The sequence below is a fragment of the Medicago truncatula genome, chromosome 2 (genome assembly GCF_003473485.1).
Source record: "Medicago truncatula cultivar Jemalong A17 chromosome 2, MtrunA17r5.0-ANR, whole genome shotgun sequence".
Classification (NCBI taxonomy): Eukaryota; Viridiplantae; Streptophyta; class Magnoliopsida; order Fabales; family Fabaceae; genus Medicago; species Medicago truncatula.
The window spans coordinates 38,629,931-38,702,019 of record NC_053043.1 but is presented as its reverse complement, the minus strand read 5'-3'; the positions used below and the strand labels follow the sequence as shown (position 1 = coordinate 38,702,019).

The window sequence follows — 72,089 nt, the reverse complement described above, 5'->3', positions numbered from 1 at the left end:
TCAAAACAAGGAAAACAACTTAACCTAAACTAGATGTCAAGCGCAAGCCACAAACTAAGCTCCAGAGTTTGGCTATAAGTGATGTGGATCGACAAAGAATGCAAGAACCATTTGAAGTAAATTTCCAGATGGAAAACCATCATAATCATAACGAGCTTATTCAAAATCGCACAATTGAAAAACTTAAAGGTTAAAAGTGCAATTAAGTTAAAACGTAAATTCAAATAATGATTATATACTGATTATTAAATCTAAAACTACTTATGATTAAGATATTCATATTTTAGAAGAAATTAAAATTGACCGGCATATTATTTAGTATTTTTTTGAAAGGAAGATTTGACCGACATGTTTTAAAATTACTTCATGACAATAATATGAGAGAAAGACAGGTGGCAGCTACATAATAATGTATTAAATAGTAAGTTGTAAGCATAATTCTAAAAAAAAAAGTAATTATTTGAAAATAATTAAACTATGCTACCTAGTACATATCCAAAACATTGGTTTGTCCATGTTTTAGATGGAAATGGGTTCTGGCATGATTTTATCCATTAAAAGAATCTAAGTGGTTCAGATATCAAAATCTTATTTTAAACAAGGGGTATTATATTCGCTTCCTTTAGCTCAGATTTGTTTCACCGTTGAAATTAAAACTTTATGATTACAAAGAATCTGATTCGACTTTAGACAAAGCAACACATGTACCTGCAAGGAGTACTTAAATATTAAGCCTCATATGGAAATGACAAAAAAAATTTAAGAGGTTAAAATGAAATATATTACTCAAATTAAAGAGTTCTTCCTATTATAAGATATGTTAGGAAAAGAACAAAGTCACAAACATATGTACAAAGAAAAAGAAAGAGATAAAAAACATTAGCCAATACCCAACATATTGAATGGACTAAGCCACCAAACATGGTAGTTGAAAGAGTGATTTGGAATTTCGCCTTCAACCACACATAAGTAAGAGACTTAATCTTGTCGACAATCTGATATGTTGAACATTCTTTACCGTTAAAAATCATGTTGTTTCTTTCCTTCCAAATTTCTCACACCGTCGCATACCAAATCAACTGCATAATAGACAGTCGCCCCTTAGAACAATTGCCACCAACAAAACTAAACTGGCTGAGATAATCCACTGACACGTTAGGGATGACCGAGCAGACACCCAACCAACGAAGAATAAAGTGTCAGACTTCCTCAAAAATTGACAATGTAAAAATAAATGAGGGGAATTTTTCATTAAACCACACCCACCAACACACCAACCCTCATCGGGACCTATAATTCCTAACGAAGCAAGTTATCCTTAGTTGGCAACTTGTCACGAATCAAATGCCAAATAAAAAGAATGACCTTCAGAGGAATATCCTTGTGTCAAAGATCCTTCGGAGAAACCGTAGTGAACGTATTATGCTAATTAACCATAACTTTATAAGCACTCCGAACAGTGAAATCATTACTGGATTCCAATCTCCAAAGCCACATGTCGTCGTTAACTACCTCAAAAGTCACATTTTGAAGTAATAAACAGAGTTCTCCCACCAGCTCCTCCCACACAAACAGCCCCCGCCTCCACCTCCACGCCTGACCTCCCTGACAGAAAGAACTATTTAGGGCATTAGTTAAAAAGAAGAAAAAATATCTCCGTGAGCTTAACTCAGTTGGTAGGGATATTGCATATTATATGCAAGAGTCGGGGTTCGAACTCCGGACACTCCACTTCTCCACAATTAAATTATGTGATCTCTAACCACTGGACTACTTGACAAAACAAATATTATTGTGTTGAGAAATAGTGATTTTAACTTTTAAAAGGTTTTAAAATTGTTACTTTCAATTTAGATGTATTATTTTTTGTTCTTTAACAAATGTCTTTATTTAATCCATTCCAAAAAAATATATATGTCCTTAAAGCCCTAAATATAAGTATAAATATTAAAATATACATTCATTTCATTTCAAAAAAATGTATTAATATACATTTTAGAGTGTAATCCTCACGTAAACTTTGAGCCTCTCATTTGAAAAATATACCCTACCCTATCCTAAGATCTGTTCCATATAGAGATGTAGTCGTATTCACGTATTTGTCTTACTGTACCTGCACCATCAGTTTCGTTTGGATTTTGAATAATTTGAAAAGCATAATATAAACTCAAAACTTAAAAGAAACGATTGAATTTGAATAACAAAAACATTTTTACGAAAATACATTAATAAATTCCAAAATGATTGGTTTGAGTACCATTGTTATACATTCAGTTTTTATAATTTGAAAATTAATGAAAAGGTCTTTAAAGTTATTAACTAATGCACCGGAGATACAGGTTAACATTTCTCTTAAGGTGATAACTAAGGTACCCATAATGGTGAGTAATTTACCCCAACCAATACACATTAGCCACATAAGCACATTTTTAAGTGGTATACATGAACTATCTTGACACCACCAACAAATTGCTCATTTTCATTGGTTGGTGGATAAATTACCCACCATTCTTCAAAGGTAATCTAGAAAAAACCTTCTCTTAATTAAATGGTGAAAGTATTGACAAAATCATATTTGTTGGGCCAAAGGATCTATTCATGTGTGCATAGTTTTGTCCTCTTCCAATCTACAGTTTAAAGAAGACAAGATCAAAGACAGAGACAGAATTATTTATAAATTATACATGACTCACGTCAAATCTTATAACCCCACTAATTAAAGAGTGAATACCCAAATTTGTCCCTGGATTTACACGAATCGGCCAAAAACGTCCCCCAATTAGTCGAAATGCACGCTTAGTCCCTGAATTTAACAAACGTCAATCAAATTAGTCCTTCCGTCCAAATGCACCGTTAGTGGTGCTGAGTTGTCTTCCTGCATGGCTTGTTGTCTTGTACACGTGTACAAGGACGTATTTGATTGAAACGCACAAAATTTCAATTGTACTTTTGATGCATATCCAAATTATGGTCCTGCACCATCACATCCAACTGCTCCTGACGTTGTTCGAGTGCCATATCCAAATTATGGTTCATCCAGTTCAAGTCAACCTAAGTTCATGGAGTTTATCCCAACCTCCAGCTTTCCAAAGAAGTGAAGCTTGATGCATGCTTAGATTGTGCTTTTTGGAATATTTTGTTTTGTTTACATTGTGCCCTCTAGTTGGGTTCTTTTTGGCTATGTAATATTTAAGAACATACTCTATGACTTATGACTTGTTAATGCCCCAATAGTTGGGTTGCTTTTGCCTATGTAATATTTCAAACTTAAGACATACGACTTATTTAATGATATTTTCAAGGATGAAGTTGTGTGTTTTGTCATTTTTAATTCGTTTGCTGCAAATATATATGCATCAAGGATCAACTTGAAAATATGTTTATATAATTCAAGGACTTATTTGACGTTTTTTTGAAATAATTCAGGGATCAATTTGATAGCAAGTAAAAATTAATAGGGACTGTATTAGAAAATATTTTCTGAAATCAATCAATTTCGTCCTTGAAATTTTTTGTCATTATACATCAATTTAGTCCTTGCTTATGTGGCATCTAACATGGCAACCCATCTGAGATGTTAACAGCCACGTCATCACCGTTAACGCCTCAAATGGACGTAGGGACTAATTTGATTGACGTTTGTTAAATTTAGGGACTAAGCGTGCATTTCGACTAATTGGGAGACGTTTTTGGCCGATTCGTGCAAATCCAGGGACAAATTTGAGTATTCACTCATTAATTAAATTAAAAAACTTAAGTGATACGGAAAAAAAATTTGAAGAATACGGAAAAAAAAATGAAATGACCAAGTTGTTCCAGTGAAGTAACTTAAGACTTCTAAGATAATTTAGCTTATTTTAAAAGAAGTTATCTCATTTCACTTCATTTTATAATATATCTCATTTCATCAAACTTTTGTTTAACAAATTCATAACTCAAATGTTTCTCACGGTAAGTGCTTTTTCGAACAAATTATTGCGACGGAGTTGAGCCTTGTTATAATTATCAAGGTTTCACTAAAGTGGTGTCAAAATTCACAAAAAATAAATAAAAAAATTGAGCAGACAAGTTTTAAATAATCTATGAGACTTAAATCAGTTTATAAACATCTGAAAATGCATAAGAGTATTAAGAATAAATTATAATTGAATAAAAATAAGTGTTGCAATTGTATTAGAAGAAAACTGAAAATATTACATGGTTCAAAGAATGTCATCGACATGACTTAATCAGAAATTGACTACTCATGCTTAGAGCAGTCAAATGAGTTGGTTTGGTCCAGCCTGCCTTGGTCCGGTGGACCAGCACATATAAATGGATTAAAGGGGTCGGCTCACGTTATTCATGGGCTGTCAAAATTGAGCCCAACCCAATTAGTAGTGGACTACGCGGCCCGATGGACCGGCCCAACCCTCATTTCAAAAATTATTATTTCATTTTTTTTAGTGATGCTAAGAACAATAAAACTACATATCACATAATTATTTTTAGAAACATCACAAATTATTATTATTCATCAAATAAATCACATGTATTTATAAACTTAGTAAGTGACATATAAAACATCTATTAAATCAATATCCATAATAGATAGATACCATGAAAACATCTATTAAATCAATATTCATGAAAGATAAATACCATAAAAAACATTCATGTATAAGAAGATAGTATTTATCACAATTCACAAAGTGCAACATTGGAATTGGAAACAACAAAATAATTACCAATCCAACAACTAAAAATAGAAGACAAAATAAATTATAAAGTTAACAACTATTGGAGGTAAGTCTCATGAGCACTTTTTTTTTAAGGAAAGTCTCATGAACACTTGGCACTGCATACAATATTATATCTTATACTTATAGTATATCTCTTACCAAAGTCAACCAAAATTATTTTATAATTTTTTTTACTTTTTTTAATGAACCAGCCCGCAAGCCTGATTGGCTGGCCCGGCCCAGCCCTTGAAAAACTTATGCCCGGTGGGTTGGCCTAAAAAGATAGGATCATTTTTTTCATCCTTTTTTACGGCCCAGCTCGTACTAAAATAATGGGTTGAGGGATAACAGCTCTCATGCTAACTAAACATATAAACAATTGAAAGTGTAAATAAATACATAAATAATCATCACGGTATGATGAATGAATCCTCGCCTCCGGGATGCTTTTGGTCATTGATAACCTTGCCAAATTGCAATTTCGTCTGTTTTTGATCGCCTCAACATGTTATTCCAATGAAGCAGGGCCTCTCTATTTATAGGCCACTATACCCAAAAAAATCACTTGATAATCTTGTAAAAAACATAGCAGAAACACATAGTTGTCTAGTTTTGGTCATTTGACATGGTTCAAGGTCTTGCTGGAATGACTCTAAAATGACTCATAAACACCAATAAAAACAATATATATATGATTGACTTTCGTCAAGTGGTTGTAATGTTGTCTTTATTTGTCGGGACGTGGTTGTTTTTTGGGGTTTTGGTATATTGGCCTCCTTTCTTCAGTGGTGCTTGTGATTTTCACCTTCATATATGAGCATACAAAACTACATAACAATTTTGTTCCTTTTGACACAAGGCGCAAAGGAATTGGTTGAAAAATACACATGGTGATGATGGAACAGTTGAAGTGTTCATCTTCAACCTTCATATTTCAGCAATGGTGTGTGGTTTCCGAAAGACATAGACAATGGTTCGGTAACTAAATTTGGCGATGCTTTTGGTGGCACGTGGATACTCTATTTGTGACCATAATCTCCACGTGATATAAGAGATGATGCAACTTTTTCATACGGTTAAAGATGTAGTTGTAGCTATATCAAAATCTTAGAGAAAGAGGAAGAAGAATATATATCTTAGCCTCCAAAGCAACTTACAAACCAATATGGAACCACATGAAAGCATTTTCGAATCCTATTTATAATTTAGGGATAAAAATAGTTCAAGCCTAATATGAAATTATATATGTTGGAACACTAGAATATACTAGTGCGTGAGTTGAAAAATTCTGGAAATTCCTCATAGAGCTCACACAATATTAATGTTTATAAGGTGGAGGTAGGATCCTTGAGGTGAGACACAAGAGATGTCCATTTTTATGAATGGCATATGACACGATCAACTTGATCAACAGAGACGCGTGCCGTCGTTTAATTTGTCTTGGGAATTTACTTTTTTTGAAATGTTGGTTTCAACCCATGTCAAATCTCGTCGCACATTTTGCTAACATCATTGTGCGTTCGACCTTCCATTTTCTATGGTATGTGCAACCTGAGCCATCTTGTTTTTTACTCTTATTGTTTTCAACACTATGAATAGAAATCTAAGGCTCCATCCCAAATCACATGAAAGCTTCCAAGCTTTCTCTTTTCTCTCTTTTGCTCGTTGCACTTCTGAGCCACTTCTCTCATTTCTTTTTTGTCCCTCGTAATAAGTTGGCCTATTAGGATCTTGTCCCTTTGGGAATTGTCCCTTAGGAAGTTTGAGTGGTCCTAGTTCCCTATTGAAGGAGTGGTTCTAGAATGGAACATAAATTGAAATGGGACTCTGATTCTGTTTGAGATTGGATTAGTTTTATTCTAATGGTTTTGTGGTTGAAAAGTTTGATAATTTGGTTATATAGAATGAGTTTAATGTGAATTAGAGTGGCAAACATCCATGTTGGAATACCTTACTCATATTTGGTTCAAACATCCATGTTGTAAAAATGGTTAAATCATTGTTATGGAATAACTTTGATATGAAAGAACTCAGAAAAACAAGTATAATCTTGGGAAAACATTATCGTACTACATTTATAAGACTCTTTTTTCCACAATCATTTTTTCCACACAGTTCAAATAATGAACTATGTTGCTTTTTTAAGTCTTAATAATGAACTAAGTTGCTTTTTCCCATGTGTGTGTAATCGTAACATGTTTTCCATGTGTGTGTAATCCAAGTATAATATCCACTTCGTTCAGTGATAAAAGAAGCAAAAACCAAGCATCAATAATTTTTATAAAAGGTCATTATCGTACTACATTTATAAGACTCTTTTTAATTATTTTTGCAGAACTACAACTATATGATCAATGACTAACTTTATGCAACATTTTTTAGTGTGTCCTTGTAAGTAAATAACATCAACTATTCAACTGTTCATTTTACTTATATTTTATTTTGGCGGAGGAGGGAGTACTATTTGGATTTCATTGCAAACAAAATCAACCACAAATTACGTTAATAAGATTAGCACAATGTTCAAACTCATGAAGGAGTTCATCCACCTCGTTGTGCTTCATTTCCTCTCATGCTTGTTCTTGTTTTCCCACTTTAGTGCGCTTAAATCAAAACAAAGTCACCACAACTTATGTCCAAAAAACAAAAGTGACTTCCATGGTAAATACGTTCTAGATATTAAGTATTCATTACAAAAGATGGTAATGAAGCCCACAGGTCTCATGCCCAAGTAACAACCTAATTTTGGGTAGATATATTGAATGAATAATTTAGGACATATGTTCTTTTTTTTAACCAATCAAAATGAAATATATTTCTCAAAGCTAAGTGATTCACCCCATATAAGATGTACTAAAAGTGATGAATCACCCAATGTCTGTTACAACACACCGACACCTATCAAAGGTGCAACCACCAGAAAAAAGAAAATGAACAAATACAAATTACATGACACCCATACAAAGGATGGGGTGTCTCCACCAATCATGAAAATCAAAAGCAATAGGAACAATATTCGAAGATAACCATAAAAATGAATCCAGCTTCACCTTTTCAAGTAAGGATCAATTACCGCATTTTTGAAGACACAATTGTTTCTAACCTTCCATATTGCCCATGTAGATGCTAGCCAAATAATCTTAAAGTAAATATGAGAAGATCTTGACATACCTGCCATATGAATAAAATAATTAAAGTGATCTTGTAACGACCCTGAACACACAAAAAAAATGCCAAACCAAAGACAAATGAGGTACGAAACACTTCCAAACAAATTGCAACCATATGTTCTTGGTAATGTTTCACATGGGAAGGTGGATTCCTTTCTCATCATGGGAAGGGTGAATTTGGACCATAGATATATTAATAAACAAATTGAATGGCTAGGATTGATCACCTATAACCCTTTTATAACTTTTTGATTTTCATCCTTTAACAAAAATTTGGACCCCACCTATAGGGAAAATGTTATTTTAATTAGGCAAATTATACGGTACATCCACTATATTTGAGTGTACCGGTACACTCACTCTTTAAATTCATAATTAAATGAGTTGTTTTTTGAAGAATTTTTTTTTTTTTATCATTTATAATTATAATAACTAAATTTTATTCATCAAAAGTGTCAACGAAATAATTTTTTATTTTTTAAAATTTTTATCACTTATAATTGAAAATATTCATTATTTTTTACGATAATATGTAAAAAAAAATTACTATGATTCTTATAAACAATTAAATGATGTTTTTTATTATGAAATATTGTTCTATAAAATATAAATATTGACAAATAGCTATTTACTACATAAAAAATTATCGTTCATTTATAAAATTAAGAAGCAGGAGTACCGGTACACCTCATTTTGTGAGTGTACCGTAGAAGTTCCCTTTTAATTATTGGGCTTTATACACAATTTTAGACATACCTAAAATACCTAAAATACCCTTAATGATAAATTAAAAAAAAAAATCTCATTTCTTTTTCTCTCTTCTTCTCCAGCGTAATCCCCTTCTCTCTTCTTCCTTCTCTTATCTCCCACCTTCTCTGTTTATCTTCTTTCTTTTCTTCTTCCTTCTATTATCTTCATCATTCTCTTCTCTATTCTCTTCTTCCTTCTATTCTTTCCCACTTTCTCTCTTTTTGTTATTGCTTTTCTTCTTCCTTCTCTTCTCTTTTCTCTTCTCTCTATTTCTTTTCTTCCAGATCATACCCTCCACCCCTCCAATCAAGAAACAGCAACCCAACAACAGTCAAGAAATTGAAAGAGAGGATTTTCGAATTTTGAAAGAGAGAATTTTTGAATCTGGGTTTTTGATTCTTCATCCATGGATATCCGAGAATATTCATAGGTATCTAAATATCCTTGGATTACTCGTATGACAGTACCCGCGCGAATATAGGGACAGATACGAATATCATATTTATTCAACGGAACGGAGGCGGATATCATATTATCTGTACCCGTGGATACCTGTGCATTCAGTTGGACTCACCCTCCTCTCTTCTCTATTTGTCAACTAAAACTTTCCTTCTCTTTCCAATATCATCAGGCATCTCAGCTTACACCCCCACTTGATAGCACTCATTTTTTTGGTAGATAAAATAGCAAAGTTATTATCAATGTACACAAATAAAGGGAGATGTCGTGGTTCGAGTCTCGGTCATAACATCTGATCAAACAATTTTGATATTTTTGTCAGTTGAGTTAGGACTAATGAACTTAATGCACTCACTTATTTTTTAGAATGTGTGTTTTAGCAACATTCACCTTAAGGTATACTTAACAACTTTTTTGTTATATCTTTGCTAAAACACACCTTAATAAAAACTAGTGGGTGTATCCTAGCAAACCCATATATATGGATGAGGGGGCGGTAGCCGGGCACCAAAATTTTATTTTTTGCTTATTATATATATACATCTTAAGAGGCAGATTTTTAGCTCTTATATATCAACACTCAAAAGTTATATTGTTTTACAGTGAGTTTATGTGTATCCTTTCTTTTCAATTCTCAATCTTTAATCTCTCCATCCCAATTTTGTTAACACAAGTCATTGACATTGGACAACAGGCAAAAACATACGTGTCAGTGCGCTTTATAGATATAATATAGTCTCTTAAGAGTATGTACCAAACGATTCATTTATCTATTTAATAGTCATAAAATTTCTTTTTATAGATATAATAGTAAAAAATCAAACGATTTCTTGGAGGAGGGGGGTGGGGGGAAGAAGTCTCTTTATAGTGGTTTATGAATATAAACATTGAATTATGATCCATGTGTGTTATTGTGTAAAACATGTTCTCTTTAGTTAATAAATTCTCATATGTCGAGTGTAGATTTTGGAGCATGGATCTTAGTTTAGGAGTCAGTTGGTTCACATTTCAAAGATACATACTTGTTTTTATTTTTGCACAATGTCAAATGATAATGTGTAATAATCTTTTTGGTTCATTTCTTTTATCCTTGTATATTTTTTGTTAAAATTTTTATATGTGCACTATCTCATGATTTGTCCAAGGCATCCAAATTCAAACGACCGGTCCAGTATATATAGACACACATGGTATATTTGTCCCAATGGGTATGTTCAAGAGTGTGTTACCTTAGATTATGTTAAGTATGTAGTTCAAATAATGCACTACTATGTTGCTTTTCGAATAGATATATGAATTGTTGTGAATCTATTAATGTTTGAATCCAATTCCTTAGTGATAAAAGAAGCAAAAACCAAGCTTCAATTATATTATTTTAAGAAAAGGTCATTCTCGTCTCGTACTACATTCATAAGACTTTTTTTAATTATTTTTTTCAAAATTACAACTATATGATCAATAACTAACTTTATGCAAAAAAAATTAGCGTGTCCTTATAAGTAAGTAATTTTGGATAATCTAAAATAATATATAAAGGGTCCTTTTTTTTTATTGCGTTTTTATGTGTATATTTGCTTACTTATACTACAGCTACTCCAATGATTACTAACACTACTCTTTTTTAATTTGTTTTTACTTTTATGAATGACAGTAAAAGGAATTCATCTTGACAATATGTAGGTTAAAATAGAAACAAATTCATTTTGCAATGTCATTCATAATTATCAAGCTTCAATTGTTTGTTTTTTTAATAAGGTTCAATTGTTGCATCGTCAAAAGAAAAAATATGCAAATTTTTTTACTATTCGAACAAAAAATACAATAAAGAACTAACAAAACTTATGCAATAGAAGCCGAAAATGTTGGTTGATATCATCACGGGGACTGTCAAATTCAAGGGTAGACCGCCAACTTTTGTGCACCGCATTCAAGAGCTTTTAAAGTTGAATTGGCAGGTGCATTTCTATCATACATGGCGGGATGAGAATAGAAGTGTCGATTGGCTAGCTAATTTTAGCTTTTCTCTTAATTCGTTTCAAATTCATGTTATGGAGACTCCTCCTAGTAGGATTTCAGGTCTCTCATTTTTATTCCGGAACTTGCATGCTTAGGAATGTTCGTGTAAATTTATAATTCTCTTTCTTTTTAGGCTTCGGCACTCTCTCTACCAAAAAAAAAGCCGAAAAGGATATTACGGTATAAATTAGTCTCCAAATGTTCGAAACTAATTCAATTGCTAAAAAAAATTAATGAAAATGAATCATAAATTTACATTGCAAATTAAAAACAGATGCCAAGTCGTTGCAAATTTATATAAGTTTGTATGTACAAAGAAAAAATGTACTAACGTGGAGACTAATAAGCTAGGAGACATTTTTTAGAGTAGTGATACATAGACCACCTTAGGTGGCATGTACCACTTGTACATCCACACATAATTTTGACAAGTGTCCTTGTGGTCCCTCCACACACAAAAAAACTCACATGTATTGTCTGTCACACACTCTCACATGGAGTGGTACAATGTGTGTATGGAAAAAAGTGTGTACATGAAACATTATCCTAAAGATAATGTGATATCTATGTTACTTGTTATGATTCATATGTAAGTTCCTTTTGTACAATCTCCACGTAGAAATCCAACAACCACCATGCTTAGAATTGTGATGGTACTATTTTAATTTGATCACTTCCAAGTACACAAAATAAATTCCATTTCAAACAAAATCAATGACAGATAACGTTAAAAAGATTAGTACCATGTTCAAACTCTTGAAGGAGCTCCTCCTCTTCGTTGTACTTCATTTTCCATGCTTGTTCTACTTCATTTTGCAGCTGATTTGGTTATGCACAGTTTATGTGCTCTAGATCGAAAGGAATAACAGACTGTTTTCTAATAAATTAAATCCTATTATGCAGCTCATGGAGAAGATCAAAATTACTTTCTTGAATTGGCTTAAAGCAAAAAAAGTTGTTTTTCCTTTTGGTTATCATTTGTGGTGGCAGCAACCCCTTACTTGTTTGGGCATCGGTTGACTGTCTTTTTTGTAAATATTTAGGATACTTGGTGTTTCTTGTTCTAACCTTCTAGGCACATCTTCTGCTAGAAGGTAGAACCTTTTCTTTGTGGTAATACATCTCATTTTTGCTTGTTAAAAAAAATCCAACAACCACCATGCTTAGAATTGTGATGGTACTATTTTAATCTGATCACTACCAAGTACACAAAATAAAATCCATTTCAAACAAAATCAACGACAAATAACGTTAAAAAGATTAGTACAATACGATGTTCAGACTCTTGAAGGAGCTTCTTCTCCTCATTGTACTTCATATTTCATGCTTATTGTTCTGTTTCCTACTTTAATGCACTTAATATCTAGCATGTATTTACCATTTTTTGTGTTGAATACATAATATTTTTTTTAAAAAATAAAACGTGATAGATATTAAGTATTCAACACAAAAGATGGTAATAAAGCCCATTTGATCTCATACCTAAGTAACAACCTAATTTTGGGTGGAGATATTGAATGAATAATTTTGGACATATGTTCTTATCATTAGTATGGTTGCAATTGAACAAAATATACATATAGCTTTAGAATTAAAATATTTATAGATTTGTAAGACAAAAATGATAGATAGATAAAAAAGATGGTAGCGGATGTGGTGGCGGCATAGTACTATCGTCCTTCTAACTATATACTTGAGAATATTGTTAAGATGTACATAATTACATTCAAAAAACATAGCACCAAATATATGTCTTTAGTTTCAATCATTGAACAGAAGTGTGGCCATTCGGCACCAAACCACACGTACATGTTGATACAACAGCTCTTGATCATGTTGAACAGAAGTGTGGGGAACAAAATGTTCCAAACCTAAGTTAAGATCTATATTGTCTTAATTATTAGTGTGGAAAATAACAAGAAATCTCTACGGTTTTCTTTAAATAGTTCCAATTTCATCGGATGTCCCTAATAACATCTCTACGGTTTTATGGCGATAAACAAAGAATTTTGTGAGTTAACTAAGAAGTAAAAAAGGAAATATTTAACTATGAAATTAATAACCATAAGGGGGTGTTTGTTTCAAGGTTAAGAATGACATTTCCGGGAATACATGGCTAGGGAATGATTATACCCATGTTTGTTATGAGGTTGAGAAAAAAATATTCCTGGGTATAAAGGTTCCTGAGAATGGAGTAACTTCCCATAACTTCCATTATTCCCATGAATTTATTCTCATGTAAAGAGATGGGAATGTGCATTCCCATGATATTATGCATAGATTTTAAAATAAAAAAATTGTAACTTCCAATTTTTCCAGGAATGTCAAGTTATTTGCTAAACATTTTTTTTAACAAATACCCAAGAATCAAATTTTCATATTTTCATTCCCGGATATATTATTTCTGAGAATAATTTGTGTTTCCCAAAAACAAACGCCCCCTAATTATTCTGCATTATACTCTATTTTTCAATCCAAATGACACTTATCCAAATCCAATCTGCTGCATATTTTGGGTTTATACATTTGTGTTACTTTTTGCCAACTCTAATTAATTTCAAGAAACCGTTTATGGACTAAATGAGTTGACAATTATATCCTATGTTTTCGAGATGGCATTCTTAGCTCCATTGTTTTACAATTAAACTTGGAAACATAGCGTTTTCCAAACAAAACAAAAAAATGAACTTTTTTTTTACGTTATAAAGAAAAAAAACTTGATAGCAGATGAAATTGTGTAGGAATTTTTTATTAATACTAACGGGTTAATCGTAGGCTAGTTTTATTATTGAGATTAAACAAAGTTTACTTAGAACAAGGGGTGTGGCCTTCGGAATGGGTAAGAGGGACGTACATCAAAATTATGTTTTATATATATATATATATATATATATATATATATATATATATATATATATATATATATATGCATTTTTTAATTAACTTTGATTAATTATACTGTATATGTATTTTTTAAATAACATTTATTATTAATGAATCTTTTACAATAAAAAATACAAAAAGAAAGACATTAAAATAATTAAAAGAACGCGATTTTATTAATTCATTTAAGACAATAAAATCTAAGATCACTTTAGATTAGAACATCTATGCTAATCTTTAGCACTTCAAAATTATTTGGGTTAAAGGTGTTTTACCCCCTCTAATATAGGTCATTTTCGATTTTTCCTCTGTAAATTTTTTTTTTGATTTACCCACTGTAATTTTATTTTTTTTGGAATACCCCCTAATAGGTCATAAAAAACTATTTTTTTCAGAATTTTTTCGTTATTTTATGACCTATTAGGGGGTATTCCAAAAAAATAAAATTTTACAGGGAGGAAAACCGAAAATAACCTATATTACAGGGGATAAAGCACCATTAACCCAAATAATTTTAATCGGATATCATTTGCATGCAATTGCAGAGACTAATCACTCGTGTCAAATAGAATTGTGATGGATGATAAACCTCGATCTTAAAAAATTTAACGTCAGTGTATTTGTAGTGTTGAGTTTGAACCGAGGACATGTCAAGATAATTGCAATTTAGTATGTACTCCTTTAGTCCCTTATTATAAGTTTTTTTAATTAATTTCACATATATTAAGAAAAGTAAGTGTATGTTTGGTTGTGTAATGGAGAGAGTTGATTTTGATATAATTGATTATGTAGAATCGATTTTGGTTAAAAGTGAATTGTGTTTGGATATATTTATGTAAAAGTGAGTTGAATTATGAATTTGTATGTAAAAATCAATTTTAGAATCAAAAGTTACAAATTCTTGAAGTAAAATCAATTTTTAATGCAGAATCAATTTAGCGGACAACAACCAAACATGTCAGAAATGATTTTACACCACCATAATCAATTATGGTCCCTCTAGAATTGAAACCAAATATACACTTAGTAGTGTGGTTAATATGTCTAGTTTATGTATTCAATTTAACTTTTTATATTTTAAGACAAGTCAATAATATTAATTAAAGATATGTTTTAAAAAATAAATAAATGCACATAATAATTTGTATATATTTTTTTAAATTCATAATAATTTGTATATTAACTTATGTTTAAGGAAAACACTTTTTTCAAATTGGCTTATAGTCGAGGACAGAGAGAGTATTTGATTCTTCCATGGCTTTTAATTGAGTATTATTTTTTAAATTAAAACCGATTTTCTCCTAAAAACACTATCCTATGTTTTTCTCCACTAAAAACACTGTATTTTACTACAGGACAAAACAATACCACACATTTTTTGCCCCAAAAAATAAAGATAAAAACGGTAAGTCAAAGTCTTTAGATGAAAATGTGAATTGCATGATAGTCGCAATAGGTAGGTAAACAAAATGCACAACACCAATTTTACAATTAATGCTTTCTTACCACCCACAGTTAAACACTCAACTAAATTCAGTTAATTTAAACATTGAAACTAAACACTTTTTAAACCATAACATTAATTAAATAACATAAAAATATTAATAAATAAATATAAATTTCACTGTAATAAATCTCAGAGCCAAATGAATCGTCACGCTCACACTCAAAAGAGTGAATGAAACCTTAGGGTTCCTCTGTTCTTCTTCTTAACCCAAAATCACAATTTTAGGGTTCATAAAAATTCAACCTTTATCACCATTTTCAAAGCTCAAACCTTAGCATTGCAACAACTCTTTTGCGAAAAAAGTTCTTAGAGAGACTCAAACTCACACATGGCGAAGACAAGACCAGGAAAAAAGGACATGGACTCATACACAATCAGAGGAACAAACAAGGTTGTTAAAGGTAATAAATTTGCAAACCCTTTTGTTTTCTAACCGACCCACTTGAGAAAACATCTTCAAAATCGTTTCTTTTATGGAAAAATGTGTAGAGAAATGGGAAAAACTATGTGGGTTTTGTTTAGATTCAGGAAAGTTTTGGTTTTTAAATTTTTTGTTTTTTGAGGTTTTATGTTTTGTTTATGTTTTGTTGTTGTTGTAGCTGGTGATTGTGTTTTGATGCGTCCTTCTGACACGAGTAAGCCACCCTATGTGGCACGTGTGGAGAAGATCGAGCAAGATAATAGGAACAATGTGAGGGTTCGTGTGAGATGGTATTATAGACCTGAAGAATCTATTGGTGGAAGAAGACAGTTTCATGGAGCTAAGGAACTGTTTTTATCTGACCATTTTGATGTTCAAAGTGCTCACACTATTGAAGGGAAATGCATTGTTCACTCTTTCAAGAACTATACTAAGCTTGAGAATGTAGGTTCTGAGGATTACTATTGTAGGTTTGAGTATAAAGCTGCTACTGGTGCTTTCACTCCTGACCGTGTTGCTGTGTGAGTTTAAGTTTCTGGTTCTTTATTTTCCTAATTGAATTTTGAGTATTTGATTGATGAGGTTTGTTTTTTGAATAATTTGCTGATTTTGTTTTTGTGTTTTGTAGATACTGCAAATGCGAGATGCCTTATAACCCGGATGACCTAATGGTGCAGTGTGAAGGGTGCAAGGATTGGTAAAATCAGTGTATTCGGTGTTTTAGTTTTTGAGTGATTTTTAGTTTTTTCAGATATCTAATTTTAGCATTTGGATGTGTTGATTGTTTTGATGAATGAATATATGTGGATATTCCAGCTCCTAGAAGAACGATAAAGATTGTACTAAGACTTAACCCTAGAGAGATTTTTGATTAAGTTCAATAGCTGTAATACATTCTCTGTTATTGGAACTCTGTCCTGGCCTAGGACAAAGCCTTCTTCTTGTTCAGTTAAAGTAAAAACAATTGAGATAAATGCTGGAAATAGGGAACATGAATGTAAAAAAGATTTTCCGTTAATACAAGAGCTAAAATTATAAATAACAATCAATATCGGATCGTTTTTCATAGGTCATAAATTGAATTATGCAAGGGTTTATTTTTGTCGTGCTTTCATCAACTCTTGCTGAACTTATTTAGCATAATGCTTAAATCATCGCAAAAGATTATTGAATTTTTGGAATATCTGAGAAGTCGTATACTCATATGCTGGGTTTTTAGGCGTATGCATTTCCCTCTATATTTTATGAAAGGTACACACTTCATTTTGTAGGTTTCTTGTAGGTACCATCCGGCTTGTGTGGGCATGACTATTGAAGAAGCAAAGAAATTGGACCATTTTGTTTGTTCTGAATGTTCATCTGACGATGATTTGAAGAAACCACAGGCGGCTTTTCCTGTATCACCAGGATCTGATGGCAAGGTGAGATAAATCAGATAACTACATGCATGTAGTACTAAATATTATGAGGCATTATTTTGCTTTGGCCCTTTGATATGGGCTATCACTGAATGCTGCTTCATGTGTAGAAAATGGAAGTGCGAGTTTTGAACTGATTCATGTATTCTAATTAAAATTCGAGTTTTGAAATGATTCATATATTCTAATTAAAATTTGGTTGAATTGTGTGTTTCTTCACTCTTGTTACCATGGTTAGTGTAATCCGTTTTTTTCTCTCAAAATTCTTTTTCGTTTTTACTGAAAATATGATTAAAAGTGAATTATACATTATATTGCTTACAAACACCCTTATAAATTTTAAATGTGGTTTTGATATCTGTGGTGTTGTTTGTGTTATCTCACATCTCGCAGCTTTGATATACTCTTTTTAAAAAGAAAGTTATACAAATGTATTGACATCAGAAATTATCTAGGCATAAAATATGAAAGGAATTTTTTCGTGTTATCCTTTTTTTTTGGTGTACAAAAAAAAAGATAACATATAAGGGCCCAACCAGGTTCGAACCGGTGACCTCTTGATCTGCAGTCAAATGCTCTACCACTGAGCTATGGACCCTTTTGATTTTTACTCAATCCGTTTTATCTTTTACCTTGGTAATTCTTGTGCTTGATGAAAATATCCTCCTTGTTCAAGTGATATTTCACAAAATGTGTACTTTTTTTTTTTGAGGTAAGATTTAATAAAGCCAGTAGATTTGATTTTATCGTGCCCACTATTGATAACCTGTTTGAGTTGTTTGACATAAGTTGTGACTTGTAGTCAGTAGTTACTATCTAGGGGCCTGTTTGGATTGGCTTATATTTAAGCTTATCTGATGGCATAAGTTTTGGGAGTCTATTTGGGAGAACTTATGAAAATAGCTTACGACAATTTTCATAAGCTTTTCTCAACTTATTTTCATAAGTTCTCCAATATTGCTTATAAAAACAACTTATAGCGTATACAAAACAATTTAACATTATTTTATCTTTTTCTATAAAAATAGTTTATGCAAGCTTATACATAAGCGCTTATAATGATAAGTGTTTGTGCTATAAGCTACAAATAAGTTGTTTATCCGAGAAGACCCTAAATGATCTTTTGGTAGTGGTTTTTCTTTCAAAGTGTTTTTCAAAGCTAATTATGTAATTGAATTCTCTAAACAATTTGAAGCTTTAGTTTGGTGATCTGATAAAATAAGGGACGTCTTTGCATACAACAGATTGTATGTGTTTGTTGAAATTGTTGCCTTTATTTTCTTTGTAAAAGCCATTAAGCAGTGTGTTCATTTTGTATATGTGTTCATTTTGGAGATTTTAGTTATGTTTTTTATTCCTTTTTGGATATAATCTCTTTTAATCAAATGGTATGTTTGAGTGTTCATGTTGCAAACATGTTTTTCATTGATTATGAACAATGCTTGAATTTTGCAGGTGGAGCCGAAGCGGCGAAAGAGAGGACCATGATGCAGAAATGCAACTTTTGGTGGTGACTATGTGGTAGCTATTGTGTGTTGTTGTACAACTTTCACCGGATCGGATGCGATGTTTTTATTCATGTTTATTTTGACAGCAAGTCTCAGGCATATTATGTATGTATTTGTTCTAGATTTATGTTAAACCATTTATGTGTTTCCTTTTTCTGGTCAGAAAAATTAGTCTAAGTATTAATGCCTGAGATAACATCAAAACCTTGAATATTTTAAGTGAAAAATGGTACTAATTGCTATCAGTTTGGTTAATTAAATTTGAAGTGCTTTTTGCTTTGCTCACCATGCTAACTTATTATTTGTATTTTGGTTAGTGAGGTTTCTGATTGGAAATAATTTTGGTGTTTTTATTGTTATTATTTGTATATATATGGTCCACCACAGCACGACCTTTCATATGTTGGAGCTAATTGAACATTTGAAAATTGTGTTGCAATTGCGATTGTGACTCATCAATTTCAATAATTTTAAGTGTGTTTGGATAAATAATTTTTTTTGGTGGTTTGGATAGGTAGTTTAATCAAAGGAAAAAAGATATTTTAAAAATTCCACCAAAAAAAAAGATATTTTTACAAATTTTTTTTTTTTTTTTGAGAGGCTACAAAATTTATTTGTGTAGTTATAAAGATAATTTATAGACATCTCATACAATATTTTTTATAAGTGCATGTGTTCAAAAATAATTTAAATCAAATGCTTATTGAAGTGTTTATCGGACAAATGTTTAGATGTAATTTGTTCTTGTATTTACGAAGAAATCTTTTAAAACGTTTTTGAATAAATTTTACGCTATTCAAGAAATCAACTATTTTACTAGGGTTCATTTATTATGGATCTAATTTAAAAAATTGACTAGAGATGGCACATATTTTTATAAGCTATTAAAAAAAATTAAATAATCTGAAGTTGAATTATAAGATATTTGTATAATTTTTTTCAAAATTTTATACAAGTTCTTATATTATTAGTAAATAAACTTTTGCAAAAGTATTCTAAATAAACAATGTACAAGGTAGGAAATTCAAACAGATTTGTGTATGTTAATTTTTTTGGCAACATGATAAATATGTTTTTTCTTCAAAAAAAAAAAAGAAGATAAATATGTTTTAAATTTAGATGGGTAGATTTTATTTTAAAATTAGTTTTAATATTTCATAATATTTGCTCTAAAAACTTGTTTTGTGTGGCTGGTATCATTAAAATGGTGTGGTACATATATGACTAATACATAGAGAATGTTTATTTATACTACTGATGTATATATAATTATGAGACACTTTTATTAATATTTCAAGTGAGAAATGTTAAGAACTATAAATGGAAAAAGAATTGGTTTGTGACACGTAAAAAGTATAAATAAGTTTGAAGATTGTAATCAGAAATTTGCTTAACAATAAATATGCATATCGACTATTAAAACGTTGTATTTCAGGTACGAGAAAACTAAGGTTAATAATATTATTCATGCACAAACACATGATCAATATTAATCAACGTACGTAGAGGCAAACGGATGTTTGCTTTAACACAAAGCTCATTCATATATGCATAAAGAATAATGCATGAAGCAATATATATAAGCATTCCAACTTGTGTGACAAAAACTAGTGTTGAAACTTGTTTGGTTTAGAATAAGGATGAATTCAATTCAACTAAATTCAATTGTACTTGGTCTTGTTGGAAGAAGTTCGAAATATATATGTGGATACAATTGCTTTAATTCCATGCCATGCCACATATTGCCATGCATAAAAGGTCATCAAGTGATTAAGATTCAATAGTACACTTTCCATAGGTACCACGTGTTACATTACAGATTACTACAATTGAAGAATAAATATCTCAATGCTCCGTACGTTACGTAAGTTATTATTATTTCCATTTGACTTTATTTTCCACTATATAGAGTAGTACTTTTGAACCAATATTTACTACAATTTATTAAGTTTACCATAGAGTCAATGATCCATTATTCATCTTGAAACGAAACTATCATGGAATAAATCACGTGCATTAATATATTCTCAAAGAAATCCATGGACTCATTCTTGATCATAGAATCGATTTTGGAGGGTACGTAAAGCTTAAACAAATAGGTTTTTTTTTTTGAGAGAACTTAAACAAATAGGTTATATATATATATATATATATATATATATATATATATATATATATATATATATATATATTTTGAAAGGAGGTTATATATATTGTTGACTCCATGAAAAAACATTGAAAACACGTTTCCATTGACATAGCTAGCTCCCATGTCTTTTTGTCGGAAAGCCTTTTCCTACTTTGCTCCAAGACTTACGGAATTCAAATGTGAGTAATTTAGGCTCACAATTTAGAAATGAAATATTGGATATGTAATAAAGGTGAAGTGAAAGTCTCTTATGGGTCTGGATGTTCCATCCATTGCCGCTGACATGCGTTGTTCCAGACTACAAATAGTATTAGATCCCTAGTTTAGTTTGATGGGGGAGCACGAGTGAGATTTTAGTGTTGAATTAAAGTTAGTGATATGGATGACTCACAATTGAGGAAGAGATTGTTAGAGTTCAAGTGTGAGTGACTAGTCTCACATCGACTAGAATATAACCTTAAGATTTTTGGGTAAAGAACTAAAGATGTGACGTCAAAATCTGTTGTAGTTCAAGACGCTTACCCTATTGCAGCTCCTTGCGCTCCCCGCGGACTCCTCAACAACTCATGTGACATGCAAAACTTAAGTCATTCTTAGGCTACAAGATTGAGAGATATGGGCCAACCTCAGTTGAAAAAACACGCAATTACACATATTAGTCGATATCGCCCATTGATTTGCGACCTACCGGCTCACATTACTACACCTTCACAAAATAATCACTAAACCATTTTTACTATCAACTTCAGATCAGACACTCGAAACGAGTTATAATGTTTAATCCAAATTATGACAACCTTACTCCTACGAGTCAAACAAAGGAAGAAAATCAAATCGGTAGCCAATGAGAGTTTGATAAACATGGCTATATGTATGGTATGAAGGAATATTATATGTATATATTTAACAAAATAGTCCCAAGGCAAGTTTTTATTTCTGAAGAAAAAGGCGCGGATAAAGGCTCTAGACCAAGTACAAGTCTTGCCAAAACCTTACGGAGCACAAAAATCATATATATAATCAATGCAGCAATAACAAGAGATAAATTAACAGAACCAAAGCATCGCTAACAAACATCGACATAACACCAAAAAGCATCAATATAGCAATAAATATGTGATCACACTAACTATATAAATCGTCATAATATATAGTTCTTGTAATTTCCTCCTGGTAAATGTGATGTCATTGCTTTTCATTGTGAATAATTTTATGAGTAGTGAGAAGTTTCCTCTTAAACATGAATTTCCAAGTTTTTATAGGACATTTTGCAATTTGTACAATAAAGTACAACATTTTCATTACAAGAAATACTTGAAATTACATGTTTTCTATTGGTTCTCATTCTTTTTTTATATTTCAGATCCCCAATGATCCAATAGTTTCTGATAGATCAAAGGTTGAAACAACTAAGTTAAAGCATAAGAATTCGGTTAAAGTGTAAGAATTAGTTTATGAACCATAACCTAGTTTAAAAAAGATTTAAACGGTGAAACATATATAAAACAAATATAACTCAAATCATAATGAATAAAGAGATTAATTTAATCCAACAAATAAATAGAGGTTCATCTTATAACTCTAATCTCGTAACTAAACCTCGTCGAGTGTGCACATGCATGTTTCCTCTTACCCATCCATACACCATAACATCTACTGACTTAAGTTTCAATCTTCCCTCTTGTGGATCGTTCAAGAAGTTTACATACGCATCTTTCTTCATAGATACTCATGTTCGCCTAAATATATCACAAAGAACACTCATAACTAAGCAATGAATGTATTTCATGCCTGGAAACTCCCTACATTGAACCATGTTTCCCTAAAGGTATCAAAACATGTCTTACGGCAAAGAGGGTAATCCTTATCAATAGAAAATAATGGAATCATGAGGTGATACCCAAGGATAATATTGTACTTTGATGGTAATTCTTGTGCTTGATGAAAATATCCTCCTTGTTCAAGTGATATTTCACAAAATGTGTACTTTTTTTTTTTGAGGTAAGATTTAATAAAGCCAGTAGATTTGATTTTATCGTGCCCACTATTGATAACCTGTTTGAGTTGTTTGACATAAGTTGTGACTTGTAGTCAGTAGTTACTATCTAGGGGCCTGTTTGGATTGGCTTATATTTAAGCTTATCTGATGGCATAAGTTTTGGGAGTCTATTTGGGAGAACTTATGAAAATAGCTTACGACAATTTTCATAAGCTTTTCTCAACTTATTTTCATAAGTTCTCCAATATTGCTTATAAAAACAACTTATAGCGTATACAAAACAATTTAACATTATTTTATCTTTTTCTATAAAAATAGTTTATGCAAGCTTATACATAAGCGCTTATAATGATAAGTGTTTGTGCTATAAGCTACAAATAAGTTGTTTATCCGAGAAGACCCTAAATGATCTTTTGGTAGTGGTTTTTCTTTCAAAGTGTTTTTCAAAGCTAATTATGTAATTGAATTCTCTAAACAATTTGAAGCTTTAGTTTGGTGATCTGATAAAATAAGGGACGTCTTTGCATACAACAGATTGTATGTGTTTGTTGAAATTGTTGCCTTTATTTTCTTTGTAAAAGCCATTAAGCAGTGTGTTCATTTTGTATATGTGTTCATTTTGGAGATTTTAGTTATGTTTTTTATTCCTTTTTGGATATAATCTCTTTTAATCAAATGGTATGTTTGAGTGTTCATGTTGCAAACATGTTTTTCATTGATTATGAACAATGCTTGAATTTTGCAGGTGGAGCCGAAGCGGCGAAAGAGAGGACCATGATGCAGAAATGCAACTTTTGGTGGTGACTATGTGGTAGCTATTGTGTGTTGTTGTACAACTTTCACCGGATCGGATGCGATGTTTTTATTCATGTTTATTTTGACAGCAAGTCTCAGGCATATTATGTATGTATTTGTTCTAGATTTATGTTAAACCATTTATGTGTTTCCTTTTTCTGGTCAGAAAAATTAGTCTAAGTATTAATGCCTGAGATAACATCAAAACCTTGAATATTTTAAGTGAAAAATGGTACTAATTGCTATCAGTTTGGTTAATTAAATTTGAAGTGCTTTTTGCTTTGCTCACCATGCTAACTTATTATTTGTATTTTGGTTAGTGAGGTTTCTGATTGGAAATAATTTTGGTGTTTTTATTGTTATTATTTGTATATATATGGTCCACCACAGCACGACCTTTCATATGTTGGAGCTAATTGAACATTTGAAAATTGTGTTGCAATTGCGACTCATCAATTTCAATAATTTTAAGTGTGTTTGGATAAATAATTTTTTTTGGTGGTTTGGATAGGTAGTTTAATCAAAGGAAAAAAGATATTTTAAAAATTCCACCAAAAAAAAAGATATTTTTACAAATTTTTTTTTTTTTTTTTGAGAGGCTACAAAATTTATTTGTGTAGTTATAAAGATAATTTATAGACATCTCATACAATATTTTTTATAAGTGCATGTGTTCAAAAATAATTTAAATCAAATGCTTATTGAAGTGTTTATCGGACAAATGTTTAGATGTAATTTGTTCTTGTATTTACGAAGAAATCTTTTAAAACGTTTTTGAATAAATTTTACGCTATTCAAGAAATCAACTATTTTACTAGGGTTCATTTATTATGGATCTAATTTAAAAAATTGACTAGAGATGGCACATATTTTTATAAGCTATTAAAAAAAATTAAATAATCTGAAGTTGAATTATAAGATATTTGTATAATTTTTTTCAAAATTTTATACAAGTTCTTATATTATTAGTAAATAAACTTTTGCAAAAGTATTCTAAATAAACAATGTACAAGGTAGGAAATTCAAACAGATTTGTGTATGTTAATTTTTTTGGCAACATGATAAATATGTTTTTTCTTCAAAAAAAAAAAAAGAAGATAAATATGTTTTAAATTTAGATGGGTAGATTTTATTTTAAAATTAGTTTTAATATTTCATAATATTTGCTCTAAAAACTTGTTTTGTGTGGCTGGTATCATTAAAATGGTGTGGTACATATATGACTAATACATAGAGAATGTTTATTTATACTACTGATGTATATATAATTATGAGACACTTTTATTAATATTTCAAGTGAGAAATGTTAAGAACTATAAATGGAAAAAGAATTGGTTTGTGACACGTAAAAAGTATAAATAAGTTTGAAGATTGTAATCAGAAATTTGCTTAACAATAAATATGCATATCGACTATTAAAACGTTGTATTTCAGGTACGAGAAAACTAAGGTTAATAATATTATTCATGCACAAACACATGATCAATATTAATCAACGTACGTAGAGGCAAACGGATGTTTGCTTTAACACAAAGCTCATTCATATATGCATAAAGAATAATGCATGAAGCAATATATATAAGCATTCCAACTTGTGTGACAAAAACTAGTGTTGAAACTTGTTTGGTTTAGAATAAGGATGAATTCAATTCAACTAAATTCAATTGTACTTGGTCTTGTTGGAAGAAGTTCGAAATATATATGTGGATACAATTGCTTTAATTCCATGCCATGCCACATATTGCCATGCATAAAAGGTCATCAAGTGATTAAGATTCAATAGTACACTTTCCATAGGTACCACGTGTTACATTACAGATTACTACAATTGAAGAATAAATATCTCAATGCTCCGTACGTTACGTAAGTTATTATTATTTCCATTTGACTTTATTTTCCACTATATAGAGTAGTACTTTTGAACCAATATTTACTACAATTTATTAAGTTTACCATAGAGTCAATGATCCATTATTCATCTTGAAACGAAACTATCATGGAATAAATCACGTGCATTAATATATTCTCAAAGAAATCCATGGACTCATTCTTGATCATAGAATCGATTTTGGAGGGTACGTAAAGCTTAAACAAATAGGTTTTTTTTTTGAGAGAACTTAAACAAATAGGTTATATATATATATATATATATATATATATATATATATATATATATATATATATATATATATATATATTTTGAAAGGAGGTTATATATATTGTTGACTCCATGAAAAAACATTGAAAACACGTTTCCATTGACATAGCTAGCTCCCATGTCTTTTTGTCGGAAAGCCTTTTCCTACTTTGCTCCAAGACTTACGGAATTCAAATGTGAGTAATTTAGGCTCACAATTTAGAAATGAAATATTGGATATGTAATAAAGGTGAAGTGAAAGTCTCTTATGGGTCTGGATGTTCCATCCATTGCCGCTGACATGCGTTGTTCCAGACTACAAATAGTATTAGATCCCTAGTTTAGTTTGATGGGGGAGCACGAGTGAGATTTTAGTGTTGAATTAAAGTTAGTGATATGGATGACTCACAATTGAGGAAGAGATTGTTAGAGTTCAAGTGTGAGTGACTAGTCTCACATCGACTAGAATATAACCTTAAGATTTTTGGGTAAAGAACTAAAGATGTGACGTCAAAATCTGTTGTAGTTCAAGACGCTTACCCTATTGCAGCTCCTTGCGCTCCCCGCGGACTCCTCAACAACTCATGTGACATGCAAAACTTAAGTCATTCTTAGGCTACAAGATTGAGAGATATGGGCCAACCTCAGTTGAAAAAACACGCAATTACACATATTAGTCGATATCGCCCATTGATTTGCGACCTACCGGCTCACATTACTACACCTTCACAAAATAATCACTAAACCATTTTTACTATCAACTTCAGATCAGACACTCGAAACGAGTTATAATGTTTAATCCAAATTATGACAACCTTACTCCTACGAGTCAAACAAAGGAAGAAAATCAAATCGGTAGCCAATGAGAGTTTGATAAACATGGCTATATGTATGGTATGAAGGAATATTATATGTATATATTTAACAAAATAGTCCCAAGGCAAGTTTTTATTTCTGAAGAAAAAGGCGCGGATAAAGGCTCTAGACCAAGTACAAGTCTTGCCAAAACCTTACGGAGCACAAAAATCATATATATAATCAATGCAGCAATAACAAGAGATAAATTAACAGAACCAAAGCATCGCTAACAAACATCGACATAACACCAAAAAGCATCAATATAGCAATAAATATGTGATCACACTAACTATATAAATCGTCATAATATATAGTTCTTGTAATTTCCTCCTGGTAAATGTGATGTCATTGCTTTTCATTGTGAATAATTTTATGAGTAGTGAGAAGTTTCCTCTTAAACATGAATTTCCAAGTTTTTATAGGACATTTTGCAATTTGTACAATAAAGTACAACATTTTCATTACAAGAAATACTTGAAATTACATGTTTTCTATTGGTTCTCATTCTTTTTTTATATTTCAGATCCCCAATGATCCAATAGTTTCTGATAGATCAAAGGTTGAAACAACTAAGTTAAAGCATAAGAATTCGGTTAAAGTGTAAGAATTAGTTTATGAACCATAACCTAGTTTAAAAAAGATTTAAACGGTGAAACATATATAAAACAAATATAACTCAAATCATAATGAATAAAGAGATTAATTTAATCCAACAAATAAATAGAGGTTCATCTTATAACTCTAATCTCGTAACTAAACCTCGTCGAGTGTGCACATGCATGTTTCCTCTTACCCATCCATACACCATAACATCTACTGACTTAAGTTTCAATCTTCCCTCTTGTGGATCGTTCAAGAAGTTTACATACGCATCTTTCTTCATAGATACTCATGTTCGCCTAAATATATCACAAAGAACACTCATAACTAAGCAATGAATGTATTTCATGCCTGGAAACTCCCTACATTGAACCATGTTTCCCTAAAGGTATCAAAACATGTCTTACGGCAAAGAGGGTAATCCTTATCAATAGAAAATAATGGAATCATGAGGTGATACCCAAGGATAATATTGTACTTTGATGGTGACATATGCTAGCCTAACACGTCAATAGGAATAACTAAAAGAAAATACTAAGTATTTGTCGCTTGAAAACACCTCAAAATTGTTTTCTGTCCTTTAGTTATGTCAAACTTTACTTCCATGTTCTGAACACTTTTACTAAAAAACTATACTCACCAAAACATGTTGGGCTTTAGAGGAGACGATTTCCTTACTAGTAAAACTTACAAAATCAAAAGTGTTTCGCATAAAAGATTTTAGAAACAATTTTAAAAGTGTTTAACTTTTTTACAAAGGTTTTTGAAGCTAAAAATCAGATAAGAAGAATTCGAAAGAGAGAAGCAAAATGATTGCAAATGTATTTGCGGTGTGGTTACTACAACCCGAAAACAATCAATTTATAAGCAAACATTTAGATAAAATGAATAAAAAAAATGACATTGAACAATTCGAAAATAAAATGTGGAGCTTACCTTTACCAAATTTCAAGAGTTTTCCCCCTAAATCTTCTCTCAATTGCAAATTTTTAGCCTCAGTCAAAGAAAACAAAAATTTGGAGAGGTGAAAATGTTGAAGTTTCATGATTTGAGGTTTTGATTCATAAAGTGAATGGGTTAATCCATGTTTTGTGTTGTGGTAAGCGAAATATTTGTTGGGTGGCATTAATGTTGGAAAATTGATTCCAAAAAACTTGTACTAGATGGGATGAAGAATTTTTGTTGTTCCAAAGTCTTTGAAACTTATGTCGAAAGAGGAAATGTTACTTTGCCGTACATGATGTTGAATTGTGTATTGGACCTTAGAGTGCGTGAATTTATTTATATTGAGATGCCTTTTATTTTTTAATGTTGCTTACAAGTTGCCGCCTGAAATTTTAAATGGAGGATTCTCGTTGGTTTTTTATAAATACTATTTTAGAAGAAAAAAAATTGTTTAGTAATTCATTATTGATGAGCTTGGTTGATTAAAAATTTGACATGTGTTTCTTAAAAAATAAATAAAAATGAGTTGATAATAATATAAAGATAAAGGGTGTGTTTGATCTCCTTATATTGGTTAACAATGATAACATTTCCGTAGGTTTGTTCCCTAAAATCTATTTTAGAAGAGTTTGATGAATATTGGGAGATTTTCGTATCATGCAAGTAAATCCTTGAAGATAGCGTGTCTTCACACACCTCAAATTTTAAATGGTTGTGTTCAAGCATGATCGTGATCGCTGGTTTGTGATGATCGTGACTATTCGTTATACATGATCATGTATCTATCTGCAGGTGATGAACATAGGGTGTATAAATTGTATAGGTGGGAGCCACTTATAAGTGGCTATGAAACTTTTAAAAAATAAAACTTCTATTCTAAACCTACCACTGTAATCACTACTTCACGATTTTAGAGAGAAAGGGCGTATTTTGGAGTGGAGGCTTTGCAGATCTAGTGGGAGACCATCAAAACTCACAGTCAGTCATCCAATACTTGTATGAATCCTTGTTTTTATGTTAGTTATCTTCTACTTTAGCTATCAATAACTAATCTCTTTGTGGTTGAGACTTAGATGAATATGATGTAATCCTATAGGAACCCTAATTTGTTGAACTCCTTTGAATTTCAATGAAAGTTTAGTCTTTATCCATATTACTTTTTGTTAATGCTTTTTGCATGTTTATCATTGACTACTGATCCTAACTTTATGAATATGCAAATTGATCGTATAGATTGAATGATCACTGACCCTGTCTTTTGACTATGAACTAGGTAATATGTTTAACCTAAATAATCAAGCTAAAGATAGATCTTTATTAGGTTACGACATAGGGATTAACGTTCTTTTAATACCTCCAACAATTTCGAATTCAGTCAAGAGATTAAGGGGTTGTCACTTGTGGGGAGAATTCTAGGTCAAGGGATTTGGTAGAGTTACTAAGTTAATCTGTCGTGAAACTAAATAATCATTTTTTGAACTAGGAGTGCAAATTATCATAGGAGAGCTTCGGAGGATTCGAAGGTCTTAACCATACTTCTTTCTCTAATATTCTTAAAACCAACTTTTATTGTTTTATTTACGTTTACTTTATAAAAACAATCCAACTGCCTAGGGTAACAATTGAATTTAATACATCATTTATTATAACGAAATCGTTGAGTAGAAGTTAACAACGGTCCTCGTGGATACGAATTTATTTATTACTTCAATAGTGTTGGTTCACTTGCCAAATATCTATCAACCCCATCACTTTGAATCACTTTAAATAATATATCCTTGATCATTATTTTGAATCACTTTATATACTATCACTTTAATATACTACCTGTTGATAAGATACGAGAGTATTGATTACAATAGAACATTCAAACCTGCACTAAGAAATAGCGATCTTGACATTTCAACGTCTTTCCAAGCTAAAAATGCCTTCCGGTTGTTTACATGCTTCATTCACAACACACTATTCTTTTTAAGCTAGTTTTGGATCCAAATTTAATATCCTTTTTACGACCTGATTTGTGTTTTTTTTTTTTTTTTTTTACCCTAATAACCTTTCTCACCCTTCTGGACTTAACCACTATTTCTTTTTGGCCCAACTCCACAACATGCTCCCATGCTTATGGAACCCGATCCACTTCATGGTTTAATTTTTTATGTGGAAAAGACTTAGTTTCTGGTTGAGGTCTTCTCTTGACCCGCGCCATCATGAACATTGATAATTTCATTATTTCCTTCCTTTTTTTCTCACAACTACCCCCACATGATTAAGAATTGATTGTACTCCAATAGCCTCCTTCCCACGATTAGTCCTTGTTTCGCGCCCATAATCTCATTTAGTCCTTTTTTCGCGCCCATAAACTCATTTGACAGTTATCCAAGGACCAAGGCTAGTACGATCGTCGATTGAATGTTAGCTCTTGGCATCTTTAGTCTGACTTCACATTTCCATCACCCTAATTCCAACATGCTTGTTGTCCTAATTCATCGACTTGATTGTTAACTTCCTAACTGTAACTATAGCAATAAAAATATATTTTTGGTCTAAAAGACCTACTGACATCGTCGATAATTTTAGAATGAACATCTTCATTTATGTTCAAATTCGAAATTGTTTTAGTGAGTTTTACGTCGCATTTATCATTTCGATATATAATATAGAGAGAAAGGGTAAAATTAAGAAATCTAAAACCCTACCCACGCCCTCCATTTGTGTAAAGACAGCAGCAACAATCTTCTCTTTCTATATAAACCGCTAACCCTAATTTCTTACACCTTCACACAGCTGCTTAGCCACTCTCAACTTTCGTCTCAACCCTTTCCTTCTTCCGCCGATTATTTCACTGATTCTTCGACAATCAATCAAAACCCTACAAGGTGAGTAGCACTGCTATCACATGCAGCTCAACAAAGCTTAATCTATTTCTGTTCAGTTTTTTATGCTATATTCCGTGACCCATTTTGATGAATTTTTGATGCTATATTCCGTGACCCATTTGGACAAATTTTTTGTTTTTGATTCTATATTCCGTTACCCATTTGAATTAAGTTTTGATTTTTAATAACTATGTTCCATGACCCATTTGGATTAAGTTTTGATTTTTGATGCTATATTCCGTGGCCAATTTGAACGATTTTTGTTTTTTGTTTTTGTTGCTATATTATGTGACCCATTTGGATGAATTTTTGGTTTTTGATGCTATATTCCGTTGCCCATTTGGATGAAGTTTTGTTTTTTAATGCTATATTCCATGACCCATTTGGATTAAGTTTTGATTTTTGGTATTTGTTTCTTCTGGGTTGTTACAGGAAATTTTCGAAGGCCAATTCACCATGTCAGATGATGAGAGAGATGAGAAGGAGTTGGATCTCACTTCTCCTGATGTTGTAACCAAGTACAAGAGTGCAGCAGAAATCGTTAACAGTATGTTCAACCCTTATAATTTTTTTCAAGCTACTTTTGTTGTTGTTGATTTTGGTTCATAATTTTGTTTGGCTTCATGTTAAATCCACAACAATTTTCTCAATTTGATGTGTTTTTTTTATTTGTTTTGAATTGAACAGAGGCTTTGCAGTTGGTTATTTCAGAATGCAAACCAGATGTTAAGATTGTTGACATTTGCGAGAAAGGGGATTCATTTATTAGAGAGTAAGATTTTTGTTTAATTATGCTACTTGTAATTCATTCTTTTGTTGTTATTCTTCTGCTAGGATTATTACTAGTGATTTATCGTTTTTGTTATGGGTTTGTATGTATGATTTTTCTGTGTTTTTTTGTTGTGGTTTTAGCTTATGGGGTGTGGTGTGTTTTGTAAAGGCAAACTGGTAAATTGTACAAGAATGTGAAGAAGAAGATTGAAAGAGGCGTTGCTTTCCCAACATGCATATCTGTAAACAACACTGTCTGCCATTTCTCTCCTCTCGCCAGCGACGAAACAGTGTTGGAAGTAGGTGATATATTGAAAATGTAAGTCTCTTTTGATTTGAAGCATTTTTCTTGCATAACGAGTAATGAAATGATGGATTCCGTATATGTTTTGGCTGTTGTTGGCAACTAAATGATAACGGTATCTTTTGTTTTTTTACAGTGATATGGCATGTCATATAGATGGGTTCATTGCTGCTGTGGCTCATACTCATGTTCTTCGGGAGGGACCAGTCACGGGACGCGCTGCTGATGTAATTGCGGCGGCAAACACTGCTGCTGAAGTGGCCTTGAGACTAGTAAAGCCAGGAAAGAAGGTAATCATATGTAAACGATTTCTTCTAATTACTAGACATTTTGAATTTAGAACTTGGGTATTTTTTTGCCTTTAAATTTGAATAGAGTCTAATTAGATGGGTCATTAGGTTTATAAGTAGATCTCTATAACAGTGCTGCCGTGTGAATGTTTCCATGCTTTGGTCATTAAATGATGTTTTCTCAAATATCCAACGCCATATGGGTGATCACAACATTGTTGTTCTTGTTCTTTTTGATCTCTAAATGATGTAAATTATCATGAGCTATGGATAAACTCCGGTGAAGCTTTATAGTCATAGTTACACTGATAGAGATCTTTTTTCCTTTTTGCGGTTATAATGAGTTTTTCTGTTGTTTTCTGTTTCTTAGTTTACTTGAGTGTGAGCTCAAGGCAATCAAATACTACTACTCATTCCCAATGAATGATTTTAGTCATGGTCTTTTACCATTATGTTCCTTTCACTTTTGGCTGAAGAATCGTTTTATGCATGGTCTTTCACCATTACATCACTTTCACTTTTTGCTGAAGTTTTAAAAAATATCATGGTGTATACATTCTATTTTTAAATTTTGACGAACTGGTCTCCATATGATGAAAGACGTTATAGGCTATGGATAAACACCGATGAAGCCTTTTTTTGTCATAGTTACACTGATGGAGTCGATTATTTTTTTACCTAAACACTTGTTCCGTAACTGGTATGGGCAGTATACCATGTGGGAAATAAACACAATCAATTTTGTCAGTTTTAATGTGACACCATTATATTGTGTTAATTTCTCTCGTAGATGTGCTTGCTACAGTGGATTTCAAAATTTTCATGGGATATGGTTCCCCTAACACGTTATTAGGATGCTATAGATTTTTTTTTGTTGTAAATTTCAACAACAGCTATCTTGTTCACACTCAGTGGCCAGTAGGTTGCTTGGAGTTTTCTCAACACACCAAGTCTGTTGACTAAAATACTGATTTTACTTACTTAAAGCTGCACTCAATTATTTTTGTCATTTGCCTTTTTGTTCCAAATACAGTGAACATGAAAACCTGTGCTATGATATCTGGCAGGCACAATTTGGCAACCCTAATTTTGAAACACTTTCTAAAAGCTATGGACAGTTGTCCAAATGAAGCTTTATGTCATAGTTACTCTGATAGGGCGTTATCTTGCAAAATGAAATATATAGTTTGATTGCTATTTTTTACAAGAACTTCATGAAATTGTCTCGTCATCTTTCATTTTCCTCCAAAAAATTGATTTAAGTTGTCATATTGGTTATTTTATAAACTCCCTGTTTTTTGAATAAAACCATTACAATTGCTTACTTTTTATCTTGAGTTTGTATCAGTCTATGGCATGATATAGAAATACTTCTGCTTGGAGATTGGAATATCATCTTCATAACAAGAAAGTTACACAATCAATTACTAGTTTAAATTTTTTGTTCAATTTGTAAATTATAAACTGGGACAATATAGGACTCTGTAGTAGGTTGCTCACTTGCATGTATCCTAGGCTGTACAACTTTTTGAGTTATATTAATTATATCTTGAATCTTATAATTTTTGTATGTGAGAATTTGTTAATGACAACTTTGCCGAGGCAGTCAAGTTTGTATTGGTTTCCCTCTTTTCCCTGTTTAAATTTGTATTGGCTTTTGTAGTTAATTGTTGTGCTGATTTTATAGTCAGTGCACTTGTCTATTGCAGCCGAAATAATACATCATTCTAATCAATACATGGATTTATTAAATTAAATGCGATAATATAGGACTTCATAGTAGTTATAATAGTTATATTTGGAATCTAATAGTCCTATATGTAAAAAGCTGTTAATGACAACTTTGCCGAGGCAATCAAGTTTGTATTGGTTTTCCTCTTTTCCCTGTTGTCTAAATCTGTATTGGCTGTAGCAGTTAACTATTGAGCTGATTTTATAGTCTGTACACTTATCTATTGCAGCCGAAATAATACATTATTCTAATCAATCTGTGAATTTATTAAATTGGATAATATAAGGACTTCTTAGTAGGCTGTATGTATATCTTAGGGATTCACAACTTTTGAGTTATATAGTTATGTTTTGAATCTAATAATCATTAGAAGAAAAAAGCTGATAATGACAACTTTGCCGAGGCAATCAAGTTTGTATTGGTTTTCCTCTTTTCCCTGTTGTCCAAATTGTATTGGCTTTGGTGATTAAATTGTGCTGATTTTATAGTCAGTACACTTGTCTATTGCAGCCGAAATAATATATTATTCTTATCAATTTGTGAATTCATTAAATGGGATAAAATAGGGACTTCATATTAGGTTGCATGTGTTCTAGGGATTCACAACTTATGTTATATTAACTATATTTGGAATCTAATAATCATTTTTATGTAAAAAACTGTTAAATGGCAACTTTGCCGAGGCAATCAAGTTTGTATTGGTTTTCCTCTTTTCCCTGTTGTCTAAATTGTATTGGCTTTGGTAGTTAAATTGTGCTGATTTTTTAGTCAGTACACTTCTCTATTGCAGCCGAAATAATATATTATTTTAATCAATCTGTGAATTCATTAAGGATAATATAGGACTTCATAGTAGGTTGCATGTGTCCCATGGCTCACAACTTTTGAGTTATATTAATTATATTTGGAATCTCGTAATAATTTGTGTAAAAAGCTGTTAATGACAACTTTGCCGAGGCAGTCAAATATGTATTGGTTTTCCTCTTTTCCCTGTTGTCTAAATTTGTATTGGCTTTAGTAGTTAAATGCTGTGCTGATTTTATAGTCAGAACACTTGTCTGTTGCAGCCAACATTGTACAATATACATTCCAATCAATGGCGTTAGATGTATGTGTGATAAAATTGTAGAAATGGCAACTTTGCCGAGGTTATCGATTCTGTTTTGGTTTCCTCTTTTCCCTGTTGCCTAAACTAAAAAAGGCTGAATAATAAGTTTATTGTTGTTTTGATTTTATAGTCAAAACACTTGTCTATTGCAGCCAACATAATACAACAATCTAATCAATATTAAGATTTGGCAGAAATAACTGTATTGTTCAAATTAATTATTACTCATAAACGACCTTGGTTTTCTTTCTTTGCTGCTTAGTTGCACTTGTTAAATAGTTCAGTGCATGATGTGTTTTTATAATGTTTAAACAAGTTTTATTCTGGACAATGTTAGATGGTATTTTCCTTAAAAACATGTTAGATAAAATTTGTAATGAATGTTGGAAAGCTAAGTTTTAATTTTGTTTTTAAGTAGTTGCTAATAAATGTTTTTTTTTTCCCTGACAGAACCAAGATGTAACTGATGCCATTCAGAAGGTCGCTGCTGCCTATGATTGTAGAATTGTTGAGGGTGTTCTTAGCCACCAAATGAAGCAGTTTGTGATTGATGCAAATAAGGTTGTGCTAAGTGTATCTAATCCGGATACAAGGGTCGATGATGCAGAATTCGAAGAAAATGAAGTTTATGCTATTGATATTGTAGCCAGTACTGGAGAAGGCAAGGTAGATGAATTGAACTATACTTATAGATGTTTACGAATATTACAGTTTCTCAATAGTAAATGTAGTGAAGTTTATTCCCTTTGCAGCCTAAGCTGTTGGATGAGAAGCAGACAACTATTTATAAGAGGGCTGTTGACAGAAGTTATAACTTGAAGATGAAAGCATCGAGATTTATTTACAGTGAAATAAGCCAAAATTTTCCCATCATGCCATTCTCTGCAAGGTAACTTCATCACCTGTTTGAGATAAAACGGTGTCATGTATAGGTGTCATGTATTAACTATTTATATAACAAAAGATAAAACGGTTAAATTGTATTTACATAAGCTATAGTCTATTTTCATAAGCTGCATCCTTATTTGAAAAAGGTTGAAACAATTCATGGACGTGTTAAACGCTGATTCTATAAACCCTTCCAAATAGTGTCACAATGTTTATGCTAGTAGATAAATTCAAATAACCCATTCCTAACAGCATTTGTCTAAATGGTTTTGGTTTTGATTCTCTTTTTGTTGACCTTCAAATGGTTGTTCCTTTATAGGGCTTTGGAAGAAAAAAGAGCTCGTCTGGGTTTGGTGGAATGCATGAATCACGAGCTTCTGCAGCCTTATCCTGTTCTACATGAAAAGCCTGGTAATATTATTTATGCTGCTGATACCTCTGATACCGATTGTCATGTTTGTTTGAGCACTGTTAACATGCCTTTACATGGTTGCATATTTTTCAGGTGATTATGTTGCACACATCAAATTCACGGTCTTGCTAATGCCAAATGGATCAGACCGTATCACATCTCATCCACTCCAGGAAATTCAGCCTACTAAAACAGTAGATGATCCTGAAATTAAGGCCTGGCTAGCATTGGGCGTAAAGACAAAGAAGAAGGGTGGTGGAAAGAAGAAGAAAGGTAACGGTCGAATCCTAAGGGTCTGTTTAAGCTTTAAAAAACTATAATTTGGAAGTTGTTAAAGATCATTTAAAAAGCAGAAGCTGATCACTACAAATGCGTAATTGTTGAATGGTTGGATAACAAATGCTTGGTTTTTATGCAGGTAAGAAGGGGGCTGAAGGTGAAGGTGAAGCTGATGCAACAAACGATGCCTCAACCCAAGAGCAAAATTGAGTCTGCATATGATTTAGCTTTTGTCCCTTTCAATTTTGTTACATTTTTCACCTAGTTGTATCTGCCAGAATGTAAGTTTAGCATAGCATTCCTACAATGTCAGGAATTATCCATGTCACATTCCAGTATACTTTGACATGAATGCTGTATGTCTGTTTAAACAAAAGTGTCTGTTTTTGTTGTGGAGTTTTATTTAATGCAAAGTATATCAAATTTAAGAACCAAACTTCTTGTTTAGAGATGTGTTTCTAGCTGTTTATGTAGTTGAAATCGCCTCTTAGTGATGTAAAAAATGTCTATTTTGGTTTGCTAGGATAGACTTCTTTTTATCGAGGAGCATTTTAGCAACCATCACCTTTTTACTTGGACCAAAATATCCAATTTTTGCTTTTTGAAAAAATCAAAACCAAGGGCCATAATTGTAATTTACTGTTTATGATTAATGTTTTATTTATTTTCCTTTTTTTTTTGTCATTATTGCTGTTTTTTTTTTTTTTCCTCACCTATTCACTCTCTTTTGTTTACCCCCTTCTTCCTTTCTTCAAATCAATTCCAGAAAACACAAACCTTTGCTTTTCAATTTTTTTTCCCATTGATTCTCTTTGAAATCGTCCAAATCATATGCAGCTGGTCATAGTTTCCAATCTCTTCTAAAAAAAGGTATTACATAAGGTTATGTCATCCAATCTTGTTCACGTTCCTTTAAGAAAGCTTAACTTTAATTCCAGAGTGATCATATTTTGTATGCCAACTAGTTCCATGCTTTCATTCATCAACTTAGCAATAACTTAGTAATTCTAGTTAGAACCTAAATTCACAAGTGTTGGAATTATAAGGTTTGAGCTCAATGATAAAAGAAAATAAAATGAGAATAATATTTGTATGTGAGAATGGTAAGAATAAATGGTAGCCATCAGATTAAAAAGGAACGATTGAGATTAAAAGATGAGTTAAGCGAGCTGTTGTAACCCAATCTCTAAATTATCTTCTCATTCACGCGTTAGTTCTCACTCTCCCCTTATTCCCCAATTTCTTACGCAGAACACTCGTCTTCTTCCTCTTGCCCCTAGCCTTCCATTAATTAAACATTGTAGGAAACATTCCAAACCTCAATTTACAACACAAATTCATTCATTCCCTTTATTTCATGGACTGTTTGGCTTCTTGTTTTTATTAAGTTATTTTGTGCAAAAAGAATAGATTAACGAATATGGAAATTTATAGTTGAATTTTATATTTTTGTGCCATTCTATTTGCAATCATAGTAGTAAACATGTTATGTTTGTTTCAATTTGAACCCAACACAGAGAGAAAACTAGACAAGGGACATAGAGATGAGAGAAGAAGAATTATAAAGAAAAAAAAATGAAAATGATGAGGAGGGAAAGAAACGATGTCGGAATTGATGGGGGAAGGTGGCGACAACGTCCTATTGGGGGTGGAGGGTAGGAGTCGTCGAAACTGGTCTTGGAAGGTGAGAGGAAGAAGAGTCGCAACCGGAGAAGAATAAACATGTGTTTGGTAAAGCATTAAATTGAACCAAATCACGACAATTTTTCACGTCAACTCACAAGCTACCATTTGGAGCTTCTCAAAATTGCGGCCAAAACACATTGAAAACCGTGAAAAAAAAAACGTGATTCTAGGGTAGCAAGCTTCAAACCAAATACACACTAAGAAACGTTAACGCGTTGAAGGAAAATGTGAGAATTGACCGTGACACATTCATTTAACCCATCTTTAATCTCAATCCTTCCTTTCTAATCTGACGGCTACCATTTATTTTTATCATTCTCACATACAAATGTTATTCTCACATGATATATATGCCTCCTATATATATATATATTATGATCTAAACCCCAGATCTTAGTCTGTAGATATTTGATGGATAAAATATATATTAAAAAGTCCAACAAATCCTAACTCAAGTGAAAAAACGTCGTTAGGCCGGACGTCGTGACTGAGATTCGAACTTCAACTCCTTGTGTATGCGAGTTTTCAATAATTGTTGTCACTTTGTGTACCTAAAAAAAATATGTTAAAAAAGTATGCTTGGATTAGATATGTTTATAAGGCAACCTTAGTCTAATCGTTGAGATTTTAAAAGAGAATGTCTTTTAATTATTTTTTTGAATTGTAAGAGTATCTTATGCCGTATGCTCCATTGACCGAACCAAAGAAACTAGCTTATCACCGGGTTGGATTGATTTGGTAGAAAACTTACAGGATTTTTAACTCAACCCGAATTGATAAAATTTGAACTCCTAGTATGAAGCACCTCAGCTGGCTTAAAGTCAATATGAGTTTACCATTAGGGGTGAGAATAAGCTAGACCGTGTTAGGTTTTATGTAAATATGTGTGACTTGTTCAAAATATTCAAGATCCAAGGCTGGCCTATTACTTGGTATAAGCTTTTTATTTTATTTTTTATAGTCTAACCTTTTTTTTAAACATTGTTATGACATTCTATTTTACATTTGGTATGTTTCAGCTTCATTTGCATGTATAAATCTTTTTGAAATCTAACATGATACATTCTTTAACTTGATTTTACAATAAGACCTTTAAATATGTTAAACATTGATATAGACATGAATATTTTGCATTTGATTTTTCAGCTTTATTTGCATGGTATAACATAACACAGTGTTACACCCCTAATTCCTAGTTCCTTTCCTATATAAAAAAAGTATCAATCAATATGCTAACAAACCATTCAGATTCAGTTACAATTCCAACCAACTCAATAACTTCCTAAACAAGTCTTCTCTTTTTCTTCTCTTGTTCTTCTTCATCATCAAGAAAATGAGGAGATTCTTCATCTTCAACCCATGGATCATAGTTGCATTCATTGTATTCCTTCCTGTTCTTGTCTCTCTCAGAAACCCAAGAGGAGAACCTGAACCAGAAAACACCATAACACAAACAACTTCATCTTCTTCTTTCTCTCATACTTCTTTTCGTTCAGTCATTTTAGCAGCCAATACTTTTCCATTTGATTTCAATCAAAGAATCAGAGATGGTTCCAATCTTCAATATAATTTCTATAGGGATTCTTGCCCTCAAGCTGAAGATATTGTTCGTTCCGCTGTTACCGATATCTACTTTGATCATAGAGACCTTGCACCTTCTCTTCTTCGTCTCTTCTTTCATGATTGCTTCATCCAGGTAAATTAACTTAATCTTTTTTTCATTCTTCTTTAATTCTTTATTATCTGCTTTGATTATATTTACTGCATAGGATAGATCTTTGTTTCATAATGATTTTATCTATGTTTACTAAATCATCTTCTTGATTTCATAATGGTTTTGATTTGCTGTTCTAACTACTTGTGGTGTTGCCAAATCAGGGTTGTGATGCTTCCTTGCTATTGGAAGACAATGGTGATAGAAACGGTTCCTATGAGAAGCAGGCTATTCCAAATCAAACATTGAAAGGTTTTGACAAAGTTGACTTGATCAAGGAGGAGGTGGAACAAGCATGTCCCGGCATTGTGTCGTGTGCTGACATACTTGCTCTTGCCGCAAGAGATTCCGTTCTTTTGGTATGTTCCTCGCACCTATAAGTTTATAACATATATCTTCTGTTGAATGCTCTTAATTCTGATGCATTTTCACTTTAAATGCTATTTTGTGACTACTTTGATATGGTTTATGCTCAAAATTTATAACCGCAGGGTGGTGGGCCTTTCTATCCAGTTTTAACAGGCAGACGAGATAGCCTGCAATCGTTTTTCCACGAGGCAACTGATCAAATTCCAAGGCCTGACGATAACCTTATGCGCACACTGCACCTCTTCAACCTTAGAGGATTCAACGCACGTGAAACAGTCAGCCTCCTTGGTAAATTACTTTACATTTATGCATTTAAGAATATGATATGATAAGGTATATTTCGTGGCTGCATTGCGAACTGTTGAGCCTGATGCAGCCTCAACTGTGGTCACAAAGACATGAAAAACCTTGATGTCGTAGCTGAGATTGTGATATCACACATTTTTTAAAACCTTGAATAAGGCTAATGAGATCTGTTGGTTTCTTGATAATCTAAAGGAGGACACAACATTGGAAAAATCGGTTGCGATTTCATTCAGCAAAGGCTGTACGACTTTCAAGGAACAGGGCAACCAGATCCGAGTATACCTCTCGATTTTCTCAGTCAGATGAGGCTAAACTGTCCTGACAACAGTAAGAACAATTTCAGCAGCAACGGCACGTTTTCGTCGTTTACAGCTTCAAAGCCAATGAACGTTCATCACTCTAATGACAAAGGGATGTCATACATGCAAGCATTGTCATCTGCAGTGCCATCTGGAGCATCTTTTGACACTCACTACTATCAGAGTTTGTTGAGAGGAAGAGGGTTATTGTTTGCTGATCAACAGCTGATGGCTCAAGAGAAGACTGCCAGATTGGTTTCTGCTTATGCTTCAGATGACGGATCGACCTTTCGGATGGATTTCGCAAGGGTTATGTTGAAATTGTCTAACCTTGATGTTTTGACTGGAAATCAAGGTCAGGTTCGTCTGAATTGCTCCCGTCTTGTAAGCTCTTAAGTGAGTTGGTTCATATATTTCATTCTGGTTTAGAAAATTTGTTTTTTCCAATGTAAGTTTCTCATACACATTTGAGGGTAGTTTTGGCCATGTAAAGTGACAGCTGTTATGTGTTAAAAAATGTTTACTTGTTGCAAGGCTGCAATAAATATAAACAAATCAAAGTGTTCTGTTATGCTTTATTAAAACTTGGATTCCAAGGTATTGAAGTATATTTTTTTATAAGCTCCCTATTCAGCTCTTACAATTAGATATCAATAAATGATTCTGTGATGGTTCCTCTCCTCTCCTATCCATGTAATGTTTTATGAAAAGATTATTATGGTTTTGCAACAAAAAAGGCAAAGGAGAAATAAAGTTTTGTTCAGCCAAAAAAAGGCTCAAAATATTCATTGGACACTATTTGTCGATTAATCAGGAACACTTGCAATTTCAGGCAGCCCTATCTTGAATAAATTGAGCTGGATGGTTATTATTGGTAAACAATCACATGCTCATTGCTTCTTACTTTTACCTTCTAATAGAAAAAGAACATGCTAAATTATTATACTATAGGATAGGATAAAATAGCACAGAACGAAACGAGTAATTTTTATACTATAGGATAGTATAAAATAGCACAGAATGAAACAAGTAATGTTTTTGTATGCATTAATACAAAAACAAGTAATGTTTCTACTCAATGTTAGCAAGATACCATATCTTATTCAAGTTCCTCGAATGGACCGACTAATTAAGATATGGAAAAGACCAAGTCATTTGTTATCAACTTATGGAACACACTCATTGGAAATGCTTCAAGAAGGTTATAAAACTTTGATGCCATTCCAAGAACAAAACAAAAATCTCCACCTTAACCACTAATTTAGTGAACTGTAACATTTCCGTGTTAATATTTGGAAATTCTCCCAAAAGTTTTGATGCAGTGGTCTTCATACTTTAGTCCTTACAAATGCTCAATGCAGTGGAGGGGGAGCAAGCCTTCCCTCATGCCAATATTCTAAAGAGAGCAAATATAGTAAATATGCTACCGAATTGTTTAGAATTCTTCATATTTTAGCCATCACTCTATTAAAAAAAAAAAAACTTCCTTAGTCCTAAATATAATAGAATAATCTTTTATTAAGTTACTCGAATAGATTATATACCTAAACTATAATATAAACTAAATATATCATTTATTAAATAAATTTTGAATAAAGAATTTTTAACACACTTTTTCATTGGAAGTCTCTCTCACGTCTTTTTCTCTTGGCTCTTACGGTAACATTTCTTTCCTTTAGCGATTTCCGATTTCCCAAATTTCTCCTTTCTACCGTTCTTTTTCTCCCTTTCCCAATATTAACACTAATTTCAGGATTGTATCGCAATTTTAGTTTTCATTTCAATTTGAGAATGTGGTTAACGGTTTCATATATCAATAGTAATTTTTATAGTTATAAACTGAACCACTCTTTGTATGTATGTAAGTATATCTTTCACAGTGTTGTAAACCGAGCTTCACGGAAAAGAGTGGTTTGTTTAAATTCCGTTATGCTACAACTCTATAGCGCCTTTATAGCGCTGTTTGATAACAACTTGTACTAAATAGTGTATCGCAGAATAATAGCGATTTTTCAAATTTTACAATGATATAGCATCAATATAGTCGCTATTTGACAACATCGATTTTGGGGAAACATGTTTTTACTTTTGACTGGATATGTTCATTCTTCAATTTGATATGAATCCTTGTTTTTGCTGGATATGTTCATTACTTTTGACAACACCACTATTTGGCAATGCCAATATAGCTGCAATTTGATATGTTCATTACTTTTCTTTTCTTTTCTCGGTATTACTAACATTATTAAAGAAAATGCATGTACAAATTAGAAACCTATATAATACATCTAATATTTTAAGTGCTTGTTTTGAAACTTTCTTGGATAGAATGTCACGAACCCTGTAAACACTAAAGAGGAAGTGAAAAAAGAAAACTAAATAAGTTCACACAGAAGATGGTAACAAGGCAAATGGAAGCGATTCAGAAGAAATTGGCAATGCTAAATTACTCACGAGCGAATGCCCCTGCACAGTCTCTCCTATTTTCTAGCATGGAGCGCTATGCCCTTTTGGAATGGCTCTTCTTTCGGTATCTTCTTTTCTTTGACTGCTAATCACGATTCTCATTTTGAGCTATGAGGGAATTTTTGAAAACAAGTTAATGGAAACTGGAATTCTTAGATCTTAGATTTGAGTAGTTGTTTTTTGCACATTTTTTAGCAGCCATCCAGAGCTAAAAGTAGGAGGGTGGAAAAATGGGCAATTGAAAATTTGGAATATAAACTTATTTTGGATTTTCTTGGTTTAGTAAGTACCCTCCCTCCAATTTTTTTGTTCCGCATCAATATCATGTGGGTGATATTGGATTTGCAATCCAAGTTGTCATGCACTCCATTTTATTACTTCTATTCTTAAATAGACAATCATGTTGATTAAATCATGAGATTTGAAATAGTTTGCAGCCTTTAATTTGTTTACAATCAATATTGTTTTTTCAAATTTATCTGTTATAGTATTTATCTTTACTTATCGTTATAGGTTACCAAAAGGATGTAAAGTAATGAAAGGTATTGATAAAGGCATAATTAATTCAGTTGAAAATTTGAAAGTGATTCTATAAAATAGGAACTACTCTTTGAATTTTTGCATGGCCTTTGCAGTGGTCCCATTTCATAATGTTTGAAATTACCTTGTTCCAGCCTGTCTGCAATTGCAACAGTACTGCCAACACTTCTGTGATGATGTATTCCTGTCCTTGTTAAGACGAAATGACCTGAACTCTTGTACTTGCACCAGGCTATTAGGTGATAAGTCACCCTTTTCCCAACAAAACATACAAGGGGATGCACTTGATCGTGATGAGGAGACTGCTCCAATTCAGTGTACGAGTTTTCATTCCCCGTTTTTAAAGAAATTCCAAAATGACCTTGTTGATATAGCCCAGCATATAAGCTTTCATTGCAACAAATTTTGTGCTTTGTTCCTAATTCTGTATTTGTACATAGCAATAGAAAAAAGGTGTTCAGTTTCTTATATCAACCTGCTCAAAATCAACTATCAATGCTGCGATATTCTTGTACTATTCTGTTCATACCCTGCAAAGTGGCTTATGTCTTTTATACAGAATACAAAATAGGTGCTCTTTTATTCCATGATTATTGACATTTGGTCGGTTTTTCTTTTAATCATTTTTTCCTGTAAACTCTGGCAAACTAATCAGTTTCCCGCCTCTCTTTATGTAGCTGTGTTGACTGACTATTCACTTGCGAGTTTCTTCCTGTCGTCATTGCTTTGTCAAGTGTCAACTTTACTTTTGTCATATATCATTACAATTTACAAACATGTTTAGTGACTTGTTGTTTTAAAACAACATTGTCTCTCATGCACCATTTGACTATAGCTTCCTTTCAGTAACATTATTTCTTATGGCTTAAATGTGCAGATTTGGCTGAAATTGCTAAGTTCTTGGGCATTACGACAACTGTAGATACAGAAGCCATTCAAGTTAGTCATTTGATTACTTATATTATTATTTTTTTGCCAAATCCGTTTCTTTAAGAAGTCTATGTGGCTAGCAACTGGATGCATGTTTACAGACAAGTGTAAATTTCTTGATATTACTTTGTTATATGAAGCCTTTTCATTTCTGAATGGTTCTGATATTTTATGCACCCATTTTCATTTTAATTTCTTATAAAAACGGTTGGAAATATGGTCTTGCTCTTACTATCAACAAGATACTTATTGCTCTATTCTTTACTTTTCTTTCCACCAAGGCTGTTATAATCGTGACTTAAATTGCAAGGTCATGCGATTTCACGATTATACCTGAGCCTGGTGATCACAGTGAAATTGCAGAAAACCTAAAAAAATGTTGCAATCTTACGTTTTAAGATCTTGCAACCCCCTGTGATCCTAAGTAATTATTTTTGTAGGATCTTACAATCCTTGTTATGATATTACATTGTAGGATCTTGCTACCCTCTCCTGATCCTTGGCAAGATATTGATCTTGACAACATTGCTTTCTACTATCCTATTGTCTTTATTTGTGCATAGCTTTTGAATATTTTATTTGTAGGCGTCTCCTTTTCAGTTAGTACTTATTTTAAGGGAAATCTACTTATTTTAAAGGCGTCTCCTGGATTAAGTCTTAAGAGATGGTCCCTGTCTTGGTTTTTAGAGAGAGATAGTTGTTCTAAGATAAGGGCACATGGAAGAAAGAGTGGATGCCATGGGCAATCAGGCAAATTTGGAAAAATCAGTTGATGTGCTAAACCACGTGAATTAATTGGCCGTTTCTGTCTTAATTTGTTTCTAACTCACATGTGCCACTAATGATTTATAGCTAAACCATGGAGAGTTTTCCGAGCAAAGCTTAGAAAATCTTTAATGTTTAATAATAAGAAGACAAAGGATTCTTGCATGTCAGAAAATAAAGGGAGTTGTTGATAGGCTAGCTATGAGATTCAATATTTTTTTAATTAAAATTCAATAGTGTACCATCTTTATTATTATAGTTAAAAATGAAAATTTTAAGTTTTTGTTGGAATGTGATGTGCCATGCATTATAGAGGAATCAATACACATTTTGTTTATATTTGACCTTGATATTATGCATATATGTAACAGGGACATGGAAGCTATGAAGAGCGCACCGAAATGCTCCGTCTTATTGTAGATCTAGTGGAGGCAACTATCTATGCTGATAATCCAGAATGGAGATTGTCCTTGGTCTTATATATTTCAAAATGACGAGTTTTTCTTTCTTTCTGCAGTCAAGGTTTTGCAGAGTTGGTGTTGACATAAGTTTGGTTTGCATTCTTATTTCTGTAGTGTTGATGAGCAGGTAGCCAAGGACATCCAATTGATAGATTCCATTGCAGAAAAACAGGCACAAATATTTTCGGAAGACTATAAATTGTTTCCTGCAGATGTTCAGATTCAGTCAATATATCCATTGTAAAAGTTTCTTGCTTCTTTTTATTATCATGAATTTTTACTTTTTCAATTTGTGATTTCTAGTAGAGGAACATATCTTCATTTCATTATGATGGGCTTGCATTTGTATCTGAAGTTGCTTATTACTGTAACATCTGATATAGTGTTTAACATGTGTATCACATTACTACATATTTTGAACTGGATTGGCATAGTGTATAGTTCATGTCAAATGTTGCTGAGTTAAATAGAGACAAATATTCAAACTATATGATAATGACATTTCAGACTGTGATTTATGCACAAGAAACTGCTGTTTGGTAATTTTATTCTCCATGAATATGAGCATTATGAGAATATAAACTGATCAAAACCATTTAACATTCTTTTTAACCTCTTTATGTCCTGGAGAATATTTTATGCTCTCTTAATTGAATATTCACTATTTTTGTCAATATAACTTCTTTTTATCACATGGGAACTCAGCTTGGTAGAAACTGACACTTGTTTGCTTTCTTTAAGAAATTACAAGTAGATAACCTTCATATGCACTCACATTAAAATCTGAGAATTAAAGAATGATGCCATTGTTTGTATGATTTATTTGGTTTCAAGTTTATCTGTTTCCTTGTCTTAAGTAGTTCATAAAAAATCCTGCTCACACTTTGGGTCTGACTGTTGAATTTATTCATTCGATACACATAAACTGATTTATAATCGGAAGTTGGAGAGATTTATCTTTTACATGTAACAGAACTTTCTATCACATAAGTTGTAGCAACATTTTGTTTATTTAATTAAACTCTTTCCAGGCCAGATGTTTCTGAGCTAGAGTCAAAGCTTTCTGAACAATCAAAGATTTTGTTGAATCTTCAACAAAAAGTTGATGACTTGGCGTCCAAGGTTTTCTAAACATCTGAAATCCTATTTTTGTCTTCGAATTAATCTGAAACTTAATCTGAAACTTTAAATTTTCTCGTTTTTTCTCAGTAGCCATATATTTTTAACCTTATTGATGTTTTGTACTTTACATGATATTGATATCATTAAAATAAGCCTATTTTGGTCCGAGGCCCTTGCCGTAATGGACCAGGCCCTATTTTCCATGGATTCACACCGTCCACTGATAGGAAATTGGGTGACAGGGAAGTGCAAAGGAAATAATGGACAAGAAAAGAACCTTCAAGTATGTATTGAATCCCATCTTCCCATCCATAAGAAATGTGTACTGAAGGATAGGTAAAAAAGGGGACAAGGATGTGGGTTGTCTGGGAATTGGGTCCAAACCAAGATTAAGGGTGTATGAGAGGAGAAGGGAATAGGTGGCAAGCAAGGAGTGAGAGAGTAGGAAAGAGATGTGGGAATCCTGAATGCAGTGGGGGGAGAATGAGTATTTATTCGGGTATAGTATTAGTTCTCTTTCAAGATTGGGTTTATCCTTTTCTGTTTTGTTATTGATCATCTTGCCAGGGGTATTGCGTTACCATTTTAATTATTTCTGGCTTGCAGTATTATCTTGTAAAAAGGAACCAGCCTCTGTTAAGAGAGTTGTCAATACATTTTTCTTTGTTTTTTATCATGTTTGTAGCATGCTTACAACCCAGATGAGGAGTATGCTGAGGTGGAATCCCAATTGCGGACATATTTGGAATCATTCCTACAAACAGCTAGAACATTCAACTTGATTTACACCAAGGTTTGATCAGGATTTATTCTAATGTATTTTGCAAACCCTATTTTTGATCAAGGCTGGTTTGTATTTGTGTCTGAATGAGTGTGTGAAACTTTGAAAGGCACCAAAATCTTTCCAGGAAATAAAGGACGGGCATAGAAGAATGTTTATGACTATGACTATAACTGCATTTTTTTAAATTAGATTTTGTTTTGTTTTTGCGTTTTTCTTTTGATAAAAGACTATTGGTTTTGTACTTTTGTATGCATTGCATTTGATGAACTATAAATTTCTATTTGGAATACTTAACCCTATGTATTTAGCCAACTTTGGTCTGCCTGTATAGGAAACAGCACCATATTTGGTAAAAGTGGGAGACATGTATAATGTAAGAATTCAAGGGGTTAAAGGTACAGGTTCAGGAATAGGAAAATCAACATGACTTTTACCTATTTGCACTAGATGGGGTAGAGGTAGACATCATTTTGGGGCTGGAGCGTTGAGAGAAATTGGAAGAGATAAAGGTTAGTTTCAAGGAGTTTATTGAAGATAAAGGAAGGAGGATGGTGATTAAAGGGGATCCATGCTTCACAAATCTGCCTACCTCTTTTCTCTCCCTTATTCCGCATATAGTTACTACTAACTGCCAGTTTGGCTACCAGCCACCAAACATTTATGATGCATACTTTTAGGTGGTTTGTTTAGGTAGTTACAAATGATGCATGTTTGGTGAGATAAATTTAATTAAAAATCTCTCCAAAGTTAATATTAAGTCTCATAAAAGTATGTCTTCCAATGCATGACACTTGTCAAGACTAGGACTGATTCAGTGTAGGTCTACCAAAGCAGGATGCCATTATCTATACTAGTATGACACAATAGGATATTTGTAACATCCAAATGTGAACCATTGGGTATGATTAGGCTAATTTAAAATTTTCAACAGGGTTGAAGAGCTCAGAGTTAACTATTAACTTATACTCCTTCCGTCCCACAATGAGTAAGCCATTTGTTCATTTCACACATATTAAGAAAAGTGTATAAGTGAAAGAGAGAAAAATGGTTTTAAGTATCCTTGTCAAGTATTGGTGCATTCACCATCATCATAAATCATAATACAACATGGAAGGCATTCAATTGGGAGTGATGAAATTAATATTAATTAGACTGTATAATTGGAAAAAGGTAATTAATATTGCATTGAAAAGTGAAATAGGTCATTCAGTTTGGGACAACTTTTTTTACAAGTGGGTCACTTACTGTGGGACGGAGGGAGTAAGATTATTTAGGTAAGTGTCATTAGCAACTGTACAAGAGTTGTATGCGATATAATTGGAAAGTATTTTCCACCTAACTAGCCAAATTGAGTGTTCAAGCAAAGTTGATTCAAAACTAGACGAAATATGAATCTTGACCCACTAGAAAAACTGTGATGGGTTTAACTGGAATCTGAATCATTTTTAAGGTCATTGATTTGACTAAAATTGTGGATATTTAATAAAAGATCGTATTAATTATGTTTATTGCATGATACTTATACTTCGCATGTTTCTGTTTTTAGATTGCCATGACAATCAATACATCAGGAAACTTATCATTGCAATCTATCCTTGAAAAGGACAAATTATCTGTACAAAACTTTCCGGAATGGTACAGTTACTTGAGGACTGTCCTCAAGCACGAGAAAAAATTGTATGTACCTGAGCATCGACTTCCTGAAGCACCTGCTACTACTGCCCCTAAGGCTGACAAAGATGCTTACAAGAAGCATAATGATGATGCACTAGAGATTGGTTGTTTCATGCTTGCTACCATGAACTCAAGGTTGCAAAAGCAACACGAGAACATGGAGGCTTACGATATGATCATAAACCTCAAGATGCTCTTTCAAGAGGAAGCAAGACATGAAAGGATTAGGATTTCCAGAGCTCTTTTCCAATGCAAATTGGCAGAAGGAAACCCAGTTGGTCCTCATGTGCTCCAGATGATTGGGTACATTGAGAACCTAGAGAGATTGGGTTACCCTTTGGGCCTTGCATTGGCCACTAACTTGATCCTGCAATCGTTGCCGGATAGTTATAGTCAATTTGTCATGAACTACATCTTGAACAAAATGGACAAGAGTCTGCCAGTGCTTGCTAGCATGTTGAGAACTGCCGAGCAGATTCTCGAAAAAGGAAAAGGGAAGACCATTTTGATGGTCCAAAATGGAAAGGAGCAGAAGGATAAGGGGAAGAAGAAGTTTAAGCCAAGTACTTCTAGCCTGAAAAGGACATCAGGAAACTTATCACTGCAATCTATCCTTGAAAAGGACAAATTATCTATACAAAACTTTCCGGAATGGTACAGTTACTTGAGGATTGTCCTCAAGCACGAGAAAAAATTGTATGTACTTGAGCATCGACTTCCTGAAGCACCTGCTGCTGCTGCCCCTAAGGCTGACAAAGATGCTTACAAGAAGCATAATGATGATGCACTAGAAATTGGTTGTTTCATGCTTGCTACCATGAACTCAGAGTTGCAAAAGCAACACGAGAACATGGAGGCTTACGATATGATCGTAAACCTCAAGATGCTCTTTCAAGAGGAAACAAGACATGAAAGGTTTTGGATTTCCAGAGCTCTTTTCCAATGCAAATTGGCAGAAGGAAACCCAGTTGGTCCTCATGTGCTCCAGATGATTGGGTACATTGAGAACCTAGAAAGATTGGGTTACCCTTTGGGCCTTGCATTGGCCACTAACTTGATCCTGCAATCATTGCCGGATAGTTATAGTCAATTTGTCATGAACTATATCATGAACAATATGGACAAGAGTCTCCTAGTGCTTGCTAGCATGTTGAGAACTGCTGAGCAGATTCTCGAAAAAGGAAAAGGGAAGACCATTTTGATGGCTCAAAATGGAAAGGAGAAGAAGGACAAGGGCAAGAAGAAGTTTAAGCCAAGTACTTCTAGCCTGAAACCTGTGGGCGGGGTGAGAAAGAAGGGCGCCTGCTTCTGTTGTGGTCAGACCGGACATTGGAAAAGGAACTATGAGAGGTATCTAGAACTAGAAGAGTGCAAGAAGAGGAAAGTAAGTGATGCTTCTATTAAGGTATATTTATTTCAGAAGCAAATTTATCTACTTCTGCGTTTTGAGTATTAGAAACCATACTACATATGGTCTCACATTTGTTCAAATGTCTAATATCTCAAAAAGTAATAGGGCGTTGTATAAAGGCGAAGTTGACTTACGAGTTTGAAATGGTGCATAAGTTGCTGTATTAGTTGCCATCCCCCAGTCCCATTTTTTATGCCGGCTCCTCTGCAATCTGGGACTGACAACATAAAATAGTTGTAGGGACTTATATTTTGACTTTGCCTTCTCCCAGTCCCTGTCATCATAGAGAAAAATGCCCGCTGTGGGGGTCCCAATCAGGGAAGTTCCTATAGGGATCCCCAAGGGCGGATCTTCCCAGGGACCCCTGGGAGCCATGGTACCCCCCAGATATTCTATATATATTAGATTAGGCATAATATGTATATTAGAACTTAGTAGGTGCAGTGGAAAACCACTGGACCAGTTAACAATAGTATCCTTCTCACGAAACAACTAAATATATATTTCATACAATTCTGGCACCCCCAAGAAAATATTTCAAGATCCGCCACTGGGGATCCCCATGTACTGATGAAAATTGACATCCCTAAGTACCGATAATATTCTGCTCTTGCAGCTTACTTTCGATGGAAACTAGATATATTTGGTGTTAAAACATCCTTTTCACTTGTAGACTTGGCAAATGAAGTATTCATGTAGATTCCACTTGAATATGACTCAAATAATAGGTACCAAGTGTGCTGGTTAGAAAAGACACTAAACAGACTGAAGCAATCCTCTCTTGCTTGGTTTTTCACCAAGAGTGTGATGTCATTGGGATTTAGACAGAGCCATGGCAGTGATGTGGATTATATAATCATATTTGGTGACAATGATGTTGATAAACATATCTTGAAAGAAAATTAGCAGCTCAAACTGGGATGAAATATCTTGGAAATGTGAAGCACTTTATTGGGTTGAGATTGCCAACTCAAAGTAAGGAATCTTTATCTCCCAATGTAAGTATGTTGAATTGGTATACCGGTGGCTATGCAGCCCAATTACCAGTTCCATTATATCTGAGAAGCACCGGAACTTTAGGTGAGTCGAGCTTGAGTTAGGCCTAGCTTCGCTCAACTAAACTCACTTCCACCCTGACCAGCACCATGTGGAGTTCCTTCCTCCATTAATATTAGCATATTCAAAGTTGTTTCAACAGAGTCATCCATAAATTGTGCTGAAGAAGAGGAAGTGCCCCTGATGCTAGGACATATCTATGTAGCATAGGACCTTTTTTGAACGATGCATGAAGCTAATTTATAATGTGTCTTTCATGTATACATTTAATACTAGAAGTTATGCTTTGTCATAAATAAATATTGAAGGAGAGTTCTTAAAGCGTGCAAAACACTACTTTTTTGTGTGATTACTTGATCTTTAAATAATTTTCAATTTTGACTAGTCATGTGAGATTGCATGGTCAATATTGTTTTTAATTTTATCTATAAGACAAATTTCTCATTTGATATGCCCCTAACATATGCACAGAAGATCCGGGGAAGATTATAAACAATTGCTTTTGTGTAGGAAATCCGGCCATGGACGCACATGATGGAGGTTCCACAACTTCATGGATTCGGACCAGCTGCCAATCGGCTATTGGAAGCTTACAAAATGCTTTTGAAGGTAACGTTTCCATGCTTGGCTCACATCTTAAAAGTTTAAAGATTCCTTACAGAAATTGAGCAATGTTTTTTAACCTTTCTATCAAACATTGCTCAATTTTTTCTGCTGTTATTTCTTGTCAAGCGAGAAACGAGCAATTAAAAGTAACCATGTTTTGAATAATAATCTTGTTGATTTCGATAGATTCTTTTTTATATGAATCTGTTTGTTTGCAACAGTTTTTGGGGAACCTACGAAATCTTAGAGATTCACACGCAGCTCTTGCTTTTCGATCTTCCGAAACTTCTGAAGGGCCTTCTTCTGTCACAAAAATAATCTCTGAATGTGAATCTGCATTGACTGACTTAAATCGCAGTCTTGGAATTCTTTCTGCTTCCATTGCTCGTGAACAGGGAAATAAGATGAGCACTTGATGAAACAATGAGTTAGTCTTTATTCTTTTGGAATGTGATCTTGTTGTGCATAGTATTCATATTTGTGGACATAAGATGTGACGATGTGGTGTGAAGTCTGCAGCTCTATATTATGCGAACAGATTATTTATTTATTTTTGGAAATTCGGTATCCTGTTCAAAGACCGACTAATTCAAGGGAGCCCAAATGAAGTCGTTTATAATTTGCAGTTTCTTTTATTTTAAAATCGCAACAATGGTTGTAAATGTGTGTCCGATGTTTTGATTTACCATAGGATAAGATTGGTCCAGTGATGTGTACACTTTTATAAATAGAAATTTAATTTTAACATCAATTTGAGACACCTAAATTTGACAACTTTTTACATGGTTAACACATTTAACCCACAGTTTTTAGAATTAAATTGAGAGTTTTTCTACTTGCACCCTAGTTAATCATGGTTGCACCCCAAAATGACAAGATTACCCTTTCATAAAATTCAATCTAAAACTTAGTTGAAGTAGGTCATATAAACTGAGTTTAAGTGTATATACTTAATCTCAGTTTAAGTAGGTTCATGTAAACTGAGTTTAAGTAGGTCATCTAAACTAAATTTAAGTAAGTGTACCAACTTAAACTCAGTTTAAGTAGGTTCATGTAAACTAAGTTTAAGTAGGTCATGTAAACTTAGTTTAAGTAGATCATGCAAACTTAGTTTAAGTGTACATCTAAAAGTTCAATCTTATTCAATAATTATACGTCATCTCAGTTTAAGTATGCACATGTAAACTCAGTTTAAGTAGGTTCATGTAAACTTAATTTAAGTAGGTTCATGTAAACTCAGTTTATGTAAGTTAGGTCATGTACACTAAATTTAAATTTAAGTAGGTCATGTAAACTCAGTTTAAGTAGGTTCATGCAAACCCAGTTTAAGTATGTTCATGTAAATTCAGTTTAAGTAGGTTCATGTAAACTCAATTTAAGTAGGTTCATGTAAACTCAGTTTACATAACCTACTTAAACTGAATTTAAGTTAACCTTGCCAATGTAAATTAAAACTGTAATCGTACAGTGCATCAGTGCAGTTGAAGGAAAAAAATTGAAACTAGCAAATAGAAGAAGAAATTCACTTACTTAGATCCAATTGAGTATGGATGAAAAATATTTTGATTCACTCTTTAATTTTCATGGAGATTGATATTGAACATCAAATTGTTTGATCGATCGCTTTGTGGGGTGAAAGAGGGTGAAACTCACTGACAATGAATAAAATTAGGGTTTTAAGAAAATTTATATAAAAAGGCAATTTTGGTATTATAAAAAACTTTTAAGAAAATTTGGGTGTAACCAGAAAAATATGGGGTGTAAATAGAAAAACTCTTAAATTGATGTACGTTTTTATATTTAGATATTATGTTTTTTTTTTTAAAAAAAAAAAGATATTATGTTTTTCTTAAGATTGGTTTCAATCTTACCGTAATACTTTTCATCAGTAAAAGTATTATGTTTTTGGGTAATGTTAACCGGTGCCTCCAGGGCACTGGTTAAGGAAACCAAAAAAAGAAAGTTTTAGATTAAAAGAAATACATTTTAAACATTTTTTTTTTGTCAGGATACATTTTAGACTTTAATAAGTTGACTGCACAAGTTTCAATATGATGTTACTATATTTGCTACCTTAACCAGTGTCCTGGAGGCACCGATTAACATAACCCAAAAATATTTATGATTATTATTTTTTTGGATAGGCCCTTAGCCCGTAATATTTATGATTATTAGTAATATAAAAAAGTATTCCCACCTTATCCAATCTTTATTTTTAAAAAATAAAATTAATTTTAAGCATTTTAATCTAAATAATTTATTTTCCAATTCTCTCTTATTTGGTGAAAATTATTTTTCATATTTACTTCAATGTATAATTTTTTTTTTTGACGAACCCATTTCTTTTAAAATATGTTGTTTGTGAGACATGAAGAGTGACTACAAGCGAATTCTCGAAATAATAAATGACATGTTTCGGAAGTCGGGGATGAGACACGTTACTGCTCAATACAAATTGTAAGCTCGGTTTGAGAGTTTGGAGATGAGATACCTAAGAAGAGTATTATTGTAAAGAATAATACATAAATACTCTAAGATTAATATATTTTTAATTATGAAAATATTATAACAACATGAAGAATTTATCTAAGCCTCTCTACACAAAAAAAAAAAAAAAAAGAATTTATCTAAGCCTTACAAAATCCTCCTCCAACATTCTCATTTTGGGAAGAAAATGAACTCCTCAAAGCTCTTTCCTTCCTTTTTGAAGTCCTCTCTTTCCCTTGTAAACTCATAAACAAACCCATAAGAATTTGGTGTGGAAAAGAAAAACATATTTAACCTTTTAAAATTGATTGCAATCATGAACTTTCCGTTCTTACACATACATGTCTAGCTGCTCATCAAATTGACAACTATATACTAGCATCAAAAGTTAATGCATGTTCTGCTTATTAGGTTCAAGACCAAGATATGAATGTACATAGTTTTTATTTTATTTTATTTTATTTTCACACTCAAAAAAAAAGGCAAGAGTACAAATTAGAATATTCAGTATGGTTTCCACCTTAAAGTTCTGTACTTTTTTCCTCCATGATGTTCAAGTACAAAATCAAGTTGAGGAATGATCCTATAAAGCATGTCATCCACCTTCTTGGAGTACCACATCCTCCATCTCTTCCAAAGAATAAGGGGTAGTATCAAAATTCCAAAACCAAAAGTGAATCCCAACTCAGCACTCAAGAAATTCCAATCAATATTTGAACTCTCATCATGTGTTTCAGATGCTTCTGGTTCTGGTGAGTACCCTTTTTGACCATTGGAAATTGGAGTCAAAGGAGGTCCAAATAGCCCTTCATTGCCAATAAATGAATCTGCTTGAAATGATTGAATCTGTGTCCCAGTTGGTATTCTTCCCACCAAGTGGTTATATGAAAGGTTCATGACTGCAAGAAATGATAAACTTGCAAGCTCTGTAGGAATCTCTCCACTTAAGGAATTCATGGACAAATCTAAGGACTCGAGATATCGGAGATTGCTTAAAGAAGAAGGTATCTTACCTGAGAAAGCATTTTGTGACAAGTTAAGAGCATGAAGTGCTGAAAGATTCATAAGTTCTTTTGGTATTGGTCCTTCAAAGTTGTTGGATGAGAAATCCAGTGAAGTGAAAGCAATGAGGATTTTAACCAAATTCATTGTTGTACCTTTGTTAACAATTGTAACTGAATCCTCATAAGTTCTAAGACCAACACCTTCCTCAAAAATATGAGAGACTATGTGATCAAGCAAATAAGGTGGTTCTGCTGCTATAACTTTAGCTAACTTCATTTGAAGTTCACTATTGAGATCTACTATTGAAGTTTGAACATTTGTAGGGTTGAAGTTATCATAGAGATTAAAAAATAAATGACCAAACTTGCCACCTTTATCTTCATCGATCATCAATGCTTTCCAACTTTGTAACAATGATGGTGGTAATGAACCACTAAAATTGTTCTTTGCTAGATCAACAATTTGAAGTGTCTCCCAATTTCCATTGGTCTTAGGACATTCAATATTGCCATGCAACTTGTTTGTCCTTAAAATCATGACTCTTAGTGAGGAAATTTTCCTCAAGAAGCAAGGGAATTCATCAATCAATTGATTTTTCCCAAGGTTTAGTACTTGAAGGTGTTTGCAATTGGCCAAAGATTTTGGTAAGGTTCCCTTCAAAAGATTTCCACTAAGATCAAGCAACCTTAGATCACATGATTTTGAAAATGTATCTGAAATAGGACCATTGAGTTTATTGCCACCTAGATTTAGTAGCCTAAGAGTGCTACTTCTTCTTAACAAACACATTGGAATGTTTCCATTGAAGCTATTATAAGAAAGATCCAGTGCTTTAAGACCTGAAATGTTACAAAAGGATTCATGGATCGTTCCATGGAAACTATTGTTTGAAAGAGAGAGATAATATAGGAAAGGCATGTGACTCTCAATGTCTCTCAAGTTAATAGAGTTGAATCTATTGCTTGAGTAGTCCAAATAGATTGCATTTTTCAAAAAAGTTGGAGCAAGGCCTTGGAATTGGTTGGAATGAAGGTCAAGTTTAAACAAATTTGAACTAAGATTATGTAAAGGCCCTTCAAAATATGTTAGTGAGTTATAGGAAATATTTAGAATAACCATAGAATCAAATCTCCAAATCCAATTTGGAACTTTTCCTGAAATTTGGTTGTTGGCTAAGTCTAGGTAGAGCATTGAGGATTTATATTTCAAAAAGTCAGGGAATGCTTTCAAATTGCATGAAGGTAACCAGAGAGTTTTCAAACTAGGAAATGATGATGCTTCACTTCCATCCTTTATATTTGCATCAACAAACAAGTTGTTGTGTCCAAGATCAAGTGTGGTTAAATTTTGAAGCTTACCAAAGACATCAAGTTGTATAGTACCATTGAACTTGTTTTTGGTAAGTTGAAGCAAACGAAGTCTTTTGAGTTTGAAGGTAGACATAGGAATAGACCCTTCAAAATTGTTTCCACTTAAATCAAGCATCTCTAATAATGACATAGAAGCATTAGGAAATTCTTCTAACACCCCTTCAAATTTGTTGTAATAAAGCATGAGTTGTTGAAGAGATTGAAGTCTAAACAATGTTGAAGGGACTCTTCCTTCAAATGAATTATCACCTAAATCAATGCTCATGAGGTTTACAAGTCCTTCAAAATGAGTTGATGGAATTGTACCATTGAAATCATTATGATTGAGGGATAAAACTTTGAGGGACTTAGACCTATTAAAAGATGGGAGAGGACCAATGAAGTTGTTGAATGACAAATCTAGATGAACAAGATTTGTAAGATGAGACATTGAACTAGGAAGTGTACCATTAAATTGACAATTTGATAGATCTAATGTAGACAATTGCCTCAAATTGTGAATAGAATCTGGAATTGGTCCTGAAAAATTTGTATGGCTAAGATTCAAGTTGTGCAAAGATCCTTGATGTGGAAAGTTTGGTAGAGAGCCATGAAGACCAAGGTTATAAGAAACATCAAGCACTTGTAGTGAGGGTATTTGGAAGATCTCAATTGGAAATTTTCCATTGATGAATTCATGACTTAAGTCAAGAGCTATAACATGTCCTTTGTTGTTGCATGTTACTCCATTCCATTCACAACAAGGTTTGCTTATATTCCAATGAACAAGTTTTTTTGAGATGGTTGAGTTGAATGTGAGGTTGTTCTTCAATTGAAGCAACAAAGATTGTTGATCACCAATAGAATGACTAGTCACAAAAACAATATTGATGATGAGGTTTATGAGGCAAAAGGGTAGCAAGGGAAGCAACAAAATTGTTCTCATTGGAGATAACTATATATGAGAAAACAAAATTGCTATAAAAAATGGTTTAAGCTTGAAGATGTGTTTCTGCCTTTTGAGCATATGATATCTCTACCATTTATACATTCTTTTGGCCCATCTTTGACGCTATGCTATCTTTTTCAAACTTAATTCAACTCTCCGCTCACCAAAATCTACACCGTCACATGAACCTATTTTCAAACTTAATTCAACTCTTTAGGTATTGACCCACAAAGGTGTACTTATTTCTACGAGTAGAGAAGGACTTTGAGCTTAAGGGAGGCACACAATAAGACACCACTAGAAAAAATCATATTTAATAGGTTAAATTACACCAGAGGTTTTAAGTTTTTTAATCGTAATAAATTGATCATTTAAGTTATTTTTCGTACCACTTACATTTTTAAGTTATTTAATTGCAACAAGTTAGCCCTTTTACTATTTTTTGTAACAAATGAGCAAACAAATGATAATTACATCTTAAGTACTTTCCCAAAGAAACATCATGAGTACCCCACAAAAAAGACGTAATTGGTTATCAAAAAAGAACGTCATAGTCTAATATTCATCGGAGGTTTTAGCCGAGGCAATCAGTGTTTTTGATATCAAGATGGAGGCAATCAACGGTCATGTTGAGAGGAGGGAATCACATTCGGTGGTGACTCGCGAGAAACTAGGTTTTGAGGTTCATTTGTTTTTTGAGTGCTATGTCTCGTGGGATTCTTTATATATTTTTTAAAAGGAAAAAAAATTAAGAAAGAAGACGTGGATAAAAAAAAAAGAAGGAAAAATCATGTACCGAGCACATATCCAACTAGTCAGTCGTATCCGAAGTACAAACCATCCGTATCAAAAACGATTTGGCCTTTTTCTTAAAATAAGAATTAATTGCTCACCCCAATACGTATCAGGACGTATCAGATACGGATAGCACTTGGGTGACATAGAGTTTAGTGACATTGGTGACATTGGCCAATCATAATGTCACAATGCTTATGAAAGAGAGATAAAAAAAACTTACTTGTGACATCGTGGTTGACCAATGTCACCAATGTCACCTAACTCTATGTCACCTAAGTGTTATTCGATACGGATACATATCATTGTCAGATACGTGTTGAACACCGATACTTCGTTATTTTTGGAGTATCGGAACTTCACACGTAAAATATAATGGTTGAACATTTTTTTCGATTATTTTTTCATACGTGCCTACTTTTTGAACGGGACAACCATTAGCTCTATAGTTTCTTATCATGGTCTAGACTTTTGAAATGTTATTTCGTGTTATATGGTTACTGACCAACAAACTCTAGAACTTAGAAATATTAAGCATAATCAGATTTTTATTTTGGAATTATTGTCCAGATTTTTTTTGAGTTTAGAGAGTCCATATATTTTCTGTTTGCCGACACACGAGAATGACCAAAGAATGATAATATTTTCTTCGGTCGATGAGACGTGAATGGTTGCAACTTGCAAGGGTTCTCTCAATGTGGATGTGGACTTTACATAATTACATAATGTGACGTGAGAAACAAGGTTTGCTTGCAAACAAAAACTGAAGAAATTAGTGGTAGAATTTTATTTTTGACGTTCTTGTTCGAAAATAGGACATTTGAAATTTCTTTTGATTGACTGAAGCACTAGGCACCAAACAATATGAATCAAAGAAAACAATGTCAAACACTACAATATGAATTAAACAAATCAAACAAACATTGTTATAAGATGAAAATCAAACAACACCACACCTAAACGTCAAACAAAACAATATCACACTTTGCTAATCGTAGAAACATACAAAAGAAAAACCATGTCTATATAGACACCACTTGTTGGACTATTTTAATAAAATTACTAATTATAAAAAATAAAATAAAATATAGAGGCCACTTATTTAATTAAAAAGAAAAAAATATGCAGAATGGTGATTCGTGCCAAAAAAGCAACTATCTTTTGCATATGAAGAAGGAAGAGTTGAATGGAGATAATATTGTGTGTGTGAGTAGGGGTATTCGCATTCCGGTTTGAATCAGTTTTGAGGCAAAAATTCATCCGATCAAAAGATAAAATTATATGCGTTTCGGTTTGGCTTTGGATGATTAATTTTAAAAAATCAGTTCGATCCAAATTAAACCGATTTAATTTGGATCGGTTTTTTGATATCCAAATTACAAATTGTAACTTATTATTATTATTATTATTATTAATAATCTTATAAAAATACGATAAAATAATAGATTCGATACAAGATATAACATATGATTTATAAAAAATTAATAGTACAGAATAACAATGATTGAAAATTCTGTTATTTATTTCTTTCCAAATCACCAAGACACACGAAAACCGACTGAATTGCACTTTCAATTTCGATGTTTGAATAAAACAAAACAAAAATGGTAGCAAATGCCTCTAACATATTATTTAAAAATCAAAATAAATAACTTTTGCTTAAAAATTAATATAATCATGGCATTGATGAGTACTTGACTTATAAATTTTGCAAAAAAATATGCTAACGAGTTCTTCTAAGACATTGTTTAAGGATCTAAAATGATAATTTTTATAATTTTTTTTTTATAGAGAATAATTTCTTAATCCAATTTTTATAAAAAAGTGTTGTGAGAAGTGACCCAATTTTAGATTGATCTGTGTTATTGAACAACCATTTGTGTGACAATTTTTAGGAACAATCATAAATCTAAAAAGAAAAATAAATATTGACACGAAAATCAAAAAATAATAGAGAGAGAAAGTAAAATTATACGTAATATGAGTATGATAAAAAAATTGTCACAAAAACTATTACTCCCTCAGTTCCTTTTAAGAGTCATTTTTGGAGAATTTTTTTGTTCTAATTTAACTGTCACTTTCAAAGTTCAATGCAACTTTAAATGTTGTTTTATCAATATTACCTTTAGTTATTTATTACAGAGAAAAAAATATATGAAATGAGATATTAAATGAATAAAACTATTATATTAAAAGTATCAATTATTGTATAAAAATTAGTAATATTTATTGATTGTTTTGGTTTATGTAAAATGTTATAAAATGACAATTAAAAAGGAACGAATGTTGTATAAAGTAGTTGTATAGGAAATATCATTTATCTTTGAATCAGACATGTTGGAAGTGGAAGTGAAACCCAAGCTCCGACGATTCCAAGCCCTTGTACTACAGTATAAATAATTCAACACCCCCGGGCCTACATCTGTCACTCCCACCTTAACTTCTTTGAGTTCCTTCATTCATTCATGATCTACCAAGGGCATCCAAGTATTTCCCATCTACCAAACGTCTGCGAAAATAAGAAATAAGTACAACTTCCTTTTTATTTTTAAGGGAAGAAACAAGTACAACATTGTAAGTTATAAGTAGATTTTTTGGTGTACTATTCATAAATGCATTTAACATAATATACTCCACCGTTTCATATTATTTGACCTAGTTGACTATGTCATGTATGCCAAAGAAAAATTTTAAACTTAAATATATTTAATAATCAATCATAAAAATTATGAAAATTTGATATTTATAAAATATTCATCGAGACGAATTCAATAAAATCTTAGTATATTGCTATATTTTTGACAAAAAACATAATATAATAATTATTTCATCATAAGTAATTTCATTGTTAATGAATGTTGACTCAGTTAGTAACGAGTTGAATCATCTACAAGGTTGTGGGTTCAACTTCCGCTCTCATGTGAGAGCTCTTTCAACCATAATGCACGCTCTCACCCTATTGAGTATTTCGAGCTCAACTCAATTTAAGCCTTGTAATCTATTCACATGGAGATTGGTCTTTGTAATATTCATTTTAACCCTCATTTTGAACAATTAAAATCAATTTTACAAGACTAAAAGAAAACAAAAAAAAAAAAATCAAAGACAAACTTAATCATTAAGCATTAAAAAAGTAAAATTTCTTTTTTTTTTTTGAAATTAAAAAAGTAACATTTCATCATTTTAATTGCACAATCAATGCAATAAAGCCCAGAAAACTATAGAAATCTCACACATTAAATTCAATCCAATCCAATCTTGATTCATCTGTCCATATCTCAATCTTTGTAATATCATTCCATTTTTTACTTACAATTCCAACTCAACAGTCAACACCACACAAAAAAAAGACACATATGTGTCTCCTCCACTAACCAATCAACGTTGTACACACAATCATGTCTCTCTCTTTCTCTTACCGACCTCGTTCCCGTTCCCGCCGGAACCACACACCACCGTTCTTCTTTCTCTTCCTCGGTGTGGTAGCAATTCTCTGCAGTCACACCCATGCTCGCTTTTCTACACGCGATCTAATCTCCGATGGTTCCAATGTTCTTCGTCTCCCGACAGAAGCTGATTCCACCTGCGAACAGACCTATGGTTTCTTACCGTGCACCACCACTGTTCTCGGAAACTTGTTCCTTATCTTAGTGTATGGATTTCTTATGTATACTGCTGCGACGTTTTTGTCTAATGGAAGTGAGCTTTTGCTTGAGATCTTAGGTCCTGGCATTGTTGGTGGATTGTTTCTTCCTATCCTTGGTGCTCTTCCTGATGCCATGCTCATTCTTGGTAACTAACTAACCATAATTCACTTGTTAAAGTGATTCTCTCTTTGATTTCATTATTCGTAGTGAAAATTGATTCTTCGTTCAGAGTTGTTTAATGTTTGGTTCCACTTTTGAAAGTGTGTATGTACAGTTGATGATTTGACATGTTTGATGTTGTCTGATATGATTGATTTTGCTTTTAGAATTGATTTGATATGTTTGAATGTTGTCATGTAGAATTGATTTTGCTTTCAGAATGGATTGCAATTTGAAGTTAAAGTTTGTAGCTTTTTGTCACACTCAGTAGAGGTTTTGAAATGAAATCTATAAATTGAAGGTTGGAGTTAGAATCTATTATTGTAACATAAAATATTAAGAATTTTTCATTTTTAATATGGTTTAAAATTTCAGTTATTTTGGTTTTTTTATTTAACACTATGGGGTCGTTTGATTCATGTAGCCGACCCCACTTAATAAGATAAGAATTGATTGTTGTTGTTGGTTGTTCTGATTCTCTCTATCTTAATCACTTGATTTGTTAGTTAAAGTGATTGGTTATGTTATCTTGAGTGTGATTTTGGTTCACTGTCACTTGGATGAACAGGAATCTTTTGTTGTTCATGTCAAAAATGTTACTTTTTGTGTTTTGTTTCTTTGTATATTCTCTTTTAAGGTGTTTTGTGGAGATATTTCTGACTTGTTATATGACTCAGTAAAGAGAATATTTCTTTTGATTAACTCAGTTGGATTCTGTGTTGTACTGGCCCAGTTTCTGCTTCCTTTGATTAACTTAGTTGGATTCTGTGTTGTACTGGCCCAGTTTTTGCTTTCCTATGTTGCGTTGTGTCAAATTTCATCCTTTTTTCTCCCTTTCTTTATGGCTCTCGTTTTCAATTTTTTTTCGTGCTTGACTTTTGTGAAACATGCGAGATCTATGAACTCCACAAGATGGAATTAAAACTAAGACTATGAAGTGCACTAACGCAGACGCCATACACACATTGACATGTAGACACTGTTTTGATTCATGTCAGACACCAGACACGCCTTCAATCCAAAGTGTCGGTGCTACATATTTTTTTATTTTTTTCTCTAATCATGTGGACATAATATTTGCTTTGAATTCTTTTTCTATGTCTAATCTTTTAGTCTCTCATCCTATGTAACACCGACACAAAAACGAATACCAAATACAACACTGACAATAGACACCAATAATAATTTGAAAGAATAGAAGTATTTATTGTAACCACATCTGCCCATATCATGCTAGAGACCGACCCATGTCTGACATTTGACACATTTTCGATCTATAGTGTCGATGCTATGTAGCTCTCATCTCATCTATGAGGATTTGTGCTCATTTAGTGCTTGTGTGTGTGTTTGTTTGTTTATTTTTTATACCTAATTTGTGTTTCTTGTTGTGTCTAGTGTCTGGGCTTTCAGGAAGTACAGAAGTTGCTCAAAGTCAGGTATCTGTTGGAATGGGACTGCTAGCTGGATCAACAGTGCTGCTTCTGACTATAATATGGGGGACTTGTGTAATTGTAGGCAAGTGTGACATTGAGGATTCAATTGCACTAGATTCAACAGACACTAGGGGATTCCATTTAACTGGTATGTCATTTCATATTGTTCATTCACTCCTAATTTTTTTGAGGTACTGCAGCAAACTTATTTCTACCCTAGCCTTCAGATTATAGTGTTTTCTTTTCTCCTCTTCTGATTATCCAAGTAATCAACTTTGTTCTGGAGTGTCTTCTGAAACATTTACTATATTTTATCTTTTACTATTTTTATGCTGGGTGATTATTTGTTAACTGGATTGTTCTTTGAGATGTTATGAAACTCTAGGCTATTTCTGGTATCATGTTACGAACCAAGTATCCCAAAAGCTTAAAAGCCATTTGTTGTAAAAGCAAATGAAGTGTTTTTTAAATAACATCTCATACAAGAAGTGATATTTGGATGTATTTAACTTATTAACAACTGCAATCACTCTTCGACGTGGTTTTCTATGTTTCCGCGATTGCGGTTGCGGTTGCATAAGACGTATTTGACCGCAATTTTTTACAATATAAAGGATTGAAAGTCTATAAAGAGTGATGGTTGACTCTATACTGTGATTTGCATTTTTCTTAGTAGTTTATAATTTGTTTTAAACTATGATGTCTTCCGTTCCGTACATGCCTGGAGTGTTCGATCCATTTTGATCCGTAGTTCTACTAAAATCTCCTGCAGGTTCTGGTGTTAGTACTGATATTTGGACAAGCTACGCTGCAAGGATTATGATTATATCTGTCATTCCATTTCTGATTGTCCAATTACCACAAATACTCCATTCAAATTCTGGAAGGCACTTGGCTGTTTTGATTGGTTTTGTTGTCTCTGTCTGTTTATTGATCTCTTATTGCCTTTACCAGGTAATTTCCTTTTTTGTGGTGTGCTTGTGTTTCATGTGCCATTTTTTTTAACACCGATGGTAAACATTACTTATTTTACTCTATAGTTGGCACTCTCAATAACTAGATACTGGTCACTGGATGAATATTTGTCTACTGTTATTTTTTTTCTGAAACATTTAGTAACCGAGTAAAATGAAAAAATGGTGCAGATTTTCCAGCCCTGGATACAAAGAAGGAAATTGGAATATATTAAACACAAACATGTTATTGTGGGACTTTTGAGACATTTGAAGATGCGTTCATTGGGAAGGCTTCTGAAAGATGATGGCCAACCCGATAAAGAAGTTATTAAAAAGTAAGGCTTTCTCTCCTTTGTGCTTTGACTTAAGAATTAAGACGTGTTTGTTTTAAAGAAGTTTGTTGTTTTTCGTACTCCCGTGCCTTTAGCTTCCGCCGACTTAATCGCATATACACCTTATTTACATTTAATTGATGGAAGAAGTTTGTTGCTTTTTGTATTCCCATGCTTTTAGTTGCTGCTGACTTCTTATATGCATATACAGGTTGTTTACAACAATTGATGAAAATAAAGATGGACATCTTACTCATGGTGAAATGAGAGCACTGGTTGTTGGAATTCAGTTTGAGGAGATTGACCTTGACCACGATGACGCTGTGACAAAAATAATGGCAGATTTTGATACTTCTCGTAATCAACTTATTGACGAAGGAGAGTTTGTTAATGGAGTCTGTAGATGGCTTCTAGCGACCCAGCGTTCTCGGGTTGCATCTGGTGATGCTGGTCCACACACTGTGAAGTTTTTAAGTGATTTTCACACGGTAAGTTGTGCTTTCCTCAGCTTCATAAGCTTGTCCTTTTTTTCATAAGTAGGAATTGAAGCTCAGTACTTTGGCGTTTACATCACTCGCGCACTCTACGCACCAACCACTTTGCTAGACTTCTGTGGTATAAACTCATCTTTTTGGTACACCAAGTCTTACAGTTATTTTGTTACAGGAAACAAAGAGGGAACATGATCTTCTGGATGTGGGGGGTCAGAGTGATGAAGGTGCTGAAGGTGTGGAGAATGCTAGATGGATTTCCATCAAAGCAGGACTGTTCCTTTTACTGGGTTCTCTTATCGCTGCTGCATTTGCCGATCCTTTGGTTGATGTGGTCGATAACTTTTCTGATGCTACAAGTATTCCAGCTTTCTTCATTTCCTTCATTTTTCTACCTCTAGCAACCAATTCAAGTGAAGCAGTATCAGCAATAATTTTTGCTAGTCGTGATAAGAGGCAAACTGCGTCGTTAACATTTTCTGAGGTTTGTTTTCTTGTTTAATTGTCTTTTTTGTCATTAATACACGTGAATTTAGTATCATGTATGACATGAATTTAACAAATGATGTCTTTCTTTTGTTTTTTGTTTTTTGCAGATATATGGTGCAGTAACAATGAACAATGTGCTATGTCTATCGGTCTTCTTAGCACTCGTATATGTGAGGGGATTAACATGGGACTTCTCTTCAGAAGTTTTGGTTATTCTCATTGTTTGCATTGTCATGGGCGCCTTTGCCAGTTTCCGCACAGTTTTCCCTCTATGGACATCTATAACGGCTATCCTACTTTATCCTTTCTCCCTGGCATTGGTCTATGTTCTTGATTATCAATTTGGTTGGTCATAGATCAAATGATGTTGTTTTATATAATGTTTTGTATGTCTCTTTTCCTTCTTGAGGGTATATTGGAGATTGAGAACGGTTGTGTGGGTACAGTTTTGAATCATTTAACACATTGTGAGGGTAATTATGAAAAATAATTATTGTGATGGTATATGTATGTGATTCTGTGTTTTGAATCTCATCATTGAGAAACTTGTGATTGCATCTTTTGGATTCCATTAAATTGTTTTTTAACACTTTTAGATGTCAATCAAAATAAGGTGCTTAAACTTTTGATTATAAAAAAATGGGACTAAAGTGTTTATTGAATAGAGCCACGCTAAAGATGTGATGCAAATGTTCAGAAGATTAGTTAGGAAATAGAAAATGACCTAACTGATCACCAGTAAAAAAAAAGAGAGCTAAGCAAATCTTTTTTAGTATAAATTTGAACCAAAAAACAAAGGAGTAGTAGGTTTTCTAGTTCAAAATATTAGGTTTTAGTGTGAGGAGTGGAAGAAGAAGAAAAAGAGAAGCAACTAAAGAAATCAAAACACATCAACAAAATTTGATCGATGGTAACATTTTCTCCCAACACTTCATTCTCTTGCAATTTTTATTTTTATTTTATATTTCTACATTATCACCTTTGAACCTTGCATATATCAATGAATACAACACCAAGTTTTGTTTTCTCTCTATGCAATTGATAGTTAAATCAAGTAAATAAGAATATTGTACTATTAATGTTGATGATTGATAGGTGTCACGATGATTTTAAGAATATGTAATATGTTATTTCAAAAAAAAAATAATAATAATAATATGTTGAAACACATGTTCGAAACCGCAACACCTTTTAAATATGTTAGACTCTTGGAAATAAATCAAAAAAAATGAGTGAAGTATGGTTATTCTTATAGCGTTATCTTAATCAGATACTTTACTACATAACTTATTTTATTGTGGATCAGTGTTCTATTATATATATGTGTCATTTACAAGATTTTTTAAAGTCATTCCTTTTTATTTTTATACATTCTTACAAGTTGAGTCTATGAGTCATGTTTATAGACCCCTTCATGAGTCTCGGTGTCCAAGTCTTCAACTGAGTTCCTCAAGGTTGAAGAGATAAATTCTCAACCAAGTGACCTCTAACTCTAGACACATAACCTCATATTCATAGGGACGGATTCAAGTGGTGTACATTGGAGGCAGCTGCCCCCAAACACAAACTCTTGTTTGGTAGTAATTGTTGAAGAAATTAGTTTTCCCTCCACAAAGAATTAAGTATTGCCTCCACTATTTTAGAGATCTTTCAAAAATATTGGCGGGAAAAATATGCATGTTGAGTATTCAATGATATACTTAAATACTTACTTTTGAAGTTAGTTGCAATTTTGCTCATGACATATGTGAGATAAATAGTGAAATGATTGTTTGATCATATATAGAGAGAGAATTTTTTTATAGTGATAAATGAAGAAAATTTTCATAAAACAAATTCAAAATATAAAGATAGATAGAGCAATTATACTTTGAATGTTAAAGACCGTCTGCAATTTTTGTCTATTTTATTGATTGATATTTTATTTTTTTAAGTTCAGGGGAAAAAAATCTGCAACTGAACAAAAACAAATCAAAGAGGAGGAATATCGTGAAAACGGGATCAGAGAACATCGCTGACCACCTCACCTCCTTTGTTCTGGCCGTCGCACTTTCAAACCAAATAAAACGAGATCGAAGAACATGTCGTTGTTCTTATTCTGGTCGTTACATAATGCATTCTCACTTTATATGCCATATATATATTGTAATCTCTAAATTTTAGTTTAAACATGTTTTTTACGAATAACATATTTAACAACTTAGTAGATTGTGTTTGTCTTCAAAGTTTGAGTCTCAAATATTCTAGTTAGAACTCTTTCATTGTCACTCACCTCCTCAATTGAATTGTCTATTTGCGACTTAACAATATTTTGATTATAACATGTCAATAATATCTTTTATACAAAAACATTTATAGTATATAATTTCGTCTCCATTAATCAAAATTCTTTGATCCATCCCTACAATTCATAATTCATAAAATAATTTTTCGACCTACGTGATGATAAAGTCGAATTATAAACCCTTAGCATACAACAAACACAATCACACGCATGCAGATTTCTCAAAGTAGCAGTGATATATTAATTGATACATGATTGTTCATGCATATAATTGAACACCAATAATGATACGGTTTTCAATTACTATTTATTTCTAAGTTTTATTGATGGAAGCCATAAAAATAGTGTGTACATAAACTATAGTGTTATATTGCAGCACAACAACATTGGTCTCCTTGACAATGGCCTGGTTGACCTAGACCTAGACCTGCACACTTCAGTATGCAACCAGTTGGACACGTCGTGCCACCAAAACAATGCACAAGCTTGTGAGTGAATTTGTCTTCATTTGTTGCTCCACCTACAATCAATAGATTAGAGAGGGTTATAAGAAGTTTTGAATATGATTAACCCATCCAAAATTTGATCACTTTTTAAAAAATGGAATTGTTAAAACATTCAAGAATAAAATTCATATTTTCTCAAAATATATATAAACCCAAAGGTAAAACTGAAATGATCTATATCAAACTATTAAATTTGTTACCTGGAGTCAAAAATCGAAGCAATGCATAAGATTGCAATGAAAAAAAGTACACGATCAATGCATGTAGCCATGTTTTCTTGGAAGATGAACAAACAATATTGTTAAAGCATATTTAAAGAGTCAAGTAGCGAAGTTTCTAGGTACAAAAAACATCATGCTAAGGGAAAGTTTTTATAAATAACAAAAATAATTATTATTAAGGAAAATTTTAGTATATAAAAAAACTTTATTACTAAAGGAAAAAAACAAATTAAGAGGCGTGTTAATAAGAACCCTTTCCTCGGTATTGACTCTATTCAAAAGTGCCACGCCAATAATGTGTTGAAATGTTAAGAAGATTAGTTAGGAAATAGAAAATGATCTAACTTCCCTAAAAAAAAAGACCTAAATGATCGCCAATAAAAGAAGAGACCTAAGCTAATTTTTTTGGAAGGAAGACCTAAGCTAGTTTTTTAGTAGTATAATTTTGAACCCAAAAAATAGAGGAGGGGTAGGTTTTCTACTTCAAAATTTATTAAAAACAGATAAATAGGGTTTAGTGTGAGGAGTGGAACTGTGGAAGAACAAGGAGATGACATTAGAATGATTTTAACCTCTTTGATAATATTTTGGAGAAAGATCTACAAATTTGATAGAGATGAAGAGTTAAAATCTGATATGAACTTAGTGCAAACAAACTTAGAGTAAGAGAAAGAGACGTCATTACAATAGAAAGAAAAGCATCTTGAAATCATGATCTCATGCAAGAACTCAACAAAATTATATTTTTGAATACTTTCTTTCATATCTTTCTATAGGATTTGAATTGACGGCGTTAAATAATTTTTCCGGTCCATAGCAGTCATCTGATCTAAGCAATTAGATCGAATTTCAATCGTCTGATCTTCATCAACGACAATGATCTCAACAATGTTTGATAGCATCAAGCCACTTTTATCTGCAGTAGCCTCAATTGTGCTAATGTAAACCATCACGAATGAACTCATTCCCCATGAGCTCCTAAACTTTGTTCAATCGGACTTCACCATCTTTGTCGCTAATTCTCAGCGCAATTCACCATAGTCGTTGAAGAATTTCAAGATGCTTTTCCCTTTGGATCTCTCACCTGTGTAGGAAAATAATAAGAGCTCGAGGAAACTTATTCTTGGCATGTCCAACCGTTCTATACTTGTGATAGAGGACATTGATTGCACTATTAACCTGCAGAACCGAGAAGAAGATGAAAATGAAGAAGTTGTTGATAATGGATACAATAAGGTATGAAATTGTAGAATAGCTAACAAAGGATGTTGATGCTACAGAATGCCTACAAGACCTTATCAAATCCCTCCAAGCCAAAGAAGAGGTAAGGAATGAAGAAAATATCAAAGAAGAAGGTGAATTAGGTAGAGAAAATATATAGGCCATGTTTGGTTCTGTACTATAAAACATTAAGCTAAGCTAATAAGTAAATACTCTCATCCTTTGATAGACATCTATTGAGATTTGAGATTATCTTCAGTTGGGTCACTGACTAACTTGGAAAAGTGGCACATGCCACATTCCAAGACATTTTTCCATTCAATTAGGATCTTACAAATCTGCCAACTTATGTTTTTGTTATAATTCTTTCTTTTTATTTCTATTACGTACCAATAGATGTGTAGCCACTTGGCTCATGATCCACAAGCATAGGGGCTTCTTTCTAGTCATGCAAGAGTAGGAGTGTTCACGGATACGGGTCAATCCGATCAACTCGATGATCATACCCAACCTGAAGGGTTTGGTTTGGGTTTTCGTTTTGTTCGGATAACTGGTTTAATATCTAAAGTGGTTTTGTTAA

At 32.7% G+C, this 72,089-nt stretch overlaps 6 protein-coding genes and 1 non-coding gene across 7 annotated transcripts; 5 read left to right on the top strand and 2 right to left on the bottom strand.

Annotated features, from left to right (window-relative positions):
* Positions 1 to 15,627: 15,627 nt before the first annotated feature.
* LOC25487270 (chromatin remodeling protein EBS) lies at positions 15,628 to 19,138 on the top strand. The gene is made up of 5 exons (XM_013609159.3): positions 15,628 to 15,907; positions 16,106 to 16,448; positions 16,556 to 16,624; positions 17,210 to 17,348; positions 18,801 to 19,138. The coding sequence occupies exons 1-5, from the start codon at positions 15,835 to 15,837 to the stop codon at positions 18,831 to 18,833; spliced, it is 657 nt and encodes a 218-aa protein (XP_013464613.1). The 5' UTR covers positions 15,628 to 15,834; the 3' UTR covers positions 18,834 to 19,138.
* TRNAC-GCA (transfer RNA cysteine (anticodon GCA)) lies at positions 17,872 to 17,943 on the bottom strand. The gene has a single exon. It is a non-coding gene; the product is annotated as a tRNA-Cys (tRNA).
* An 11,875-nt stretch (positions 19,139 to 31,013) lies between the features above and the next one.
* Positions 31,014 to 37,443, top strand: LOC25487269 (ERBB-3 BINDING PROTEIN 1). The gene is made up of 10 exons (XM_013609158.3): positions 31,014 to 31,212; positions 31,645 to 31,759; positions 31,900 to 31,984; positions 32,153 to 32,302; positions 32,424 to 32,577; positions 35,868 to 36,083; positions 36,170 to 36,306; positions 36,625 to 36,716; positions 36,811 to 36,990; positions 37,136 to 37,443. The coding sequence occupies exons 2-10, from the start codon at positions 31,669 to 31,671 to the stop codon at positions 37,204 to 37,206; spliced, it is 1,176 nt and encodes a 391-aa protein (XP_013464612.1). The 5' UTR covers positions 31,014 to 31,212; positions 31,645 to 31,668; the 3' UTR covers positions 37,207 to 37,443.
* Positions 37,444 to 39,954: 2,511 nt separating this feature from the next.
* Positions 39,955 to 41,825, top strand: LOC25487268 (putative Peroxidase 48). The gene is made up of 4 exons (XM_013609157.3): positions 39,955 to 40,378; positions 40,561 to 40,755; positions 40,888 to 41,053; positions 41,264 to 41,825. Exons 1-4 carry the CDS (start codon positions 40,016 to 40,018, stop codon positions 41,764 to 41,766), a joined length of 1,227 nt encoding a protein of 408 aa, XP_013464611.2. The 5' UTR covers positions 39,955 to 40,015; the 3' UTR covers positions 41,767 to 41,825.
* Positions 41,826 to 43,766: 1,941 nt separating this feature from the next.
* LOC112419107 (AUGMIN subunit 7) lies at positions 43,767 to 53,777 on the top strand. The gene is made up of 9 exons (XM_039831094.1): positions 43,767 to 43,900; positions 44,608 to 44,693; positions 45,254 to 45,315; positions 46,443 to 46,534; positions 46,647 to 46,772; positions 47,564 to 47,654; positions 48,340 to 48,447; positions 53,090 to 53,188; positions 53,407 to 53,777. Exons 1-9 carry the CDS (start codon positions 43,767 to 43,769, stop codon positions 53,599 to 53,601), a joined length of 993 nt encoding a protein of 330 aa, XP_039687028.1. The 3' UTR covers positions 53,602 to 53,777.
* Positions 53,778 to 56,176: 2,399 nt separating this feature from the next.
* On the bottom strand, positions 56,177 to 58,972 carry LOC25487267 (receptor-like protein 33). Its single transcript, XM_013609156.1, has one exon. It carries the CDS (start codon positions 58,970 to 58,972, stop codon positions 56,177 to 56,179), a length of 2,796 nt encoding a protein of 931 aa, XP_013464610.1.
* Positions 58,973 to 63,008: 4,036 nt separating this feature from the next.
* Positions 63,009 to 67,846, top strand: LOC25487265 (sodium/calcium exchanger NCL). The gene is made up of 7 exons (XM_024776523.2): positions 63,009 to 63,562; positions 64,972 to 65,157; positions 65,782 to 65,963; positions 66,155 to 66,300; positions 66,509 to 66,785; positions 66,964 to 67,272; positions 67,385 to 67,846. Exons 1-7 carry the CDS (start codon positions 63,169 to 63,171, stop codon positions 67,631 to 67,633), a joined length of 1,743 nt encoding a protein of 580 aa, XP_024632291.1. The 5' UTR covers positions 63,009 to 63,168; the 3' UTR covers positions 67,634 to 67,846.
* Positions 67,847 to 72,089: the final 4,243 nt, after the last annotated feature.

Excerpts from the sequence above, each read along its gene's own strand:
- LOC25487270 (XM_013609159.3), top strand. The coding sequence starts at position 15,835 with ATGGCGAAGACAAGACCAGGAAAAAAGGACATGGACTCATACACAATC. Across the intron at positions 16,449-16,555 it reads ACTCCTGACCGTGTTGCTGT|ATACTGCAAATGCGAGATGC; the intron begins GTGAGTTTAAGT and ends TGTGTTTTGTAG. Across the intron at positions 17,349-18,800 it reads CACCAGGATCTGATGGCAAG|GTGGAGCCGAAGCGGCGAAA; the intron begins GTGAGATAAATC and ends TGAATTTTGCAG.
- LOC25487269 (XM_013609158.3), top strand. The coding sequence starts at position 31,669 with ATGTCAGATGATGAGAGAGATGAGAAGGAGTTGGATCTCACTTCTCCT. Across the intron at positions 31,760-31,899 it reads TGCAGCAGAAATCGTTAACA|AGGCTTTGCAGTTGGTTATT; the intron begins GTATGTTCAACC and ends TGAATTGAACAG. Across the intron at positions 36,717-36,810 it reads TGTTCTACATGAAAAGCCTG|GTGATTATGTTGCACACATC; the intron begins GTAATATTATTT and ends CATATTTTTCAG.
- LOC25487268 (XM_013609157.3), top strand. The coding sequence starts at position 40,016 with ATGAGGAGATTCTTCATCTTCAACCCATGGATCATAGTTGCATTCATT. Across the intron at positions 40,379-40,560 it reads TTCATGATTGCTTCATCCAG|GGTTGTGATGCTTCCTTGCT; the intron begins GTAAATTAACTT and ends TTGCCAAATCAG. Across the intron at positions 40,756-40,887 it reads CAAGAGATTCCGTTCTTTTG|GGTGGTGGGCCTTTCTATCC; the intron begins GTATGTTCCTCG and ends TTATAACCGCAG.
- LOC112419107 (XM_039831094.1), top strand. The coding sequence starts at position 43,767 with ATGGTAACAAGGCAAATGGAAGCGATTCAGAAGAAATTGGCAATGCTA. Across the intron at positions 44,694-45,253 it reads GGAGACTGCTCCAATTCAGT|ATTTGGCTGAAATTGCTAAG; the intron begins GTACGAGTTTTC and ends TTAAATGTGCAG. Across the intron at positions 47,655-48,339 it reads TTGATGACTTGGCGTCCAAG|CATGCTTACAACCCAGATGA; the intron begins GTTTTCTAAACA and ends TCATGTTTGTAG.
- LOC25487267 (XM_013609156.1), bottom strand. The coding sequence starts at position 58,972 with ATGAGAACAATTTTGTTGCTTCCCTTGCTACCCTTTTGCCTCATAAAC.
- LOC25487265 (XM_024776523.2), top strand. The coding sequence starts at position 63,169 with ATGTCTCTCTCTTTCTCTTACCGACCTCGTTCCCGTTCCCGCCGGAAC. Across the intron at positions 65,158-65,781 it reads TAGGGGATTCCATTTAACTG|GTTCTGGTGTTAGTACTGAT; the intron begins GTATGTCATTTC and ends AATCTCCTGCAG. Across the intron at positions 65,964-66,154 it reads TCTCTTATTGCCTTTACCAG|ATTTTCCAGCCCTGGATACA; the intron begins GTAATTTCCTTT and ends AAAATGGTGCAG.